Source organism: Carex rostrata, chromosome 6 (assembly GCF_964058835.1).
Source record: "Carex rostrata chromosome 6, lpCarRost1.2, whole genome shotgun sequence".
NCBI lineage: Eukaryota > Viridiplantae > Streptophyta > Magnoliopsida > Poales > Cyperaceae > Carex > Carex rostrata.
In genome coordinates this window covers 6,916,475-6,986,584 of record NC_135923.1, presented here as the reverse complement: position 1 = coordinate 6,986,584, position 70,110 = coordinate 6,916,475, and the positions used below count along the sequence as shown (strand labels likewise).

Here is a 70,110-nt window from a genome sequence, read left to right as displayed (position 1 = left end):
TAAAAGGAAAAAAGAAGAGAAAATATTTGATTGCCAAAGCATGAGGCTAGACTACAATAATAGTTTATCTGGATTGGATCTAATATCACATATGCATATTCCTCTAATGAAATTTATGATTATTAGATTTCCCTAACTAAACTGAAATAGAACAGTCAAGAGCTAAGGAAATTTTTTACAGATGTTTCAGAACATGTTAGTTTACAAAAAGGGTGAAATATAAAGGCTAACATTTGTTAGATCTAAATCCCGACTGTTTTAATTTATTGTTATCGCTATCATCGCTTGCGAGGTCGATAACAATGAACTTTTATTGAACAATGATCACTTGTTATTTCCTAAAATGGTATTTTGAAACAGTTTAGAAATTGCTACTACTTAGGCATATGCCCGTATACTGCACGGAACAACGATACAACGACAAAAACAGAGTAAAATGTCTACTAAATCGATGGAGCAAATAACATTGACGTGAGTACCTATGAAAGGTATATGGCATGTGTGAAATCAGTACCAACTCTAAATAGAAAGCAAGAAACTGGATTCATTTAATATAAGAAATATTTCTGGCAAAAATTAACAGAAGTTTGTAATTAAGACAGAAAAAATAATGAAGTGATACTGTTGGCCTTAAAAATTAGAATGGCCTTAATTTCTAAACTAATTATTTTACTTCAAAAAAAAAAAAAAAAAAAAAACCCCAAACTTAGAGCCTTTTTGGGCATCGTTTCAGCATCAGAAAAACTGCCAGCTATTTTTGGGAAAAATCATAATTCTCTCTGGACCCGATAGAAATCTATCTAGATGGATATTTACAAAAGGAAATTCGTTGACTTGAGCTCATAGAAACAACCCCACCTCTGAAGATCAAAAAGATATTTTTTCCCAAATTTTCTATAAATAGCATCACTTCTCAAGCCATACAACTCTTTCACAATAGCTACTTCGACATCAATTTGTATCTTAATTGAAAAAACAATAAACACATACAACTCTTTCACTGCCTCTTCAAGGCTCCTAATTGACACAGCATTCACTATGAAACCCTCAAAAATAAAGAAAATTTACGAGAATATAAAATCAGCAGCAGATAAAGGTAAAGAGGCAATAGTACAAAAACAGACCTTTTGGTGTTATCCTCCAGCAACTTCCCCAGGCCTGGAGCTAATCAGATAAAACTCTGATCTTCAAATGATCTGGGACAACAAAGAAGATGAGAGAGAAAGAGAGAAGAGATAGAAATTAGAAAAGATGGAAGAGAAGCGAAGAGAAACAGTATGAGAGAGAGGGATAGATAGAGATAATAGCAAGTTGGGACTTACAAGTTGGGGAGGTGCTCGGAAACGGAGAGGCGTATATTAAAAGGAAAAAATAAATAAAAATTATTGAGGGTCCTCCTCTTCTGTGCAGAGATGGCCCGCTCGTTCTGTCTCTTATCTCGACCTGGTTCCTGCTCTACAGAGAGAGAAGTTTATGAGCATGTGAATGTGACTGCTCTGGGGTGAGATTTGGAGCATTTATATAAGGGAGAATTTTAACCTCGGTTGAGAAATTTTTCTTGTAAGACTAAATCTTTTTTTGGTTATGGGATTCACTATATTTTTCCGGTTTGGGAGATTAATTAATTTATGTATTTCTACATTTGTGAAAACATTAAATCCAGTTGAAGATAGGATTACCTATTTTGTAAGAGTAACCGCCGGTGACATTAAGTCGAGTATATCTTCAAGAAGATATGCTTTAAATATGCAGTGTTGGAAATTATTTAAATATTAATTAATTTTGCAGAAAAGATTTAGTGAGATCAGAATGTTGTTTATTAATTTTTTTTTTCATAAATGAACGGTTGTGGATACAATGGTTTTAAATTATTTTTTGTTAAACTATTTGTTGTTCATTGATTTTTGGATTATAAGAAATGATTAACAATTAAAAATACTGAATAGCCGCAATTTAAACTGTCAAAACAAAAAAAATTGTGTCACGGGCTTTTATTTTGGTCACAGATATCACAAATATGAACTATCACAAGTTCGATGTCTTTAATTTGTGTTCAAAAATATTGAAATGACTTGTTATTAAAATTTAAAACTATCTCATCTTATAATGTGAGATATCAAGTTAGGTATATAGAACTTGTCATTGTCATCTGTTAAATCCATTCTTGTTATCATGAATTTATTTATTTATTGTTCTCGAGGTATAATGCAATCTCATTTTTTGTGTGAAAATTAGCAAATCAGTTAGCACATATTTTCATAATTTAGTTGTCAAAGTGTAAAATCTGGAGATATTTATCAGCCTTGCAGTTTATATTATATGGTTGTATACTTGTATTTGATAAAGAGATATTAAAAAAAAAGGAATGAAAGGATAAGTCCTATTTCAAATAGGAGTTAAAATTTATCCCTTAATTATCTCTTGGGCAGTGTTAAAAAAATGTGATATAGTGAAAAATAAGAGGACAACTCTTATTTCATTCTCACAAGAAATAAGAGTTATGATTTATTTTATTATATTTTGATAGTGGAATAAAATAGAAGGATATATGGATAACTGCTATTCCTTGTAACAGTAGTGATAAGAATTATTTCTTCCATTCCTTCATTTTATTTTTCTATCATACGTTGGTTTTCCCCTGCTTTATTCCTCTGCAAAGGTTTAAAAAAAAACACAATTAAACAAGTAAACCACCACAATTATGACTGAATTTAAAGTTTAAACTCTTTCTAAACCTGATAATATATGATCCCATTAGAAGCATAATTGAAATTTTAAAATTTTAAACTCTTCTAAAAAAATTGATTAAAAAATATTGTTATGCTAGCTGCCATAATTTGTTTTGATTCTAAAACTTGTCATTGTAATTTTTTTTAATGTGAGGTATTAAAATATTTACATAAAACTTGTTTATTTTCAATTGTGAGAAGCGTTCATTTCTATCAATGATTTATTTTATTTTTTATTGTCGAAGTTTAGTGTAATCTCATACTCCTTTATTTATGTCAAAATAACATATCAACTTGCAAAAGTATACATTATTCTAGTAATTGAAATGCGAAACTTAGGGACATTTATTAATTTTGTAGTATATATAACAATATTTATTTGATGGAGGTAATAATAAAGGGATATTAGCATACACTTTAATAATCTTCGTAAGGGTTATTATTATTTTTTTTTCTTTTTACAAGTGTTATCTCTTTATAAGAATTATTGTTTTATCATATATAAGAATGAGATAGAGAGTAGAGATAAGAGGACAATTTCTATTCCCATTCTCTCAAGAAATAGGGCTTTATTTTCAGGGGCGCACCTAGGGGTGATTAATGAGCGAGCATGAGCGAGTTAGGGTATGCTCATGCTCGCTCATTAAGTAAATGAGCGAGTTGTTAATGAGCGAGTTTAAATGAGCGGATAAATGAGCGAGTTGTAAATGAGCGAGCTTTTAATGAGCGAGTTATGAGCGGCTCACGAGTTATGACTTATGACTCATAACAAAATTATATAGTGTGTCCACGCATAACAAAATTTGTTAAAAGTCATCATAACAAAATCCAACAAATTGTCATAATTCATTTAAATGAGCGAGTTGTTATGACTATTACTTGTTTTGGGCTTTAGGCGGAGGTTTTGGTTCTGCCGATTGACTAAAAAAAAATGAATATGAAACTATGAATATTAGTATATTATACACGATTAAATGTTACATTGTGCTCACTATATTACACAGGATCAAATATGAAACTATGCTTGCTATCTATCAATCTTAATGAGACAAGGTTGATGTTACACAGAATTATATAGGATTAAATGTGGCAAGGATTAGATGTGGCAAATGCTTAATGAGCGAGTTATGAGCGAGTTGGGTCATGCTCATGCTCGCTCATTAAGTAAATGGGCGAGTTGTTAATGAGCGAGTTTAAATGAGCGGATAAATGAGCGAGTTTAGGCGAGCTTTTAATGAGCGAGTTATGAGCGGCTCACGAGTTATGAGCGATTTACTCACCCCTAGGCGCACCCATGTATATCTAGGTCTTCTCCCTAGATTTTGAATTTTAGTAGTGATTAGAATGTTCTAATCGGCTTTGCTCTTTTCTGGAAAAAATTTTGTCCCTCTCTGAATGTTTAATTTATAATTCGGATTAAATTTAGAGTTAAAATGAAAATAAATTTATTGAATTATAATTGATAACTAAAATTATATGTTAGAGAATCAAAAATTACAAATCAGTGTATTAGAAAGTATAAGTTAAAGCATTATTTTTTTTATTGAATACCTAATTAGTTAATGAGTTTAAATCCGATTCGTTATTTCTTTTGTTCCCTGAAAAAAATCATGAATCTCCACCTGTTTATTCCCCAATGTTATCCTACTTTTGTTTGATAGATAGACAAAATAAAAAGAGATAATGAAATAATTTCAATTTCATGCAAAAGTGGTGATAAAAATTATCCACCTATCCCTTCACTTTCCCTATTTTACCAAACATAGTATAATATTTTTCTACTTTATTCATGTATCAAATATAACTCGTTGCCATCATGTTCCAAAGTGAAATAAAGTAGATTAATAAGAGGAGATTAACTCTCATAGTATAATATTTTTCTACTTTCCCTATTATTCTTCTTGGTCCGTTGATCCGGTCTAGAATGAACGTACGAGGACTCTTGGAAGGACTTCCAAATGTAACTGACAGTATATCTGTCTGTTAACTGTCCTAAATACTATCACGCATTGTCAAACAAAAAGGTTATAAGTATATATATATATTTTATTGTATTTGATAAAAGAAAAATATCAAATGTAATTAAATGAATTTTTCAGATAGGCCACGTTACAGATGATTCCATCCGTTCGATTCTGGATTCTTCTACTTTGCCCTTTATTGTATTAATCAGACGGCCTTTACATTGCCCTCTTCTACTTATCTCGCATATGGACAGAATAGAATGGTAAAAACGGTACTGTGCACCGATCGATTGGCTCCAATACAGTGGTAAATTTGTGTGGTGACATGACTAATAAGTTATGATTGAGTTAATTTTTTATATGTCGTGTTGTGATTAAAATAATGATAAGTTGTTATAACATGTAAATAGTCACGTTATGTGTGTCACATTGTGACCAAACATGTGGTGACCGAATCACGTTTGATTACGTTTTTATCAGCATATATAAATATCTTAGTGTAACATTATTGAATAAGTTAAAATATAAAATGCATGCATATTCAAGTGCGGAAGGCAGTGTATTGAAAAAGGTGCTAAACCACCCCTACAAATTGAAATTTTGTCTATTAATTTTTTATAATTCTTATATGTATTAATACTTTTAGTCTTTTTTATAAAATAAAATTACTCTGCACTTATTTTCTAGTCTTCTCAATCTCAAATTTCTAGTTCTACCCCCTTACATGTCATTCAAGGATTCATGATTGTTCTCGCAAATTTTTACTTTTAAATATGTATCGTCCATTTTTTGTATTCACACGTTCGACGTTGGACGTCGCCTAAGATATACATTATGATCAAGTTTTATTTAAGTTATTTCATTATTGGTCATCCAATTAACATCTAATGATCTATTTCGAATCGTTATTGGTATTCCGTAACTATTCTATGTCATATTTCGTATCTGAACAATTTCCCTATTATTTGTTATGCACATCATAGTGACAAGTGACTTATTCGGGTTCGGTTCGGCGAGATAAAAAATTCGTGATTCGGGAATAATTCGGGTATAATTCAGGAATGATTCGGAATTATCCGAATTAGAGGTCTCAGTCCTACAAGAAAGCAAAAAAAAAAAAAATGTTATGGAAAAAATTCACTAATAATTCAAAAAATTCAGAAAATTTTTGTAAAATTTGTGAATTATTAGAGAATAATTCGGTCAAAAATCAGTCAAATGAATAATTTATTGTTCGGTTTGCCATTACCAAAGAAAGAAATTATTTGTAAATAATTTACGAATATTGTAACTATTTACACGGTACAATAGTACATAATTGTTACGTGTGTCATGCTGTTTGTTAACATAACTTTTCCATTATGTAACAGAACCAACTACAAATATACAGGCGAATGCACAAGTAATAAATGGTCAAGCCACTGGAGAGTAGCAGGGGTCCGGATCCCCTAAAGTAACCCAACTTTTGAATTTTGGATCAGGACCGTCTAATTCGAATCCGTCGCTTGAGATCATTTTGAGATTCGAATTAGTTACTTGGGATGTGTGCACTCCACTTTGAATAAATTATCACAGATCAGAATCAAATGGTCTAGATCCAAAACCCAAAAATTGAGCTGCTTCACTGAATCTCAACTTGAGTAGCAGTCGAGGAAACACCGAAATGTCCGATACGCAATAAATGGTCACCATGTCACTTTTGGAGTCCGCATCGTCTGCATTAACTCAAAAGATGCTCTTTTGAGTTAATACATATAGGCCATCTGATTGTAAGCATAGTCCATCTGACCTCCGTCTAAAATATAGATATCTTTAATATTAGTGCGGATCTAATTAGCACGGATCTTCAAATTTACCGGACGGCCCAGATGCATTAACTCAAAAGATTCCTTTTTGTGTTAACGCAGAGGAAACAAATTCGTCACTTTTGACCAGTGTTTTATAATGCGATTTTGTTCATGCATGCAGAAGGCCACTGCATACCGCATATATGGATTTTAAAATAAAAAATCACATATATATAGAGAGATAGGCTAATGTGCTTCCATAAGCACTTGGCCCGAAGTGCTGCCACCCCATTTTCGATTTTTTAAAATCCAAACAGTCGATCCGAACCGTTCATCTTGTTCTCCATATTAATATCTGCTTAGAGACCAAATTTTACATTTTTTGGATTTTTTTTTGCTATTTATTAAGCCACTTTGAAAATCGCTGATCCAACGGTGAACCCCTGATTTTACTGTTTGGCAAGCCACCGTTGGATCAGCGATTTTCAAAGTGGCTTAATAAATAGAAAAAAAATTCCAAAAAATGTAAAATTTGGTCTCCAAGCAGATATTAATATGGAGAACAAGATGAACGGTTCGGATCGACTGTTTGGATTTTGAAAAATCAAAAATGGGGTGGCAGCACTTCGGGCCAAGTGCTTATGGAAGCACATTAGCCTATCTCTCTCTCTCTCTCTCTCTCTATATATATATATATATATATATATATATATATATTGACTAATATGCTTTCGGTAGCATATGGGCCGAAGTGCTACCGATCCAAATTTGAAATTTCAAAATTCAAAAAGTCGATCTGAACCGTTCATCTTGTTCTCCATATTAATATGTGCTTGGAGACCAAATTTTACATTTTTCTTAATTTTTTTACTAGTTATTAAGCCACTTTGAAAATCGCTGATCCAACGGTAGCACTGTTTTGTTAAGCCACCGTTGGATCAGCGATTTTCAAAGTGACTTAATATATAGTAAAAAAATTCAAAAAAATATAAAATTTGGTCTCCAAGCACATATTAATATGGAGAACAAGATGAACGGTTCAGATCAACTTTTTGGATTTTGAAATTTGAAATTTGGACCGGTAGCACTTCGGCCGAAGTGCTACCGAAAGCATATTAGTCAATCTCTCTCTCTCTCTCTCTCTCTCTATATATATATATATAGAGAGAGAGAGAGAGAGAGAGAGAGATGGGCTATGGTACATTGCAATGTATAGGCATTTTTGTGCATTGGACTAATAATCACCAGATTCAAAATTCAAATGACCGATCCAAACCGTTCATATTGTTCTCCATATTAGTATGTGCTTGGAGACCAAATTTTACATTTTTTGGAAAAATTTTACTATTTTTTTAGATTTATTGAAAATCGCTGTTTTCAAACAAATCTGGACCATAAGAAAACAGCGATTTTCAATAAATCTAAAAAAATAGTAAAAAAATTTAAAAAAATATAAAATTTGGTCTCCAGGCACATATTAATATGGAGAACAAGATGAACGGTTTGGATCGGTCATTTGAACTTTGAATCCAGTGATTATTAGTCCAATGCACAAAAATTCTTATGCATTGCAATGCACCATAGCCCAACTATATATATAATATATATAAAGGTTGACTTGGGTGAGCTATGACTCACCAAGCGTTTGTACTCCACACCGTATTTTTATTTTAAAAGTCCAAACGACCGATCCGAACCGTTAGATGTGATCTCCATATTGAAATGTGCTTGGAGACCAAATTTTATATCTTTTGGAATTTTTTTTATTTATTAAGTATTTTTTTAAATTGTTGTTTTAATGTGAACAGTAAAATTTTCTGGACCATCGGATCAGCAATTTTCAAAAATACTTAATAAATAGTAAAAAAATTTCAAAAAATATAAAATTTGGTCTTCAAGCACATTTCAATATGGAGAACAAGATGAATGGTTCGGATCGGTTGTTTGAATTTTCAAAATGGCTAAAATGAGTCATGACTCACCAATGCGCTATGAGCCATGGCTCATTTTAGCCCAACTCTCTCTCTCTCTCTCTATATATATATATATATATATATGAGGAGGGATCAAGTTACAACAATTTTTGAGTTACAACAAGTTAACACAACTATTTTTTACATTTTCAAAGTCCAAATCGTCGATCCAAACCGTCAGATGTGATCTCTACAGTAAAATGTGCTTGGAGACCAAATTTTACATTTTTTGGAATTTTTTTACTATTTATTAAGATGGGTACAAAATTCAATGGTCTGAATTTGACTAGTTTTTGTACCCATCTTAATAAATAGTAAAAAAATTCCAAAAAATGTAAAATTTGGTCTCCAAGCACATTTTACTCTAGAGATCACATCTGACGGTTTGGATCGACGATTTGGACTTTGAGAATGTAGAAAATGGTTGTGGTAACTTGTTGTAACTCAAAAATTGTTGTAACTTGATCCCTCCTCTATATATATATAGGAATATGCTAATATGATATGCGTAGCAAAGAGGGCCTTCGTGCAACGGCTCAATATTCAACTTTTTAAAATTCTAACGGTCGATCCGAACAGTTCATCTTGTTCTCCATATTAATATGTGTTTGGAGAATCATTTTTACATTTTTTAGAATTTTTTTACTATTTTTTTAGATTTATTGAAAATCGCTGTTTTCAGCAAATCTAGACCATAAAAAAACAATAATTTTCAATAAATCTAAACAAATAGTAAAAAAATTCCAAAAAATGTAAAATTTGGTCTCCAAACACATATTAATATGGAGAACAAGATGAACGGTTCGGATCAACCGTTAGGATTTTGAAAAGTCGAATATTGAGCTGTTGCACGGAGGCCCTTTATGTTACGCATAGCATGCTAGTAGGTTCATATATATATATAGGATGGGCTACGCTACTCCATTAGTACAACGCGTTTGTACTCCACGCCGTATTTTCATTTTAAATATCCAAACGACTGATCCAAACCGTTAGATGTGATCTCCATATTGAAATGCGCTTGGAGACCAAATTTTACATTTTTTGGAATTTTTTTACTATTTATTAAGCATTTGTCAAAAAATTTGTTTTGCTGTGAACAGTAAAATTTTCTGGACCACCGAATCAGTAATTTTAAAAAATGCTTAATAAATAGTAAAAAAAAATTCAAAAAGTATAAAATTTGGTCTCCAAGCACATTTCAATATGGAGATCACATCTAACGGTTCGGATCGGTCGTTTGGATTTTCTAAATAAAAATATGGCGGCGTGGAGCACCAACTCATTTTACTCCATGGAGTAGCGTAGCACATCCCATATATATATATATATATAGAGAGAGAGAGAGAGATGGGCTACTGTGAGTTGCGAAGTAAAGCGACTATTTTACTTCACACTCATATTTTGCGATTTGAAAATCCAAACGACCAATCTGAACCGCTCAACATGATCTCCATATTGAAATGTGCTTGGAGACCAAATTTTACATTTTTTGGGAATTTTTTTACTATTTATTAAGCAATTTTGAAAATCGCTAATCTGATGGTCCAGAAATTTTTATTTATTTTTACTATTCACAGCAAAACAACAGTTTTCAAAATTGCGGCCCCATTTTAAAACACTGTTTTTGACACCCAATAAATTATTCGCCTTCAACAAAAAGTTATGAACCAGGTCCATCCAAAATTTTATCAGATACGGATGTAATACCTGTTTGTGCAGATTTCACAAATCCAGTTGAGTAATCTTGCTTGACGGCTTTCAAGTCCGGAGGAGCCGCCACAGCACTAGTGCTCTTCTGCCATGTGCCGCATTATGTCGAAGCGCCACGTGTTGTAAAGAGGCCCCATGGAGTTTTGTCATGGTGCTGCGACTGCGTCACTTTTCCATTAGAAAGAGGGACTAAACAGCAAAACCAATTAAAAATTCTCTGACAATTAAGCACCATAATTATATTCGGTTGAATTATTGACCTAGTCCGCTGACTATGTTGTTGCAAACTTGCAATGTACTCATTTGTACTAAATAAAATGCATGTGCGATGATTTCTATCCTTTTTGTACCAGTTTGTTTATTCATACCCACCCAGTTTTATGCTCCATAGCTAGGCAAATTGGAAATAAAAAATATATCTGTTCCTGAATTAATTACTCTTTGGAAGTTGAATATTTTAAATTAATATCAACAATCCGGTTTTCTGTTCCTGAATTAATTACTATTTGGAAGTTGAATATTGATTGTTTGCTGTACAGATAAAGATAATATGCATATTGATTATGAAAAAAAAATGGTTGGAATTTTATGGTATTCTCCAGTTTCATCGTTTTAAATCTAGAATTTAAATGGTGTTATATTGATTTATTAGTATTCAAAATTAGTTCAACTTCTCATTTAATGAGGAGGCTTTGCTTGTTTTGCCTATTAAATTTCATCAAAAAGAGAGAGAATGTGTGTATAATTTACAAGAAATATTAGAAAGAACTTCAATATGTACAAGCACTACTAAAAAATAATAGAAAGTGAAAGAAAAATAACTAGGGAAGAAATGAAAAAATAGTGTCAGTCTCAGTGATAATTTGTAACGGGGGTAATTGTTGCTTTGCTTGACCCGCTACACTGCAGAAAATGAGAAGTCTGTCACAAAGCATCTAAAAGACCTGTTTCAAAATGACCCACCACTTGGAGGCTTGGAGCCTTAAAATATCCCTCGACCCGCTTCATAAGTTCATAGCACCACCTCTCAGTCCAACATCGCATGGCCATATAAAATGAACTTCATACTTCATAGTTCATAGTTCATAGTTCATAGTTCATACCCAGCACATGGTATGACGCACTATACGTGCTATGCCACAAACAATCCCAATAAATCACAATCACCCACTGGTCCCACTCTGATGCTGCCGAGCCGCACCCCTACAGTCGGACTAAGGGAGGAAGCGAGGAGGAAGGGAGAGAGCGAGAGAGAGATAGGTCCGATATGTTTAAAATGAGAAAAGGAAGTGGAGGATGCAAATGACAGACAAATTTGTATACGGGCAAAATGTGGAGAGAGAAAAAGTTAGTGGAGAAGAACAAGGAGGCAGAGAAAACAAGATTCAGTAGGTATCGAGAGAGGGAGCTTACAGTTGGAGATGAAAAGAAGAATGAAGAAAAGAGACGACACTAAGGACGTGTTCGGTGGAACAAAGGGAATAGGAATAAGAATGCAAAAATTTATTGTTTATGTAGGGAAAAAAAAAATCACTCTGAGGACGTGTTCGGATTTTACGGGATTACGGAATGGGAATATGAATAGAAATGAGAATTCACTTTTGAAAAAGTGGAAATCCACGGGTACGGAATACATGGAATTAATTATGGGAATATGAAAAAATGAGTGTTCGTTTGTATCATGGGATTAATTATGGAAAATATTTATTTATTTTGAAATATGTATATTTATTTAATTGTTTTAGTTTAGTTTAGTTTAGTTATAAATGATTTTTTATTTAATTATTTTTTTTAATAGTATAGTGTTCTGTTTTGTATTAATTTTAACCAATTAAGTTAAAATTAGCTTAATATAAAAAAATAATTAAATATAAAATTACAATAAAAAAAAATGTCATGCCACCATCTATTTATTTAGACCAATAATATATTATAAATTTAATATTCTAATGGGTTGTAATTTGTAACATTTACAATTGTCCAGTATTTTCTTGTAGACCAAATCATTATATACAATTGTCTAATTTTGATCATTATTCAGTTTAGTCAATCATTAAAAATTAATTATTACCCATAAATTCTACACAATAAAATAGATTAAATAATAATATTTAATAGATGAAACATTTATTATAAAAATGATCACTAAAATGGATACAAATAAAATAAGAAAATATTTATAAATAAATAAGAAAAAAAATTGTACAAAAAATAATTAGACTAATATGCTGGAAAATAAAGTTGTTGTGACCCGTTGAAAATGTTGTAAAAATAAAAGCCAATAGCTTGGTTTGACCTGTCAAGTATATTTTTTTTTTTCTATTTCTGTTTTTTTATTTAAATAAGTGGCATCTTTCTCTTATCAGGAGATTCAGGACGCTAAGCATTATCTTTTTCATAAGAGACAATCCGGATCTTGCACCTTAGTCCCACAATAAAAATTAAATAAGAATAGAGTTGTTTATATATAACATTTCATATGTATTTGTCATGTACATGTGGAGAGAGAAGAGAAAAAAAAAAATACAAATCCACCCCTCCACGCGGAGGGAGAGAAGTGAGAGAATTTTGAGAAAAAATTTATTCACTCCTACCTCATTTTTTTTTTCCTTGATTTTGATCTGTTGGAGACACTTTTGGGGAAGGAAGATGGGAACTCAATGGAAAAAATTTGGCACGCCGAACGTCCTTCGGGAAAAAAAGATAGGCAAAATTCAAAAACCTTTTAAATCTCATAGGAATAGGTGCAGCCGAACATGATCTTTTTTCTCACGTAAACAGTAAATTTCGAACACGCTCTAAGCGGGAGAGTGAAGTAGCAAGCTGGGCAAATGATTAGCATCTTCATAATTTCAAATTTTAAATGTTCAATTCCCTTCTGTCTTTTATGTCTCAATTTTTTATTTTATTTTAAACTATTTAAATCGATTAATATGATTTTTATAATAAAATATATTTAGAGATTATTTTTTAAATATATACGAAATTAATTTTTTAATTTGGATTCAGTTTAAGTTTTTAAAAACAAAAAAATATACGATAAAGCGGGATAGACATGAGATATTTTAATCCTCTATTTTTTAATTTATAGATGATTCAATTATTTTATAAATATTATATATAAAATTGTGATTAAAATTTCACTTGAAATTTTGAGTTGAAATTTCACCTACCATATATTTAAAAAAATTCGCTTTAATCTCTCAACAAAATTTATTAGTTTCGTCTTTAACAATAAAGCAAGGTCGTTAGCAACCTACCTATCCTGAGGATTCAATTTTTTTAAGATTTTCCTTGCTTCAACAAAGAACCAAAGTACGATCATGCTACAATACTTTAACATTCAACTTAAAATAAAACTTCGTATTGATTTTTTTTTGTGATCGCTAGGGTAATGTTTCCTATAACAATATCGTTAATTTTATTGTTGATATTTCCAGTCATTTGATGAAAGGTATAAATCAATTTAATCAAATCTCATCATATTTTATAATAAATATTATTATATTTCTTTAATATTAAATTTTAAATTTAAGCTTTAATTTGAAGATTATCAAGATGTAAAAATAAAAGAGTTGTTATAATTTCCCCTCGTTAATTTGTTCCATTCCTCTAATATCCCTCTAATAACTTCCCATGTTAATAATTAACATTCAGCATTTATCCATATAAGCGTATTTTTACACTCTTGATACTAATTAAAATAAAATCGAAATGTCATGATCTTTCACGTATGCATGTAAAAAATGATATCATATCTAACAATTTTATTTTGACATTTAAGGTGGTAGTTCTAAAAATAGAGACACGATGAAGGATTAAAATTGTTCTTGCAGTTTGAATAATTGGTATGCAGAAATTTGCATTGAATTGATCATTAATGTGTTGACGTGGATAATAACAGGGCAAGTATAATTAACAAGAAAAGTAATTCAAAATAACAATTACATAATAATTAAGCTTGCTTTTGACTCTTAACTTGCTAATAGTAACAACATATAACTTTAAAAAAAAAAAAAATCCAAATTTCAACAGGATACACCACTTTAGTTACAAAGAAATCGGAAACTATTTGCATTTGTAATTATTTTTTTTAGACTTTTTTTGGGGGATTAAATTCAGATATAAAGTAACTCAAAATTGAGTTTCAATCCCTACCGTCCGTAACAGAATTACATGAATCTTAAAGCTATCTATTTCAATTAAAATTGGCCTATAAATTTCAATCAGACCCGTTTTCCCTGTTCGATCAGATTTTGAGCAAATTAAAAAATTTACTTCAGAGGTTCCGCATCCATGGTTGGATTGTGTGTCTAAGGTTTCATATTTAAAAAATAAAAATGAAGAGTCGTAGCTGCACATGTGGTTGCAGAAGACAAAGGCATAGAAAACCTGACAAGTTCCTCCGTTACTTCGGGTGCGTATCCTCTGAGATATCTCAACTTTTGCGTGACCGACGTGTCCGGTGCCTATTCGGGGGTGATGTAGGGGGTCAGTATTATGGGTGCTTTGAGATTCGTGCAGAGAGTATTTAAACGGTTGGGATTTTCAAAAAAGTCTCGCAAAGTTTGAGATATCTCAGAGGTTACGAATTCCGTTACTTCCACGGTTTCCCTATTAAAGTATTCATAAAAATGGCCGGTATTGTAATCATATAAAAATAGAAGCCCTTCTGGCAACAGGAGTTATAATTTTTAAAACACAAGCTGGCGGCAACAATTGCGGATTAAAAGTACAAAATTAACAATGGCATCATGAAGATATGATCGATACCCTCGCAATTATTTTTTAATCAATTCAAAGGACAGGTGTCACATTCTCACGTTTTAAAATGCTTAAAGAACACAATTTAATTCAGATCTTTGCCCAATGAAACTTTTTTAAAATATCTATTAAGTGGTACTATCTGCCACCACATTCCAATTTATTTATGAAGCGGGTCTATTCTTAAACTAGAATCCAACTGTTACATGTATAGAACGTAAAATAAATGTTATAGAAGATCACAAATTAATCATCATTTTTTTTTATTCAAATCCCGCAGGTAATTGTCCACTTTTACCCGCCTTTTCCAGTTTGGTTCAATAAACCAGCTCCTGCCACGTACCCAAATATCCACGTGGTGTAGTCATATGCGCACGAGATACCAGAATTATTTAATTCGAACAAAAAAAGATAAATTATTGTTTCCACACATCATCTTTACGGTACTTTACAAATTACGTGGCGCAAGATAATAGGATGCGGCGGGAACCAATATAATATCACTGAGACTTGCACAGGTTCTCTTTTACCGAAGTGAAAAAAATTGTGCAGCCGAAAGAACCCTTTTATCCCTTCGAGCCTCGGGGGGGACACTTTTGTCGGTGCTGGATATCAGCTGTACAACTCATGGACCACTGAGTCCGAATCTGCTGTTATTCCGGGAGGAATTACAGGGCCCTGGAATTCCAATATCAACAGTTCAAATTTTTTCTGTACAGTTCTCGAAAAAAAGTAAGTTTTCATGCACAAATCTCGAGAAAGACCAACGGTTCAGATTGAGATTACAGGGTCCTGTAATTCCCCAAGAATTACAGCAGATTTATTTTCATGGACCACTAGATCTCAACCGTACATAGTTCCACCGAACAGATCTAGGCCATGGATATTGTCTGCTCCGTGGATTCATGCACGTTTGGGTCCCCGGAAACATGGTGTAATGGCCTACGGGATTTTTCTCAAAAATGGAAACAAAAAAAAATAAAAAAAATTGGGTAATGAGGCGCTTTGTTGTTTGTAGACTTGTAGTTCGTAAATCTCTCCCAAGTTCACCCCTCGAGCATATCCAAGAGCATTGTAGCATAGTAGAAACTATATCACCTCCAAAAAAAATAGTAGAAACTATACATTGATTATTAGTTGCAACTTGCAAGTTATGGCCCATTTGACATGTATTCTCTACGGTACTGTAGGAGGGTCCAATGAGTTGAGATCTATTTCTAACCGAGCGGTTGAAGTATGGTGTCTATTTAAATATAGGAATCTGTTTTTGAGATTTGTGTCGCAGTTAAAAATAGTCTCAATTTAGTAGTTGATGTTAAATTTTCATTTAATTGAAAATTAACTATTGAAATAGCGGAATTACACATTATTATGTCTGAAACGGTTGTCAAACACAAATTAAAAGATTATAGCAATAAGTCAATTCATCCGCTATTCTAGCGAATGAGTCTGAATAACGGATTAGAGATGTATGGTTTAGGAATTACCATTATTTATTGATCACCAACATCATTATTATTTACATCGTATTCTATTATTATTATTGTGATCGAAAACATGGTGTGATGAGGCACTCTGTACAGTAAAAGATAGTCATTTTCCAAATTTATTTTTATTTTTGAAAATTTGATAGTAACTATTTATCATTCTCCAAATTACTCTGATGTCTCGAGTTGCAACGTAGAAATGAGCTTGCTTGTCACTACAACATAAACGTTAATTGTATATAGTAGTATAGTACATATACAGATGGAAGAAGTTTCTATTAAATCTGTGTAAAATAAGAAGATGCGTGTCTGAAAATGAGTTCTAGTATTCATACACGGTTAATTAATATAGAATTGGTGTATAAATGTGCTTTAGTATTTATACACGGTTCTTTTTAATTAACCATGTATGAATGTGCTTTAAAAACTGTATACGCTTTATTTATACCAACTGTGTATCAATGCTCCACAAGATTTTTCGGAAAAAAATATTACTTGTAATTATAAACGGTTTTCTTTCTACCAATCATCTATGAATGTTCTCAAGGATTTTTCGTAAAAATAATATGCTTGTAATCATATGCGGTTTTGTTGTATGATTCGTTTGTGATGAAAGAAACACAAAATTTCCATGTCATTGACTCATTATTCGTGTCTTCATTATAATGCTATCTAATTTTTCTGAGGTATTTCTATCATTTTTTATTCATATATTTCTTGTACATGTATTTTATATGAGACATCTCTTCTAAATATACAAGTTAGGGTGAGGGATAAAGCAAAAGAAGCGATATCTTCACCGAAAAGGCAATTGGAGACGAAGAAATTTCAAACGGACATAACTTTTCGCTCGAGTTTCATATTTTAGCAATCCACCTCAACAATGTCAAATTTACATCTAAGAAAACAATTGAAACCGTTAAAACTGGTCTACTTCATGAGTGATACGTTTACATATCAAATTTATATATTTTTGACTAATTAATTTAGTATAAAGTCAAATGCTAAAAAATATAAGTTAATTTTAATGCATTAAATTTTCATTATTTTTAAATACTTTACTTTATAAATTAATTTAAAAATTAAAAAATTTGATATGTAAACACATCTTGTGATCGTAGGTTGATTACAATGGTTTGAATTTGTTGTTTGAAATTAATCGCTATATTTTGAATTTAAATTCGCAAAGAAATTAGTTAACTTGAGAACATCCTAGTACTTTGGTTTTTTAATATATTTTTTTTTCTGACAATGATTTGAAGTATCCAGTTAAGATTATTTGGATTTAATTAAGATTTGGAAGAGCTGACCTTCTAGACACCGTCATTTTCGTTTGGTATTACCACAATTGGACTCATAAGTACTAATGACAGGTACGTAGGTATTCAATTATATATTTAACATAATGATTAGCTCATAAACAAATAAATAATATTATTCAAATGAAATAAAAAATAAATATGCATGCTTAAAACATGAAATTTGGTGATAAATTAAAGGGTAAAATGGATGGCTTTTCTTCCAGTTACTTTTTTTTTTCTGTTTTAAAAGAATGGTGTCATTTTCAAGTTTCAACTAACACATATTCAACAAGCAAGTTCTTTGATCTAGCAGCATTAATCATTTTTTTCTTATAAAATTTAGTAGTTAGTAGCCACCCCAATTTAGTGCGGTGCTCTTTCATCATGATTTTTTTTTTTAATGAAATAAAAGTAGAGACTTGAGCTTCCTGTTTTTATTAGAATAAAAGAGAGTAAAAGGAAATAAAACCAATACAAAGCACACTACTATATATATGATTATTTATTTAGAAAAGAAGATGAAATTTATTAGTTGCTTGATAAGACATTTAACAGTACCAACTATGGGACTATGGTACACACAAATATTTTGTTGTAAAGAAAATGAATCAAATCTTTACACATTATATTGTGAAAAAACAACAAAGAAAAAAAAATGATTTCCAAGACAGCACTGTCTGAAGTTGTAGATTTAATTGAAAAATTGTTCTTTCACTGTCAAAGAGGTTAATAGCTTAATTGTATAACCAGATTAGTTAAAGTAGAACCCGAGACAAGGGAATATTAAAGTATTTCTTTTGGTTAAATTAATACCAGAATCAGCCAATCAGGTACCGAGTTAATGTAAACGAGAGCAGCATTCACTTCTCACTTTTGAAGGAGACTGAAAAGAGAATTTTGGAGGGTTTACATGAAAAAAAAAAAAAAAGGAGATCCAGCCAAAGATTTTGATCTATTTTCTTTTTTTAACCTGGTCCACCGGACACGTTTTGTGAAAAGCAATCTGAGCCGTCGATTGCAGCATCCGATGGTGGACCGGTGCTACAGGCAGGGCATTGGTAGGAAAAAAAAGAAATAGTAATAATAATTGAAATATTTGGGCCCACTATAGAAAAGGTGAGGCGTCAAGAGACGGCGATACAGATAGGATATATATTTTTATTCTCTCCATTTATGATTTAATGGAAATGACCTGCCATTAATATACTCTACAAAATGAGAGATCCAATTACACAATTTTACGACGACACATCTTGACATCATATGTTTATAAGTTATTTTGGAGATTTTAAAATGCAAATAGTTAATCTGAATTGTTCAACATGATCTCCATATTAAAATGTGCTTGGAGATCATTTTAAAAATTTTGAATTTTTTTTAGTATTTATTAAGATGTGTTCAAAGTTGTTGTTTTTAGACAATTCTGGACTATTGAAAAGTAGTGATTTAAACAAAAATTAAATAAATAGTAAAAAAAATTCAAAAAAAAATGTAAAATTGGTCTCCAAACACATTTTAATATGGAGATCATGTTGAATGGTTCGAATTGATTGTTTAGATTTTGAAATCGCAAAATTAACTTGTAAACATATGGTATTAAGATGTCACCATAAAGTATTGTAATTGGATCTCTCCTCCTACAAAGTACATGTGTTATGCTTAAGAAGTAAGAACTTTTAAATGGTGTGATTTTGTGAGTGTTTTTTAAACGTAACGGACTCTCCATTTTGGGAATGAACTTGAGAGGATGAAGAAGATAAGGTGGGTTTAGAACTTTAGATTAAAATTGGTCCAGACAAACGAATAATTGTACCAAAGAAAAACATGTCCGTCACTAAATAAATTGTGCCGTGTGAGATTTGCTCGATCTCTCACTTGATTGCATCTTGTTTTCTGCTAACCACTATTTGTTACCTAATTCATTTTAACTTATTATCAGCCAGTGCATATTATGTGCTTTGTTATTGTTATTTTGCGTCAATGCAAGATCTGCAATACCGGACAAGAATATGGGGCTGTATATATGAATTTATACATGACTTAAATGGTTTAAATGTTGTCTAGAGGGTCAACGGTATCTCTTTGTTCTAGAAGTTAATTATCATCATCTCCTCTTCTGGCAAACATTTAAAAACCAATCAATGAAAAACAAAAAACAAAAAAAGCACAACTGGAATCTAAGGGTGATGAACAGTTACCAGATGAGGAAATATTGTTTGAATTAGAAACAAGCCAATTAGAATGCACCAAGTCGCAGCACAAGGCGACCTACGAAAAAGACTCGAGCATGGACTTGTCTGCCGTGTGGGTCCAAGCTGTTAATGGATCAACACCTGTCACCTGTTCATTTCAAACAGCTTTCTATGGGGGTCCCTGGACTCAGAACTCCAGATCAAGCGCCACGTAGCATCCTTTTTCATTTGCTTTTTCTACTTTTTGATACCTTTAGTTGATAAAAAAAATATATTAATAGGTTGTGTCGAAGAGAGAGCATATGAGATCTCTGATGTGCGAGTCCCATAAAAGAGGGTGCGTATCATCTGAGATATCTCAACTTTTGCGTGACCGACGTGTCCGGTGCCTATTCGGGGGTGATGTAGGGGGTCAGTATTATGTGTGCTTTGAGATTCCTGTAGGGAGTATTTAAACGGTTGGGATTTTCCAAAAAGTCACGCAAAGTTTGAGATATCTCAGAGGATACGAATTCCATAAAAGATTGGTTGTGTTTTTATTTAATGCAAACACAGGAAAAGTTGCTTAAGATGGCCCATAGAATGTTGATTTTCTGTATCGTTTACAGTTCTATTTTGTGTGTGTCTGGTCTCCTGACAATGCATGGAAAAAGTTTTAAGCTTTTTATTTGAAGGATTAACCTAATCTTTTCTTTTTAGATGCTTATTGCCGCAACTAAAAGTTTGTGATTTTCAATCTATCTAGAAATATTAATTTTTTTAAAAAGAATATAAAATTCAATCAAATCATGTGGAACGGTTCAAATCGACTATTAAAACTTAAAAAAGAAAATACAAATTTATAATATAGATTAATACGTGCATTACAAAGTATAACAACATCTATCATTCTTTTTATAACATAAATTTATTTGACTCCGCATCGTCTACATTAACTCAAAAGAGCATCTTTTGAGTTAACGTATCTCGGTCATCTAATTTTAAACGGAATCAATTCAACCACAACTTGTATTTCATGAGATCCTTTAATATTAGTGTGAATTTAGTCCGCATAGATTTTAAAGCGGATTAGACGGTCCAAATGCATTAACTCAAAAAAAAATTATTTTTTATTTTTAGTTAATGCATAGGATGCGAATTCAATTTATTTATGCTAGTGCACATTTTGACGAAATATCTTTATTTCTAGTTGGTTGTGGCTTTGACCCATCCTAACTACTTTTTTGACTTGTTCAATTCGCATGTTATTTTCATTCTTCTTTCTTTTCTTTCTTTTACATTATATTTGTATCGAGTGAACGTTCTGTCGATTTAATACAATACATAATTAGTATTTTTTAAGTTTAAAAAATAATTTTTTTTATATGAATTCAAATTTTTGTTTTTGTTGTTCGTAATATTAATGCGAAAAAAATATTGCATCAACTCATGGTATCTAACATAGTGTTGCTAAAACTTTAATAGTCGGTTCTTGGTTGAAGCGTAATTTTTTTTTTTTGTTGAGGCCATGTTACAAAAGTTGATCTCTCATCCAAATATTATTAATTAATTGTCGACTACTAATTCTAATCTGGTTTTCCAAAATATAATTACTTAAATTAGCACCGCATGTTAAGTGTATTCTTATATATTAAAATTGTTTTTTCGAGTTTAATCTGGAAATATAATACGTGTTGAAATAGAGTTGAATTTTATTGAGATAGATGTTATTAAAATTTAAAAGATGCACACAAATTATGTTGAAGATCATACAATATAATTGTTTTATACATGTGAATTAGGTGGATCACATGCAATGGTGAAGATCCAAGTTATAAATACTCATAGAACTATTGAATTTATAAAGAAAAAAAATTCGAGTCGCATATTATTTGAAGCACAAATATTAGTGCTAAATCTTAGAATTTTTACTCTCTACGAAGGAAAACCTATGAGAGTGCATTTCAACCACTTTTTAAAAATATATATATTGACCGATTATCAATTAATTTGATTAACAACATTCAATATTATTGAGAAATTGATTAATCGCTAAGTTGTTCATTAGTAAACTCAAAATATATTCCTGAATTGATTATGATTAATTAATTGAAATCATTAAATAGACATTACATAATCAAAGAATGAATTAATTGACAAAATAATTAATAAGGGAATTTCATGGATTCTCTTAGGGCCCGTTCGGCAGCCCAGTAGGGAATAGGAATGGGTATGGGTTTTGAAAATTTTGAACTGGATTTTACTGTTCATCGTGGGAATAAAAACTTCAGTCTGAGCAATTTTTTTTTCCCACGGTGAACAGTAATCTGACGAACGGGCCCTTATAAAATTTCAAAATTACATATTTCTCCTCTAATATCATATTTATTCTTCTAAAATATATATATTTTTTTGTATTTATCCTTCTAAAATATATTAGTTTTCGTACTTACATATAATTCTTAACACTTAAAATTATATATTCCCCCTTTAATATTACAATTACATATTTATCATTATAAATTATAAAATATTTCATATTTATCCTTCTATTTTTTATAAAATACAAATTATCTCTCTAGAATAAGAAAAATAATATTTTTCCTTCTAAAACAATAAAACTCTTCAATAAAATTGACTTTCCGCCCTCATTTAAAAAAAAAAAAAAACTCTGTCTCCTATATCTACTTTCATATAACAATTCCAGATGGGTAACAAATGAAAATAACTCGGGTCCCCGATAGATTCCGTGTCCATCCGATCTTCTTTAGAAAATGATGTACTAGATTCATATAAATATTAAAATTTTGCATGTAAACACATCACTCATAAAGTAAATTGGTTTCAACGGTTTGAATTAGTCGTTTGAAGTTTATTTCATCAATTTTGAAATTTGTGTCATATGGCACCGATGTCATATTAGCTGGACTCATTACTCTAACTTGACCTGACTCAGGAACATTTAAAAGTGAAAATGACTTGAACTCGATCCACCCAACTGTAGATGACCTAAACTTACATTGATCTGAAACCAAGTGATTGGAAATATGACCTAACTAGAATTAAAACAAACTAAGGTCATGTCAATTTGAAAGAGGATGGTCGCAATCCATCCAAATAAGAACGATCCGAAACTCATAAATGGTGCTAAGTCAAGCGATTCCATCCGATCCACAACAATAAAGTAAGCACTTTTCGTGAGAGAAAAAACGTATTTATGACGGGATTCTGTCGCGAAAAGTACCATCGCAAATAGAAAAAACATGTTTATGACGGTACACCGTTGCGAAAAGTCACTTTTTATCATCGGAAAAAGTGCATGTCTTTCGAACTCGAACTAACATTAACTGATGAACCTAATGTAACTCAATCGATTGCCACCTAAAAACAGAGACGTAAGCAGAAGAGCGAAAGGATAGAGAGATAGTAATTGAAAAGTTTATAAGTTTTGGGGGATAATTATGTAACTTTTTAAAATTATTTAAGGTTAACTATAACAAATTTTTATGTTATAATAGAGGAATATGAACTTTTAATTTTGGAAGAAATACCATGTAATTTTAAAATTTTAGAAGGATAAATATGAGAGTTTTGTGTTTAAAAATTACATATAATATCAATTTTTAGAGAAGGGAATCCGAAATTTTGAGGATTTATGGTATACCAAAAATTCTCCAATAGATATTAATTGTTAGTTTATAATGTTTTTTTTATAGGACAAATAGGAATTAAGTCTTATTTGCTTGGTAGTATACATATATTGCTAACAAGTGATTGGATTTATATATCAAAAGCTAATGTAAATATATTACTCATTACTTCTATTTATTGTAACGAGGCTCGAAGTTAGTTTAAAGGTAAGATTTGACTTTAGAAATTGTTATTTAGTATTTACGCAAAAAAAGAAAAGAAAAAGGAAAATCTCTCTTGATTTTGGGGCTTTGCGCCATTGTAGTGTGAAGGAGGTCAATATATCTGACTCCCTGCTCGTTAAAAAATTGATGGTAAAAGAGTGGCTAACGTGAATCAGATTCCAAGTATGGCTAACTTGAATCAGATTCGAAGTATGGCTAACTCAATCCTCGAACCGAATATCATTCTGTGTTGGGATCATTAATTGTATGGTGGGTACAAATGATTGAATTCATTTTGTTTGGAATTACGAAGCAATGTAATTGAGTTCATTTTGTGTAGATTTCCGAAGCAAACTATTTGTTATTTTATGATACATGATAATAATCTTGGAAATTTGGTATTAATCCCACTCTAGAACGAAGCTCAAATTGATATTTTGAATCGTTGATTTTATACAGGGCAAACCTTTTTTTTTTTTTTTTACAATTTGTTGCTTGAAGACTATATATTAATTAATGAGTGCGCTACAATATTATCATAGCTCACCGAACTACAGGTTCATATTGGCATTTTCAAAGTCTAAATAGTTGATTCGAACTATTTATCATAATTTTTATATGAAAATATATTTGAACGCAAAATTTCACATTCTTTAAAAAAATTTACTATTTTTTTAGATAGACATAAATTATTACTTTTGAATGGTCTAGAATATTTAGATAAAGTGATTTTGTACCTATTAAAAATAGTAAAAAGATTCTAAAATATAAAATTAATTTGACATTCAAACATATTTTCATATGAAAATTATGTTGAGTAGAACAGATCGACTGTTTGGAATTTGAAAATAAAGATATAAATATGTGGAATATGCTAGCATGCTATACATAGCATAGAGCCCCTCCATGCAACGCCTTGGATTTCGACTTTTCAAAATCCTAATGGTCGATCCGAACCGTTCATCTTGTTCTCCATATTAATATGTATTTGGAGACCAAATTTTACATTTTTTGGAATTTTTTTATTATTTCTTTAGATTTATTGAAAATCGCTGTTTTTTTATGGTCCAGATTTGCTGAAAACAGCGATTTTCAATAAATCTAAAGAAATAGTAAAAAAATTCAAAAAATGTAAAATTTGGTCTCCAAATACATATTAATATGGAGAACAAGATGAACGGTTCGGATCGACCATTAGGATTTTGAAAAGTCGAAATCCAAGGCGTTGCATGAAGGGGCTCTATGCTATGCATAGCATGCTAGCATATTCTTAAATATGTAGTACATACCAAAGTGCACTATGTATAATACTGTAGCCTCACTCTTAATTAATTATCAAATTGACATAAAACATTACGTCTAACACATTTGATTAAGATAATATTAACATCGTAAATTTGAAAATCATTACTCACAATGAAAATGATTTAAAAACTAATAATTTATCTGATTTAAAAAGAAAATATCAAACTAAAACAAATTTGATGTTTAAAAAATCTGTGAACCGAAGTTTAATTTTTCTCCATCGGTGATATAAATCACATTTTCAGCAATCAAAGTTGAGTTCTATTTTTGGAACTGCATGTCTTAATAGTATTTAATGCAGATTCTTCCATCAAGTTGTCTTAGGCACTTTTTTTTTTTTTTTAAAAGTGCGGTATGCACACAAGAATTGCATTGCACTAGTAGCAATGTAGGTTATTTAGTGGCTAATGTGCTCGTACTTAGTCATTTTCATGATTTTCTTAATTATAATTATAATTATATATATTAATTTTATATAGTTTAGTCGTATGATAAAATGTAAAATATGTGCATGTAGCTTAGCGGTTCATATTTTATCTTGAGATTGTGAAAGTTAGCTTTCAAATTCTAGATACCACACATTGCATTTTATGTTTCAGCCCTCAATTTGAACTTTCTAGTTCCGGCTCTAATAAACGCATCCCTAACTTGTACTATTAAGCACATGAAAATTTACCATGTAGTAGTTGCATCAAACTGCCAGAACGGTTTAACAATGAACAATATCATTAGCTCTATTTTAAATCATAAACATAAAGTAATTACATTATCTTCAGTTTATGTCACTAGGATAGTAGACCACTTCCTAGGCCCAATGCCCTAAAGCTCTCTTGTGTTGTATATTAACAATTAAAAAGTTGAAATAGCACATGGTATCATGCTTGAGGAAAACAGAGATGTCTCATGTCTCTGCTTCAAAACAAAGAAATGCATGTGTGGAGAAGTTAAACAAATGAGATTAATTGCATTATCAACAAAATCTTTTGGAGATTTGGCAGCAATGTTGCTCCCCTGATCCATTGCATAAATACCATTTTGGAGTTCTCAAATAAATAAAGCCTTGTCTCATGTTAGGGGTATATGTTGAAGCAAGACACTAAGAACTCTGACCAAGGCTTAATTTAAAAGGTTTAAGTCCACTGGTTTATTAGCATCTCGTGTTAACCAACGCTATATTAGTTCAGTGTTCTCTATTTGATTAATTCTGAACACCACATTCTCAATGAAATAACGATATGTTACTTTATACTTTGAAAACATATAAAATGAGCACGACGCACTATGAGCAAGGGAATCGGCTTCATGCAATGGCTGCTTCTTATACAAATTAGATTGATTTATATTTAAACTAAGAGCTGTAATATGGATTCTATCTTTGTTATTATTCTTGTTATCAACTAATTGGATTACTCAACTACTTAGGCAATTAATTACCTCTCTAGTATTGTATAACTTCTGACGAACTTTCAACAATTGTTCGACAAAGTGAGTTGTCAAATAGGGCGGAAGCGGATCTACCGTCAATCATAAGGGTATTTGGTCACCTCTACGATTTTAAAATTTTAATTACATATAATGAAATTTAATTGATTTTTTTAAAAGCTTTTATATAATTCAGTCCCCTCATAAAATGTTAAAAATATGTATTTACAATTTAGTGGTTAGAATTTTACTTTGTAGATTATGAATTTTTTTTTTATCAAAGTACTACATATTATACATTTTATATTTTAGTCCTTCAATCTAAATTTTTTAATTTCGGCCATACATTTTATATTTTAGTCCTCCAATCTAAATTTTCTAATTTCGGCCATCGAACTTCTCTTGATATTTTAGTGAACTTATGATGGTGCTTAGGATTCAGCTCACATTGTAGTAGGATTCAGTTTTGTTTTTCTAAGATTTCAAGTCATTGTTTTCATCTAGTTTGTCTTAGAGGTAAGTTTGTATTAATTTTAGAAATCGGATTGAATTGTCTTGTGATTCGGTTAAATCTGCCTTAATTAGGTTTCAGATTATTATGTTAATGTTATTTTTTTTAAATCTATAGTTACTCTGCGTTAGGATTAATTTTATATTATATTAGAATTTATGTTATATTGTTTTAGGGTTCAATTTAGTTTGCCTTAAATTTTAGATTATTCATGTTATTTGTCTTAGGATTCGGTTTATATTACCTACAATTTAGGTTACATTGCTTTAGGATTTAACTTAATTTACGTTAGGTTTAATATTATTATATTCAGGTTCAATTGCTGTAAGATTAGGTTTACTTGGTATTAATATTTTGTTTAAATTGTCTTCCCATTCATGTTACATTGATTGCCAGACCAAAAATTGCATAGAACAAAATAGTAAGTTGTTTAAATTATATGGTATGCAAATTAAGATGCAATCAATTGTCAACCGTTAAGGTGAGAGGACAACGTGATAAGAAATGAGCTATTGTACTTTGATAAGTAAATACAAGCTTTGTTTTAATTTGCGTACATATTTTGTGATTTTCAAGTTTAAATAGTCAATCTGGACTTTCATAGTAATTTTCGCTGGGAGATCAAAATTTGCAACATTTTACTAATATTTTAGAGAGATAGAAAATCACTGTTTTTTTTATAGTCCATAATCTTATGAAAAACGGTGATTTACCTATCTAAAAAGTTTGAAAATTTTTCCAAAAAAATGAAAATTTACTCTTCAAACATATTTTAATACGAAAATTATGTTGAACAATTCAGATCGATTGTTTGAATTTTGAAACTACAAAATACGTGTGCGAATTAAAACAAAGATTTTACTTCCTATATTACAATAGTCCAACTCATGTTATAATTTTTCTCGCTGGTTTAGATTTGCATCTGCTGATGAATTGGAGGTGTTTCTTGCAATTACAAATATATATACACTATACTATCACCTATGCACCCGGGATAATGGCCGACCTAAATTTGGGCTTTTCTCTAACGGTCCCTATTTCCCAAAAAAATTATTTTTGGGCTTCTTTACATGTACTACTTACATTTACATTTTTTTTTTTTTTTTTTAAAGCAGGTAGTATCTATCAGCAATTGCATTTACATTATTAATTCAAGGCAACAATGGACCCAAATTTGTTTTTCGGAAGCTACAAGTCTAAAAGGCCCATAATTTTCCCAGTGTAAAGGCTGCTAGAGAGCGGAGAGAGAGGCATGGCGACAAGTATGAGGAGAGTAGCTTCTTTCTCTTGTTCCAGTCCCCTCTATGCTCTCCTCTTCGATAACTCCCGTGCGGTTACTCTCTCTCTCTCTCTCTCTCTCTCTCACACACACACACACACACACACACACACGCACGCTTATTTTATTCATTAATCAATCTATGCATCCTGGTAACTTGTCGACGCCTCTAACAGAACACCCTTGATCTTCAACACTATCTAGAACCATTTTCATATTGTTTTGGTTTTCTAAATAAAGTGAGATTGCAATATGTAAATTGCTCAATTCTATGATTCAATAGTACGGTTTGTTAAGTAGTTTATTTAATTTGGAGAAGATTAGAGAATATTTCAATTAGGGGTTTTTGTGGTTTAAGGATTCCACTTAGAGATTAGTTCAATTAGATGCTGCTATGATAGGGCTCATAATTCAGGAATTCTGAAATTTCAATAATGTGGAACGGGAGTTTGTACAAATAAATTCAGAATTACTAATGTTTAGCAGATGGTGATTCCTTAATAATATCTCATATCTTCTATACAATTTTTTAATTTGTTAAATTATAGTTGTTTTCTGAATTTATTGGTTAGAATATGTGACACAAAAATTTTAATTGATTTCATTTTTTTTCTTTGTTTTTGAAGTAGATTTTAATTTCTCCTTTTGGATTAGTTTAGGTCACTTTAATTCATTGCGTTTATCTTTTTCAATTACTCTAGGAAATTTGGGTTTGTCTAAAATTAGGGTAAGATATGCTAAGCTTTTTTCATCTATCCATGCTTCAAGATTCAAGTCAACTTTTAATTTTCAGAGGGTACTAATGCAAGGCTTGACATCACCAGGTAAACATTTTTAACTATTTTCAGTTCTCCAAATTGAATCTTTCTCTTGTTTTGCTATCTTCTCATTTTGTCGTATAAAATTTGAATTGCAATCTATTATTTGTTGTAGGTACTGGGAAAAAGATCTTGAGAGGATGTTTTGCTGGGATCAGCATGACATCAGCAATCATATACGATCCCCCAATCATAGCTTATGCTATGGATGGTTAGTGAACATTACAATCTCAGTAGTAACCTGTAATCCATAATTGTAGTAACATGTGACCCATAAATTGTAATTGTTGTAGACTATAAGATAGAATCATCAGAGGGAGACATTACGGAGGATTTCAATACTGCGTGGGCCCTTGCAAGGAAATACCAGCTGCCTATGGTGATGCTAGTGATGCTCCTCTTGGGGTGGCGACATCCTCTCATAACTGCCATCAATGCCGTCTTTTTTCTCTTTTGCACCCGCCCCAGCCCCTTCTCAATCTACCTACTCGTGGAACAAGTTTGTTTGCACTTTTCTTGTTTTGTTTTTCTTCCATTTTATGACTTTTTTGCAGGGTTACTTGCAACATTTGAAAGAGAACTTAAGTTTGAACCCTTATATTCTTAAATTCTTTTTTTACTCATTTAATGCTGAACATTTGAAACTTTAAATGTGTTCAGTTGCGCCGGAGAGATATGCACAGGGATCCGAGCTTGCTCAATACAAAGGTGTATATATGTTCATTTGTTTTTTTTAATATTGTGGTTGACTTGTCTCCATTGGTGTTGTGGTGTTTCCTGTTCTGATAATATAGGACAAATGTATTCATCTTTGCTGACATGTATATGTTGTTACTACAGATGTTGTATACAAGGAAAATAGAAGTTGAAGACTACAAGTTGGTTTGTTATGGGAAGGTGGAAATTCGAGATAGAAAACTTCATTTGATTGGAATATTAGGCGGTTGGTGGATTGTTCATGTGTCGGACATTTAGAGTTGCTTTACACAAGGATAAATTCACTGGTTTATACAAATGAGATTCAGGCTTTCACTATGAAATTTGTCTTCTTCGATCAGCATCAGAGATATACGAGGACTTATCATTCAGGAAACATGTATTATTAGGGGTGCTAATTTGCAGTTGAATCGACACCAAATATTTTAATTTTGTATACTGAATTTTTCAAAGCAAGAAGAGGAAGAAGATAAAAAATTACTCCTTTGGTTGGAGATTTTAATTTTAGGTATGCCACCACATCTTATATAGGTTGTCAATTCAGACAATCACCGTTCCAAGCTTTGTTTCTTTTTTTTTGTTGTTTTGTTTTCCTTTTGTGAGTTGGGGCAGTGATTACGGTAAATCTTGAGATGTATTTTTTACAGTACCGTCTAACTGTCATACTTATATCTGTGCTTATCCGATTTGTTATTTTGTTTTTATTCAAAGTTCTTCTTATCTATTTAGAAAGCCTCAATCGCAACTTGCTTGCATTCCTAGTGCATGCAAAAGGTATTTTTAAAATTTCCATATTCTATTTTCCATGCTGGTCTTATCAGATATGTACCCCAAGTCATAAAGGACTATCACTGCTAATTACTAGATTTTTTTTTTAAAAACCATAATTATTAAAAGTAAATTTAGGGAACCAACTTTATTGATTTTTTTTTTTTTACAAAAATCATGAGTATCGAATATGTTGTTCGGTACATCTCATTTACGTTTAAGCAATACCGAATAGGCTATTCGGTACCTCCGAGTTTCACAATTTTTCATAGATTTTGCCAAGTAAAAGGGTAAAATTGGAAGGTACCAAATAGTCTATTCGGCACAGGTTAAACGTAAATGCAGATGAGAGGTACTGAATAGTCTATTGGGTACTTATAATTTTTGTAAAAAAAAAAAAAAAAATTAAGTTGGTTCCAGAAATTGTATTTTTCTAATTATGGTTTTAAATCAAATTATAATTACTAGCTGTTTTGCCCAGTGGCGGAGCCACAGTGGAAAGATATTTTTAAATTTTGGTTCAATTCGGAGTAGTGATTTCCCTCTACTCAATTAATACCAATTGTTTTAGAAATTACAAGTAATTGTTTTATTAGTTTTGGTATCAATTAGTAATTTATTAAAAATTACAATCGATTCGATAGGCAGAGATGCAATTTGGTAGGTGGGCGGAGGCGGGAAGAGAATTATCGAGGCGATTCAAATCCGAATCCATTAAGAAAAAATATCCGAACCCGATTGCTGCTCACCCCTGACTCAAATTCTGGCTACGCCACTGGTTTTGCCTGTAGTAAAAATAAGTTGTATCATGTCTTTTCATGATATTTTCCAGGAATCGAATTCTCTTTAAAGTTTGTTTTACTTTTACCATCTACCATCTGTCTTCTTTTTATTCTTTTCTTATGCTTTTGTACAACTAGTATCTAAATCAATCATGAAGAATTTGCTAATGCAGTAGCTATCCTCCAAAACCAAGGAATCATACAATAAGTAAAGCTTGAAAGATTGAATACGTAAAGAAAGATCATGTATCTATCCATTTTAATTCCTTCTGATCCTCAGGACATCTATTTAAGACAGATTTACACAGAGAGCACCAAACAACTGGTAACAAACTCTCTTTGCTTCTCTCTTAACAAAGATAAAAATGGGGGAAAGAAACGTGGGAGTGGCCATGGATTTCTCGACATGCAGTAAGGCGGCTCTCAGATGGGCATCAACCAATATGGTAAGAGGTGGCGATCGGTTAGTGCTGCTTCATGTCAACTCATCATACCAGGTTGAGAGCGGCATTGTTCACCTCTGGGAACAGGATGGTTCACGTACGCTCACTTTCCTTCTTTGGTTTGGTTTTGTTTGGAGTGTACTTCCTCTTTTTATCAGGCTTTGATGAATATTTGTCTCTCTATATATTTGAGATTTTGAAGTAGTTTATTCCATATATTTGTTCAGCTCTCATTCCGTTAAATGAATTCTCGGATCCCTTGATTGCCAAGAGATATGGTGTCTCTCCTGACAAGGAAACGCTCAACATACTGGCTCAAGTTGCAAATCAGAGACAGGTATATATGCAGTACCAGTTGAACCAATACCAATTATTGGTGATTCACTGTTCATTCAAAATTTTCTTAAACCAATGTTTTCAATTACTTTCTTTCTTTTGAAATATTAAAAGAAACATATGACATAATTAAGAGTACATTTAATATATAGGTTGAGGTGGTGGCAAAGGTGTACTGGGGAGACCCAATGAAGAAAATATGTGAAGGAATTGAAAAAATCCCTTTTCACTGTTTGATTGTTGGTAGCAGAGGCCTTAGCAAAGTCAAGAGGTCATTTAATTTTCTTGTATCTTTTACCTAGTACTATCTGAATCTGTAATATATTATAAGTTTATAACTGATGGAGTTTATATTGCCTTTATACAGGGCTTTACTTGGAAGCGTGAGTAGTTATGTGGTGCACCATGCAACCTGTCCCGTCACCGTTGTCAAGGACAGTGCATTCTGAGTTATTAACTAGTGCTACTGTTAATTTAAAAAGTACTTAACAGTAATATATTTGCATGGTTGTGGTTTGGAGCAAAAAAGAAAAGAAAATAACGAGTTGATATCCCCGATGTAACATAAATGTATATGAACAATAAGCTTGTTATTTTAATGGATTGTTGATAATTAATAAGGAGATGATTTCATTTCCTTGTAATTTGTGGTTCTGACCAGTGTTGTAAAGAACGTCCGTTTAGACTGATTAATCGTTAGTGGTGATCAAACCATCATGAATTTTTCCGATTAATCGGTTAATTATTCTGATTATGACTGATTATTTCCGCTTATTTTCGATTAATTGCTTGACGGTACTCTATCCGTCCGACGACCGCATACCATTATTTACAACACTAGTTCTGACTCAACAAGTTTTCAATTTGTTGCTTTTAAAATGGTAAACATTATTTTTTGTTTGATTTCATATGAATAATTAAAAAATATAGTATTAGATTTTTTGTTTCCGTCAGCAAAAAAAATATAATTATTGCATGTAGGTCAAACATTAGAGGAAGGATAGATTTAGTGTAATTTTTCTACGAATGAATTTTACAACAGAAAAAGAATGTTAACCATCAATTTTGGGAAGACATCTGGTTTGCGCATTGTGCTTTGTCTTCTCAATATCCCCAGCTTTATACACTTTGTCTAAATAAAGATATCTTGCTTTCAGATGTCATTAATTCACAGGGACAGCTGGTTCGCTTTTGTGAAGTTTTAGATGGTGTAGCAGTAGTTGAATGGAATCAATTACTATACAAACTTAGTCAAATTTCCTTCACCCACAGCCATAATAAACTGGCCTGGAGGTGGAATTCTACAGGAAAATTTACAGTCAGCTCTTTATATAAATTTTTGAATCATAAAGGCATAGTACCAGCCCATCCCCTCCTGTGGTGGAAAATACCTCTACCGCCAAAAATCCAAATTTTTATGTGGCTGTTAAGCCAAAATAGAATACTCACTAAGTCCAACTTAAGGAAAAAAGGTTGGCCTGGAGAGATATCTTGTGTATTCTGTGATTGCGAAGAAACAGTTAACCACCTTTTTGTTACATGTGCCATGGTTCAACAAGTATGGCAATGTTTTTGTGCTAATATAGGCCCAATTCATGGATGGACATCGTTTCGAGATATTCTTACCTATGCTCACTCTTTACAGTCGGGACAAAAAGTTGGTTTTCTTATATTAGTTAGTGCAATTTGCTGGACTGTCTGGAAACACCGGAATGAAATTTGTTTTCAAAATACACCGCATAAAACGGTGAGCAGTATCATTTATCTAATTGTCTCGTTGTTGTCTTATTGGACAGGGAGCAAACGGGTCAAGCAATCTGTGCGGGCAGAGACCACCAAGTGGATCCCTGACGAAGAGATACTGGAAGTTACGCCCCTAAGAATGATTTTACCAGATGATGATGAAGTGATATCCTTCAACCCAACGGAGTCTGAGAACGCCTGATCAGTGATGGGGATTGGTCAACAACCCCAAGTGCATTTTGTGTTCATAACATGCTGAATTTGACCTCTTGATCTTTTGGTTATAATCTGTCTAGTTCCTACTTAGTTGCAGTGCTATGATGCCTTTTGGCAAGTAACAGTGGCAGGCTGTCTTTTGAGTAATGTTAGGTAGTTATATACTCAAGTCCAACCTTTGTGCATGGTGATGTATTATCTGTGTGACTGTCAAACTGTGTAAGTTTCGTTGTTTAATGAAACTGGGCCGTAACGCCTTTTAATCAAAAAAAAAAAAAAAAAAAACTGTCTATTATTAGGTCGGAAAAAAAATATTTCTATGAAGTATTTTTTAAAGAATTGAATGAAACATTTATTTTGAATTTCCAACTTCAATAAGACAGTAACACACTAATTTAATAATTTTTGTGGAAGCATTAGTTTCATTTTTGCTGCTGCTTTTTTCTCAAGTCGGTGTTGAGATTTTTATATTAGACATTTTCTTTTAAATCTTGCTATTATAATTTTTTTAACACATAAAAACTCTCTCATTATGAAATATATGATCATAAAAGAATTAACAAATTAGATAGACCGAAGCAACGAGACTTCGTCCAAATATATAATAAGAGTGAGAGTATGCTAATATGCATAGTACGGATCGATCCGTGTTTTAGATTCATATATTTATTTTTAAAATTGAAATAATTAATCTAAAGTGTCAAATATGATCTTCATATGAAAATGTACTTCGAGATCAAATTTATATTTTCTTTAACCTTTTTTTAAACAAATTTTAGGTGGTTCAGAAATTTTAGATCAAATAATTTTCTATTTATGTAAGAAAACAGAAACGTTACGAAAATTAAAAATTGATATTCAAATATATTTCCATTTGAAATGTTTAATAGTTCGGAAACGGCTTAAATTTTGATATAGAAATATAAACCCAGATACCATACCCTTACTCTTTATAATAAATTAATTTTCTTCAGTGCAGTCAAAGGGCTGCAAACTAATCGAACTGAATTAAATTTAACCTAGTTTGAATTTGAAGTCAAACCAATTTCGAATCGAGCTAGTTTGAAATTGAAGTGATTTCGAATTGAAAATAAGAGTTAAGAGTTAAGAGTTCGAGTTCGATTTAGTGTGATTCAAACTAGTTCGATTTGATTCATTAATAGTTCAAATTGAGGCGAATCGAAAGAGTTGGTGATGGTGACTGGTGAAGAGCGAGTGATGGTTTGATTTGCAGATCAATTTTGAACCGAGCCATACCCACTTCAAGTTCAAACTAATTTCGAAACAAATTTCAATTAAATAAGTTAATTGTGATTTTTTTTTTTAATCAAACTCAATCAAATCACGAGCTACGAACTTTGTTGCCAATTGGCAATTGAGACGGCGCATTGTAATTTATAAACGCACATCCATCCGAATTCGTATCACCTAAGGTAACAGAATATTTCTATTTTGATCTGGACCGTCTAATCAGAACTCAAACGATTATTAAAGCGGCAAATCGGTCCAGTGGATTTCACTTCGGATCAGATTGGTCCAGATTCTTATCGGACGGCTGTGATTCAAAAAGAAATATTCTGTTACCTCGGGGTATGGATTCCATCCATCCTGGACTGCTCTCATTCTTATTCGAATGTAATCGAGTAACTGATAAAAACAGCTATAAGCAGCTAACCTTGAGCAATGTCCTTTCCATCTCTGCGGGCGAAGCGTTTCTCAATGAATGTGCGTAGATTTGTTGCGAGATCAATTTATCTTCTTTCGAGGAGGACAACCTCTAGCTTCAGCTCCTCAATTCAACAGGACCCGTCACCTCTCTCGTCAAATCTAATCTCCAGTTTCTTGAAATCGAACCCCGGATCCACCCACTGTAACTGGGCCACTCTCACCAGTAATTTCGGATCCACCCCTTTAGCCCAACCCGTTATCGAATCGGTGCTTCTTAACCTCAAAGAACCTATCTATGCCAAAAATTCACTCTCTTTTTTTCATTGGTGCGCTTCCAACTCGAACCCAGCGTCGGTTCAGCACGGGCCGAGGTCGTACTGTTTGATGGTGCACATACTGGTACGTGCCGGTTTTCTCAGAGATGCACATGCATTGCTCGAGTCAGCTATCAAGAAGAACTTTTCACTTCTCGAAACGATTTGGGACACCCATGCATTGATTCTTCCTGGTTCCAGGGTTTTTGATCTCCTCGTACAGAGTTATGTGAAATTATCAATGGTTGGACCCGCTTTTGATGCTTGTAAGTATGTTATAGAACGTGGTTTCTCTCCTAATTTGATCAGCTTCAATGAATTGTTGCGCAAGGCACAAAGGGTCAGTGAGTTTGAGCTTGCATGGAAGGTGTTTGAGTATATGCTTGAGAGAAGAGTGTATCCTAATAAGGCAACTTATGAGGTGATGGTCGATTTGTTATGCAAGGAAGGATCTCTGAACAAGGTTATTGGTGTGGTTAATGAGATTTGCAGGAAGAAAGGGGGCCCACCAGGTACATATGTTAATGTGGCATTAGTGCTCAGAATTTTCAGAGATGGTAGAATTGATCAAGGGATGCTGTTACTCAAGAGGATGATGCAAAAGGATATGGTTTTTGACAACATCTACCACTCACTCATCATTTTTGTGTATTGCAACAATGGAAACTTGAGTTTAGCATACGAACAGCATGAAGATATGGTTAAAAGAGGCATTCACACAAATTCCTTTGTATACACATGCTTAATTGGTGCTAATGGTAAGGAAGGTAACTTAGAGAAATCCACTGAACTATTTCATGAGATGATATCTGTGGGTTTGAGGCCATATGATGAAACTTATAATTACCTTATTGTGGGGTGTTGTTTGGAAAAAGGTAGAGAGAGTGAGGCTCTGCACTATTGTGAAAAAATGATAAATGAAGGTTTCTTACCCGACAATTTTACCTGTAACGAGTTATTTGGTGCAATCGGGTCAAATGGAGATGTAAAAAAAGCTAATGAGTTGCTTACTGTTATGATAGATAAAGGGTTTGTACCTGATGAAAAGATATACTTACAGTTAATTGATGGTTATGGCTTGATTGGAGATGTGAATGGGGCTCTTAAAACCTACTATGAGATGGAGTATAGGGGCCTCAACATTGGTATAGAGGTGTTTAATTCTTTGATTAGAAATCTTTGTTCGTGTGGGGTTCTAAATGAAGCTGAGAAATTTCTGAACATTCTTAGAAAAAGGGGCTTGACTCCAAATGGATCTTTATATGACATGTTGATTATTGGTTATTGTGAAAAAGGCCAACTAAAGAGTGCTCTTTATTGGTATGATGAGATGCAAAGAAGTCTCCTGGTACCATCTGGTGATGTGTTTATGAAACTTGTCAAGGGGATAATTGCAAAAAGAGAAGATGTGGTATGAGTGCATGGTGACTAATCCAGAATTAAAGTAGACTGCTCCTTTTGGCAAAGTATACTATGCACACTCATATATTTTATAGTGCTTGTTCTTTTGATGTGATCCTCTGACTTGAATAAAATAAGCGATTATAAATTTTTCCTGTTTTCAGATCATTAACTAAAAGTCTAAAAGAGAGTACAAGAATTAGATCGAAACACATGTTGAGTTCATCTCGACCTGGATCAACTGTGCTGTCTGATGCCAATCAGAGAATCACTGTCACATCTTGTCTAGTCACCTGTTTAAGTTGAATAAAAAATGAAGGAGACATGTCGGGTAAAGAACGGATCCTCTGATCTTGCCTTTTTTTCTTTATAGCCTCTAATTTCTACACCTATTAATTACTTGATGCAATGACAAATGATAATTGATAGTGCACCTACTTCTTATTAATTTTTAATTTATTTCCTATTCTTCTCCAATTAACTTTTAATTAACTTAATGCCTTCAGCTGAGCAATCAATCCACCAACTGCAGCTCAAAAGTAAGCATCAAACAGTAACAACCAATCATGTGCATGCTGATTTGCATTTCCATACACTTCAGAATTAGAAACCGCACTTGTAACCAATTTAATAATATTTTTTTTTTCTCTGCTATGCAGATCAGTCGCCAATGCTTCATACAATCAGGAGAGAATATGGAAAAGAGAGGAAAGGAAACATAAAGAAAATGAAGAAAGAGTAAAGAGTATCTGATATAATAGTGAGGAATTTTCACAGCTCTAGTGTGAACGTATTATAAAATAAGGCAGAAGGCAATGGCTGAGAGTCGCAACAAACTGTTGATGCCATAGCTTAATCGTGTGTCATAGCTGTTTGCAGGAGCTGTTGTTGCTGGTACACCTGTTGCAAATGAAAATTCTAAATGTTACAATTTGTTACTTGTTTTGCTTGAAGTTTTTGCTTAATACAAGCATCGAGTAATGGTGTAGATATATATTTAGCATAAGCAACATAACTGCATGATTTGACACTAATTTAAGTGTAAATTAATTTTTTTTAATCAGTTACTGATTTTATTATGTTTTTTTTTTTTAAATGAGTAAAATATTTTGAAAAAAGAAAACTAGTCATCATCAAATTCGAGCAAAATGAAGTCTGATTCTTACTTGGTTCATCAGGGCCATTACTTGGTGGTGATAAACTTCCGGTTGGAGCGCCTGCTTCTGAAAAGCAGTACAAATATTCAATTACACATCAATTAACTAACTAAAATTTGAAATAACAAAAGACCTTGAAAAACATACTTGAACAAAGGCTAGATGGTGGTGCATTGACTCGACAAATGGTAGGCAATTCAAGCACTCTCACTGTATCTATCTGTATTCCAAAATTGTTATAGCCGGCGATGAGCTGGCACAGACAGCTAACCTCATTTTCCAGCACCCCTGTAAGTGCTGAACAGCATCCCTTTTCAGGTCTTGTCAGATTGCTTCCACTTGTAACGTATGTCAAGCATGATGTCAAATTCAGAAGCGCGGTTGTACAGTCGGGAGATGGTGCTGGTGCCGACACAAGCATTTGTGCTTGTATAGAAAAGAAATGGACTAGGAGGAATGTCAAGAGAAGAGAAATGGCAGATGAAGAGTAGCTTTGCATGTTTAATTTGGGAGGTGAGATGTTAGTTATAGATTCTTTTCAAAAAGAAAAAATTGGGGGATTTTAGTGTTGTGTGGGGAGAGAGGTGTTGTCATAAAGAGCAAGTCATATGTTGTCTGTGTGGATCATAATTTATGCAATCTTTATGAGTCTTCAGAGTTACTATCCCACTGGATTTTCCAAATTTTGTATGCATGAGAGGTGGGAAGTAATAATATTAATATAGAGGTATGGTATCCCGGTTCTTGTGTAATATTTACAGTGTGATTATATATATGTTCTCCTGCATGCAAATTAAGAGCTAGTAGGAAATAATATTCCTTCATTTTTGGTGGGTTGTTGTGTTGTGTCTTTTTAACTTGGTATTATAATTTAGTTAGACTTGTTTATTTGGGTTTCTTAGTATAATTGGTCACCAGTCCCATTGGTAGAATAAGTAAGAGGCACAGGCTTGTTATTTTTTGTAATAAAATATTAACAGTCCTTGTGGGTTATAGTTTTGGTAAATATATATATATATATACAAGATGAACACCAATTGTGATTTTGGCCATACATAGCATCTCTAGAGAACAGCATAGATGCATAATAATTAACTTCTTGTTGGTCAAAAATCGAATGATCTAAAATTAGACCAGCTATTACCCAAATTCTGGATCAAGATTTCATACCGTTGTAATGTTGGAAATTTGGGAAAAAAAAAATCATTGAAGATGAATTACAAAAAAAGTTTGATTTTATGGACAAGTGATTGCCAATTCCAAGGTTGGCAAAGGGTGGAACGTGCAAGTACACCACCAATCTGACGACCTTGAATTGAGTTATCAATGCTACCAAAAAAGACGGGTACACTTTCAGATTCTCTCTACAGGCGAAAAAGAAAGGTAAAAACTGGAGCACTATCCCAAAAAAATTTCGAAATTAAAAAATCAATTTGCACTGATCTGAATTCGTCTGTACTCTATTGTCGTAGCTAAAATAGAGAATAGAAAAATAATAAATAAAATATATATAGCGATATCCGAAACGGATTTTTTTTTTTTTTAAAAAAACCAAAAAAACAAATTAAGCGTTGAAGGTGTTCAAGGTTGCTGGATAGTGGAAAAATGTTATGAGAACCTCTACCAGGTGTTTTTACAGTGAAATGTTTTTCATTTTCACCGTAGCACTGTTATGATTGAGGTGTTTTTCGGAAATCTAGCACCTTAAAAAAAATTTCTTTTAAATTGATTTTGTTTTTTCTATTTGAAAAAAAAATCCTGCCTAAACTAGGGGTGAAAACAGAGCGGATATAGAGTGGATAGTGATAAAACCATATCTATATTTTTTTTTTTCAGATACATATACGAAGCGGATATCATACAGATACAAAAATGGATCCGGATCGGATAAGATATTTATTAAAATAATATAAAAAATTATTAAAAATACTAAAGTTCATAATATTTATAATTATAATGGTGAATAACATAATTTTTTCATAATATATATTAAAATATATGGTATATATCTACTATTCAGATACTGATAATTAAAACATAAAACCATATCAGTATTCTTATCCACACGGACATTCCAATATCGAATATTCACATCTAATTTGTAAAATACGGATCCAATATTATCCATACATTTTTCACCCCTAGTCTAAACACATGAAGGCCCGAAAGTGAAGAACTTTCTCCAATTATGAGCCCAGCAACATCACAGGCTTTTCCTAATAGAATGTAAGTATAGAAGTCCATTTAGTACCACTACCAAAGATACTATCCTCTTCAATAACTCAAAAGGAATCTTTTGAGTTAATGAATCTCGATTATTCGATCTGTTTTAAGATTCGTGCATACTAGATTCGCACTAATATTGAAGGCCCCCTATATTATAGGCAAGAGCCGGATTTGCTCTGTTTAAAATCAAACGGTTGAAATTCATTAACTCAAAAGATTCCTTTTTGAGTTAATGCAGAGGATATGCATTCCAAAGATATGCAATCGTGCAAATCTCAACAGAAATGAACGACTAACAAGGGTTGAAGGATACGATCTCGCATTATATTATTTATTTGACGATTGAGATCAAAACTAAGAAAAAGGTAAAGTTATATATTTGTAATTGAATTTATTATGTATTAAACCGTAAATTTAGTATAGTGATACGAGTTCTTGTCTCTCTACGGAAAGACACATATATAATTTTTGAGAACAACCTAAAAAATGCTCAAGGTATACCAGAGCCCTTTAATAAAAAAAAATGATATATTAACTTGTAAATTATTAGTCAATTGTTCAGTACTAAGAAAATCAAATTGCTATATTTTTATTAAACGAACGATAACGATCAATTGATTTTACATCTTATACCAAATTACATTTTGATTGTTGATGCACAGGATAAATTATTAATAGTGCGTTTGGTGGAAGCAAGAATAGAGTTAATAAAAAATAACACTATTATTTTAAGCTAATCTTTATATGAGTTGAGAGCTATCAACTAAATTTGTTTGTCTTTTGTACGTTAGCTCACTATTTTACTAGCATAATCAAAAATTAAAATAAATATTTGATTATTCTTTGTTTTAAGCTAACTCTATTATTTGATTATTCTTTGTTTCATTCAATCGTCCGTAGTTAAATAAATTTATCTTCGATATAATATATTCCAGTACAAGACGTCTAATCACACGAATTCGGATTTCATGTCTTAGCTCAAATTTTGAGTTTGAATTCGGACCATCCGATCTGATTTTGGCACGAGTATTGAAGAGGTTTTGTGTATTCCACATCGAACATGATTAATTTGAATTCTGATCGGATGGCATGGACCTAAACTCCAGATTTAATGTAACTCAACTTTTGAGTTTGAAATCAGACCATCTGATCTGTTTGGATGGTTCAAGAATAACACTAATCCACTATTTTTTGTTTGTTTTATATGAGTTAGCTCACTATTCTACTAACCTAATCAAAAGTTAGATTAACTACTATTCTCAAATTTGAAATTAGCTCTATTCTTGCTCTATTCCTTGTTTCATCCAAACGTAAAAGCACTCAAGATCCGAAGCCTAAAACACAGTAATGACTATTGTAATGTTTGGTTGTGGACTAAAGCTAAGGAGGCCTAAATTGGTTATTCTAACTTAGGCTGGTCTAAATTATTCATGTTTGGTTGAGGTTTAAAGTTAAATGATAGCTTAAAGTATTCCTTGTTTGGTTAGAGTTGGTAGAGGACTAAAGTTTTGAATGCCTAAATTGATTTATTATTTATAATAAGATACTAATTATATAATATTAATATAGTAATAATAACTATAATATATTATATTATTATTAGAAAATTTATTTAATAAATAAATTATATAATAATTATTAATAATAATAAAATACTAATTATATAATTATAAATTAATAATAATTATTAATAAAAAGATACTAATTATATAATTATAAATTAAAATAATTATTTAATATATTAACAATATAAAATATTAATTATATAATTATATATTAATAATAATTATTAATAACAAGATACTAATTATATAATATTAATATATTACTAACAACTATAATATATTATAATATTATTATAATAATTATTTAATATATTAACAATATAACTTTTTAATTATATAATTACATATTAATAATAATTATGAATAAGAAGATACTAATTATATAATATTAATATATTATAATATTATTATAGTACTTATTTAATATATTAACATTATAAGATATTAATTATATAATTATATATTAATAATAAGATACTAATTATATAATATTTATTGTTCTAAGCAATAATATTTTTCGTCTATTTGACTAATTTGCAAAATATACAATTATTGAATTTTACGATTTCTTTTATTTTTAGAGTCATGCAGGTTCAAGCAAATTGGAATTGCAATATAGATTGCTTGAACTGAAAAAATCATGAATACATTTATCAAGAATTTACTTTGTAATATTTTAAACTTGGTAAAGTGTGTTTGATGTTGTTTAAACATGATACAAACGTTGGTAACGTTTGTAAAATGTTATAATGATTTAGCCTGTAAAGACACCAATGAACAGCTTGATCAAACTCAGGAAATACCATAAAACGTTATAATGTTTAAGTTTCAAAAATCCTATTTTTGATCAAGTTTCCACAGAGTCAAATCGTTGGTAATGTTTTGATCAATCTCGCAGAAAAGAAAACCTAATTTGAATTCTGACCTAAAACGTTGTAACGTTTTAATAAACGTTTGTAACGTTTTAATAAACGTCTGTAACGTTTCAAGTCAAAAAGCTCATTTTGGAGCTGTCTCTATAAATAGGGCTTGAGGCTTCTTTCCCAAGTAATTACAGCCGACCTTAACTTTCTAAAAGGCGATTTTTTGTGAGCTTGAGTTCCTCCATTGTTGATTGAGCTTAAAACTTCAATATCTCTCAAACAACCTCAAACCAACTTCACTAATTTTGAGTTAGATTAAGTTAGAGTGAGATTTAGAGTGTTTCTCTTGAGGATCTAAACTTTGAGACTTCGTTCTCTACTCTAGTTGGCCATGTGACTTCCCGTTACTTTGTAAGGGCTCACCGGTTCACAAGTTGTAATCATTTCTCGTTGGGTATAGAAAGGCGTACCTAGAAGAGGTTGTGACGCCCCAGAGATGCTGGTCTTTGTTTTGCCGAACTCCGTTATCACCCCGCGTGTCAAAATTATCTAAACTCATCTATTTACTTTTTAATCGCAATTATTCTATTCTAAGCAATTAGCGGTGCATTTAGTTTAACAATATTAGTATATTAATAATAACTATAAAAGATTATTATATTATTATAATAATTATTTTTAATATATTAACAATATAACATATTAATTATATAGTTATATATTGTTAATAAGATACTAATTACATAATATTAATATATTAATAATAACTATAATATATTACAATATTATTATAATAATTATTTAATATATTAACAATATAACATAATAATTATATAATTATATATTAATTATATAATATTATTATAATAATTATTTAATATATTAACAATATAAGATATTAATTAGAGGAGGGATCATATGACACCCTTTTTTGGTGACATCGTGCATTTTCAAAGTTTTCAAAGTTCAAATAGTCGATCCAAACCGTTGAACTTGATGGATATGTTAAAATGTGCTTGTAGATCAAATTTTATATTTTTCTGAATTTTTTTACTATTTATCAAGTATTTAACAAAATCGCTATATTCAGACCGTTGAATTTTTGTACCCACCTTAATAAATAGTAAAAAAATTCAGAAAAATGTAAAATTTGATCTGCAAACACACTTTAACATATCCATCAAGTTCAACGGTTTGGATCGACTGTTTGGACTTTGAAAATGCACGGTGTCATCCGATCCCTCCTCTATTAATTATATAATTATTAATAAAAGAATATTAATTATATAATACTATTATAATAATTATTTAATATATTAACAATATAATATATTAATTATATAATTATATACCAATAATAATTATTAATAATAATATACTAATTATATACAAATAAAATATCATTATAATCATTCAAGTTATGCCACGACATTGAATAAAATTAAATCACTATATGAGATAGTTTAATTTAGACTAATCTAAAAATGACTTATGTCATTTTAATCCGATTCAATTAATACTAATTTGGTGAAATAACGAGACTAAACTCTTTATTCCACCCAGCAACAACTAAAGTAAAAGCAGTAAAGCATCTCAGTATACAAATTGTCGATCAGAGAAACAATAAATAAGCATCACCTTTCAACAAAATTATATTATAAAAACTTGAAAACCTTTTATATAGGAATCGGGTGAGATTAGCATCGCGCCTTTTGACTTTTTCCTTTCCAGCTCCCACTTTTTGGCCCCGCCGTTACTCCCCAACTCTCAGTCTCCCAGCCCCTTATTTCCCATGAATAATTTCGCCGCTGTACAAAGCTCCACTTTCAAATATCCAATAAAATCAAAATCCTTATTCAAAAATAACATCGCCATTTACTTTCATAACTCCAGCATTAGATTTGCGAGATACGGAGAAAGAGCCCCTGGATCTATACTTGCTTCAATTCAATCGCAACCACAATCTCACACCAGGTTTTCATTTATCTGTCTTTTTCTCTCATTTGAGCTTTAAAGAGATATTTAAATCGTTGGTATTTCTTATTAGAAACTAGATATAACGCGTCTTGACTCTTGATAGTGTATTTCGTCGTGTGCTGTAGGCAAGAAGTTATGAGCTCTGAAGAGAAAACAGGCACAAAGAGGTACCGTAGATACTATGTGTTATTCAACAACTGAATTTCTTTGGAAGTAACGATTACATTTGATATACTGAACATGATCATCAAAACAGTGATCTTCTATGGAGATAAAGTTGGCAATAGTACATCTCTCTGTAATAGAAGAACCAAATAGAATACATCTATTGTTAGTGCTAATGCTCTTTTGAATTTTTCTTAGAGCAGTTCTCCCTGACACCTACTTTTCAAAGAACAGACTCTAAAACTAATTCTGACATCAATTAAGAATAAAATGGAAAAGGTAGATATATTTCTTTCTCTTTCTTTCATTAGCATCTCTATTCCTGGTTGTATATCACTCTATAATGGTGGGCTGACATGTGAGTGCATATGGCCACTAATGTAGCAGTCAGCTGCACCAAACAAAATTTTCTAATATTTGAGGGAACCCGTTGAAATAAAAATTCTTGTGGTAAATGCCACGGCAATACACAATGTACTTTCTGCTGATATCTTTGAATCATAATGCGGTTTTAGGTTGGCTGTGGTGACTGGAGGTAATAGAGGAATTGGCTTTGAGATCAGCCGTCAACTGGCACTCAATGGCATAACCGTAATTCTTACCTCAAGAGATGAGAAAAGAGGCACTGATGCAGTTGATTTACTTCACAGAGAACATAACTTGTCAAATATTCTCTTACATCAGCTCGATATATGTGATCCTGTTAGCGTAGCCTCATTAGCAAGATTCATTGAAACTCGATTTGGGAAGCTTGATATATTGGTACAGTGTCACTAATAAATTTCAAAAATACTATGTTGCTTCCGTTGTTAACTTCTTTGATCTTATATGTTGTGTGTTCAGGTTAACAATGCCGGTGCTTCAGGTTTATTAGTTGATGCAGAGGGACTTAGAGCTCTTAAAATTGATCCGCTAACTTGGGTACATTTTTTTTTATGAGTAGCATTATCGGATAAGACTATAGTCAGTTTACTTAGATGTAGATATACTACTTGGACATTGATTTTATGGCGTACATGTAGACATCTGGTAAAGCGGTTGATATTATAAAAGAGGTTATACTCCACCCGTATGATGAAGCTGTGAGATGCCTCGATACCAATTACTATGGATGCAAAAGGGCCACTGAAGCTCTTCTCCCTTTTCTTAAGCTCTCAACCTCTGGTGCAAGGATTGTCAATGTCTCCTCTCTCAGATCAGAACTCAAGGTATTAGTTCCATGTAGTTGTGGTAAATACATGTATAGTGTTACATAATCACATTTTTGTCCTATCACTGAGATAAGAAAAAAATAAATAGAAAAAACGAAAAGAAGATTCATTTCGCCAAGTATAATTCTGAAAATATGACCCAAAAAGTCGGACCTCTCAACAATATGTCAGATAGTCATATGAAACAAGCTATGAAAGTATTGCATTAGCTATAATCTTAATTTAGGAAGACAATATGATTCAGATAGTCATATGAAACAAGCTATGAAAGTATTGCATTAGCTATAATCTTAATTTAGGAAGACAATATGATTCAGATAGTCATATGAAACAAGCTATGAAAGTATTGCATTAGCTATAATCTTAATTTAGGAAGACAATATGAAAGTATTGCATTAGCTATAATCTTAATTTTTGTCTGTTACTTATGTTGGATTGTTTAAGATAAACATCTATTTGACTTGAGATAAGTTAACAGTTCTCATATTTATTGTAAACCCAGAGAATGCCAAACGAGGAGCTGAGAAAAAAGCTGAGTGATATTGACAAATTGGACGAGAACAAGCTAGAGGAGCTGATAAGCACATTTTTGGATGATTTTAAAAATGGGAGACTTGAGGCAGCGGGCTGGCCAAGCATGTTACCGGCATACAGTGTTTCCAAGATGGTGTTGAATGCCTATACAAGGTTTCTTGCGAAAAGATACCCTGATGTGTGCATTAATTGTGTGGGGCCTGGTTTTGTGAACACAGAACTAAATTGGAACACTGGAGTTTTGACACCCGAAGAGGGTGCGAGAGGACCAGTTCAGCTGGCTTTACTGCCGCAGGGTGGGCCCACAGGATGCTACTTTGATGAGACTTCCTTGGCTGAAGCTTGGTAGAGTTGATAATTTTTTTGTTGGTGATATTGTAGGATGATAATTTATCAATAATCCACAATTTGCTACGCAGTAGCAAATTTGGCAGAGTATTGAAATAAATTGATGCTCGGCTTTATCTGAGAACTCTTTAGCTTTGTCGCTTTTGTTTCTTTCTGATGAGATTCTTTAATATATTTGGAAAATTGTATGCTCGGTTAAATCGTATGGCCGCATGAAAAAATTGGAATGGGTGGTGCAATTTATGGTGGTGCTATGGAATATATGGTGCCAGAGAAACGAAGTTATTTTTAGAGGGAAGAAGGTTCCAATCAGGATCTTGGTTGATAGGATTTGGGGTGAGGGTCAGGTTTGGCTGAGGTGGTGTTGAGGCAAAGACTGATTTAGACTTAGTTTATTTCATAGTATAATATGTAAGGAAAGGTGGTAAGAGAGGGTTTTCAAGTAGGCAGGATGTAATTTCTATTTAATCAAATTTATCTGGAAGCTGCTACCAGACTTTTCAAAAAAAAAAAAAAAAAGAGATTCTTTAATATATTTGCAAGTGCTGAACAATTCAATCAAAATTAGGGTATACTGATACAGATCGTTTTTCATTTTCTTTTAATATATTTCGGTAAAACAGAAACAGTACAGAAATTGTAGTGATTGAATAACTGTACGTAAAAAGATCACCATCACTCGATTTGAGATCTGGTTTTGTTCTATACAGGCAACAAAAGAAAAAAGAAAAACAATACGAATGCATAAAAGAGTTTGCTTTAACAAAATTTCATATCGCAGTCGAGTTGAATGAAATACTAGAAAGAATAAGGAGGTGAATGAATAATTGATACTACAGCGCAACTCTTAACATCATATACCAAAAGGTCGAAGTCCAAATCCTATGAAGCAACTCAAATTTTAATTACACGTCCGAATCTTCCAATCAGAATCCAAATCAATTCGGCTTGAGGTGAAATGCACAGGATCCTTATATTCATGCCAAAACAAATCTGACGGTCCAGATCTGAACTTAAAATTTGAGTTATGAATTCCAAAAGGTATGCTTAGACCAACAGAACAGTGACATAAACATTCTTAGGCATTGCTAAATTTACGTTATGCCTTATTCAAGAAGATTTGCATGATTACTTTGAATCTGACAGAAAATTTCCATGATATCCAAAAAAAAAAAAATGTCTGGCGCTTGCCACAAATTTGTTCCATCAAAGATGAACAAAGAATCATGGCCCTTTTAATGCCATCTTATAACACCAGCTGCCATTACACTAGCTCAAGAATAAACAACAATAAAAAAGTTTCCTATTCCCGTTTTAACATTGACAAACAAAAAAACAACTTGCGCGAAAAGCTAAATGAGGCTATTATGCTGCCACAAGCCACAACGTATCCTCTGAAAATTTTGCTACAACAAACTATTCTCCTACGGTCAAACCAAACCCAAATTTGTAGTTTTTCTTGGGATGATCAAGCTGCAATGAAAATAATGTGCACAAGAAATGAAAATAGTCTAAGCTAATTATGATAAACTGAAAAATTAATTATGCTCAGTATAATTACCTCTGCAGAAAGGACAAAGTTCACCCCCATATTTAATCGCTCCTCTAAATAAGCAGCTACAACACCATTTGAGTCAATTTTACCTCTTAAGCGGCACTGCAAAGCAATTTATTTCAATATATTACAAGATTAGGAAAAACTTTCCTTAAAACCAGAACCAAATAAGAGTCAGGTTGCATCAAAAAATTTAAGCAAATATATACTTGTCTGAGAATGTAGTCATAGCCAAAACTTGAGGTCACGTCTCTAGTCATATGATTGTACATGAAATCAGCAGCTAGAGAAACCTGAAAACAGAATTATATTTAACCACATATGAAGTAAATTCAAATTTTTTTTGGCTTTTGTAATAGTGATGCAAATGCTAACCTTTTCAGAAACTTTCTGAACATAACTTAATGCAACAATTCCAGTGCTTGCAACTTGTCCTGTCGCAACCTTTTCAGTACAAAATAAGCAATTACACAATAAATCTCAGTATAACATGCTCACAGTATTTAGGACACAATGCAAAATATCTAAAACCTTCTGCCAAGTATTGATATATACAAGAATTAGAACTCACCATCTTGTCATTGTTGTATCTAGCTGCAAAACCAATACCAGATTTCCGTTGATGACCGAGCCAGAAGATTTCACTACCCATTGATAGGTTCGGTGTAATACTCTGAGAAAACAATTGCACCAGTTTAGTCACATTATATTAACAGCTTCAAGTATTGAAGTTGAAATAGAGTAATATTGAACTAAAAACATGCATCATGTATAATTTTATATCAAACTTTTACATTCAATCCTAAATTTAGAATGACATATGGCTACGACAAGTGCTCAGAAACTTCCATGAACTACAGTTCTAGCTCACAAATAGGCTCTAACATATAAAACAACAACAACAACCAGCCTTTAGTCCCAAACAAGTTGGGATAGGCTAGAAATGAAACCCAACAAGAGTCACAAAACCAAGGTAGATAGCAATAATAATAACAATAGTAGTTATACTAATAGTAATGATGGTACCAATAATAATAGTCATAATACTAATAATAATACTAACAATATTATGCCTACAATATTAAGTCGTAGGGGTCGAAGTCCTAAGCCATACGTCCTTGACCCCGAATCAAAAGCTTCAGGACCTAAAGCCTATAACACTACCCCTAAACCGTGATTCCTAGGTCATGGTTCCGGTACATATAAAGATGAAAACAAATCAAATACAAAGTTAAAGAAGAAATAATTTGTCAGAGAGCAACAAAAATACATGTAGCCTTGATGTAACCCAAAAGAAAAAGAAAAATTGACCCAAGACAAGTGCTTTGGACAAGAGATATGAACATATAGAAGAAAATGGAAGATATATATCACCTGAATATAATTTGCTCCATAGAATGCATTGTTTCCTATTTGAAACTGAGAACGGTAATCTTTACCCTGCATAAAAGAATTAATTACGGAAATATCAAATTAGAAAAGGACCAAATAAATTATCACACCAAGTACAAAAGAAAATAATCCAATCAATTCTCATTAACCATTTGCCCATTTGTATCGAATTCTGACCAAGAGTTAACAGCACTGCAAGACAGGCACAGAAGAAGTTCATAGCATTTAAGATCATACAATGGCAGTACTGTTAAAATATTTTCAATGCACAAAGCAAACTGACCTTGTAATCGAAATTGAACATGCCTTGAGAAAAATGAGGTTCATTTGTGAGCTGGTAAACAGAAAAGCAAAATATTGTCAGGTTCCAAAAAGAAGGAATCAAGTATTTTACCACTAAGTAGTATGAACGAGGAACAACAAAAATTTAAGACTTGAATAACCTGAGCATTAATCTTTAGAGTAAGATTATCAGTTAGGTCGCATTTAACCCGTGCATTCAGCCTCCCATCAGTAAGTACTCTTCCAACAAGCATCAGCTAAACAAATAATAATAATGATAATAATATAAATAAATTACAGCAAATCATCTAGATTTAGAATCAGAGAACCAAAATAAGTTTAAAACATTTTAGGAGTAGATTATAACCCTTGGATCCAAGAAATTGGCACCGAATTCATAGTGAGAAGTGGGGACTTTGATCGTGTCTGTTGATTGGGATGGCACTTCCATCGATCCCATAAAAACACTGTAATTAGATCACAATGCTTAGAACAAAGTGATATGATTAGTGATGAAAATAACAGAATCAAATCATATTGTAGTACCTGTGGCTGAGCGAGAACTTCTGGTTTAGACCCTTTGTGAAGTCAAACCGCAACCCTTCAAACAACTCAGGCTTCAATGACACTGCAACGTTCAATCAAAAAAAATAACTAAAACAAAAAAGATAGACAAAAGTATCCACAGTATTACACAGAAAAAACAGAAGGATCCAGACAAAAGAAACAGATCGAAACAAAACAAAACGTCGACTCACTCAATGCCTCCCGCTGGATCTCTTCGAAAGGGACCGGACATGGCAGATTGAGATAGTCAACCTTCTTTTCAGCCTTCTTCTCCTCCTTCGGCGGCAGGAGAGCGGCGAGGCCGACGCCGTACGGTGGGGGCGCTGGAGACGATCCCATTTCTCTCTTACTGAATCAAAAATCTTGAGGAAGAAGGCGAGGGGTGAGGCGACTGGAAACCCTTCTTCTTCTTCCCGCTACGGCGCGGGGAAGGTAGGGAGAAATGGAGAGAGAAAGAGGGGAGAAATGGGACCTTTGTTTTGTTTTTGCGGCTCTCACACTTCGACGGAGGTTTTGGAAGGGTTTTTTCCACAGATTTTAATGGGCATTTATGGGCCTCCCTGCCGATGATTAGGTTCGGACCAGAAGAAGAGGAATCCGTATCCTCTGTAGTATTGTAGAGGGTCATCCTCACTTTACGGTTTGAGATTAAATCTCAACCGGTTTGAGATTCGGGTCGCAATAAAGAACAGTATTTTTGAGTTTTGAGATTTGTGCCAAGTTAAAAAAACGGTCCGGATCCACCAATTAGGGAATTATTCTAAAAGATTACCTTGTGCGGTACCCTACTGGATCCGAATTCGAAGAAGAGTCGACCTTATCAGGGTCAAATCCAGAATTTCGTGATTGAAAAGGGTTTTTCTGCTATTATGCCCAGCTTATGTTGACTCGTACTGTAAATTAATCCTTTTAATTTTCAAGTCCAAATAGTCTGTGATGAAAGGTAAGGATTTGGTTGAAATAAATACAAATTGACTGGTTGGTAATGAGCACTATAAAGTTTTGGATTGACAGGTGGTCAGGCCAGTGTGCTCTAAAAACTGTTTTATCCTAGTCTCTTTTTTATGGGGGGATTTCATGTATACCCCTCAAAAACTTCAAAATTACGTATTTCCCCCTCTAAAATTTAAAATTACATAATTTCCCCTCTAAACTTCAAAAACTCACATATTTACCCATTTTTATTATCTTTTCTATTAAAACACATTCTAAATTTATAAAATACCCATGTTACCCTTTTATTAAAAACCATAAAACACCCATTTGAATCTAAAGGTTCATCTACCGTTCAAATTGCTTTGAGATCCGTGCGCACTAGATTAGCACGAATCTTGAAGTGAACAAACACGGAAATTGAAGCAATGTACACATATCTTAATGCGATGCATGCGGATCAAAATTGCTTTGAGATTCGTGCGGGCTAGATTGGCACGAATGTTGAAGCGAACAAGCAATAATCTTATTGCGATGCGTGCGAATCGGACGGTAGAGAAACATTTCAGATTCAAATTTGAGTTCGATACTTCGATGGGGCATTTTATGCTTTTAATGAAGGGTAAAATAAGTATTTTATATATTTAGAATGAGTTTTAATATAAAAGACAATGAAATGGGTAAATATGTGAATTTTTGAACTTTAGAGGGGGAAATACATAATTTCCAAATTTAGAGGAGGAAATATGTAATTTCGAAGTTTTTGAGGGGTATACGTGAAATTCCCCCCCTTTTTATTGCTTACTTCATGTTACTTCTCATATTTTACATCTTGTTTGATAGTTGGAGTGATGACTTAAATTAATCTACTTAGTGGAGTAAGGTGTCGAGAAATATGTCTCTTTTTTACAAGTGAAATAAGTGTAAAGTTAGTTAATTCATCTAGATAGGTATAGCAAGTTATTCCGAATTAAGTCACATTTTACTCTGTTTTACTGCTTCTATTTTACTTCTCGTTTAAGTGCTTAAATGTGAAGCAAGTGGTTTACTCCACCTCTTACTCCACAACCAAACATGACCTATGTGAGCTACTTGGGCAATTTCAACATTTTCGATTAATAGATACAAATGATCAAATATTGTGGAGATGGTCCACACATAGCAGGTTTTCAATTCATTCATTATATTCATGGTAGAGTATGGGGTGCTTAATTCTGATTTTAAAAGTACTTGGAAAGCTAACATGTCTTTAAAAATTTAGAATCTTTCTTTAGCTGGTAAAACAAAATAAAATCTTAACTAAAGATAATTTAGTTAGAAGAGGTTGGCTTGGTAACCAAAATTGTGTATTTGATTATGTTACTATACTTGATCTTTGGGATATAGATGCTTATATTCCTGTGAAGGATTCAAATCCAGTTGAGTTAATCAGATGGGCGGTTCTTTGGAATATTTGATTAGAGAGGAACATAATTATTTTTAGGGATGATACAACTAGAATATAGGTACCCAAATCATTTTTATTGCTCAGTTTTGGTGTAAACATAAAAAAAATGAGGGTAGTTCTAAATTGCATCTTATGCTTCCTTGTGATGTCAAGGCATGTCAGGAAATTTACTTTATGAATAAAAAATATGTTAAGGACTAATTTATTTTTTCATAAAATCTACAAGGACCAGAACATGATATTTTCCATTTATTCATCTATTTCAATTTTCAACAAAGGCGTTAGTTGAAAAATAAAGTATCGAAATTATAAATCAAACAAAACCCAATCGCTGTGATATTTTTGAGAAATATGATTGACAGGAGGGACTAATTCGAAAAAATGCACCGAATAATTACAAAGTATGCAAAGTAAAACGTTTGGTTTAATTGCAGCTCACCTAATAACTACACAGTAATCGGTATGCAAAGTAAAACGCCCGGTCTTGAATCTTGATTGCAGCTCCCTTTTCTTTTCTTTTTTAAGAGATGAAGGTGCATTCCAGTTTCGAGATTAACATGAAAATTAGAAAGATTGTAATGTATATTTTTTTTTTGGAAAATTCCGGTTTTGTTTTCAATTTTTATTAAAAGATCTAACGTAATCCTTAAATTTTCATTTGTACTAAATTAGTTTTTGAACTTTTGAAAAAAATAAAAAAAAGAGAGTCGTCGCTTCACATTTCCACCAAGTTTAGTAATTGAACATTTAAGAGAAAAATTGATCTTCTAACAAGCATTTTAGAAAGAAAAATATAATTTTCTACAATAGTCTTCTTATATTATTATGTTGTGTTTGTTTAATTAATTTTTGTCTTCTGATTTGTTTAAATTGTGCTTGTTTTATTATATATTTTTAAAATTGTCTTGAAACTATTTTGTTTAAATTGTGTTTGTTTTATTATATTATTAAATTGTGTTTGTTGTTTATGAATAAATAAAATAGCTTCAAGAGTAACTTTGATTTTGAAAATTATGGTTAGTATATGAAATGAATAAACTTCACAATTTTGGTCTTATATTTGATTAATTAATTTAATATTGCTTAGAAAATTTAGACTTATGTTGCTGATGGAGAAGAAATAATAAACAAGTATTAAAAAATATTAACAAATCATTCTTGTTAAGAACAAAAAATAATTGGAAGTTCAAAGTTTTCTAAACCAAAATAATTATTAAACAAAGTTAATTTGAAAAGACGAGTTGCGAGCTCCAGTGATTGAGAAAAAAAACTTAGGTCAAAGTCAATTTTTTTTCTTCACAAATTATAAGAGGAGTTGCGAATGAAAATGGGTAATTTAACTATTGCACCGAACACTACATTGGAAAAGTAACCTATTTAGTTTTTTTGCCAAGAAAAACCATAGAAACATGGTAAGCTGAATAGGCCCTCACAATACAACCAAATACTCATTTTGACATTTTTCATAACTTTTCTAGTGCATATAGGCATGTTTCCCTAATTTGATTTGTGAGTTCTCAAACTTGTAAAATCTCATTCCGCATAATTCTGTGACAATCGAATATACTCTTAGGGCATGTTCGTTTGTCGCGGGATTACACGGGATGGGAATTGACGGGGATAGAAACTCACCTTTGTTAAAGTAGAAACCCATGAACACGGGTACACACAGTGTTCGGTTGTACCGTGAGAATAGTTGTAGAAAATTTTATTTTTCCTTCTAAAATACTTAATAGCAATACAATTATACTTATTAATAGTTATTAATAAAAATTAAATAAAATGATTAAACAATAACATAATAATATTTATTAATTATTATTTCTTAAATTAAAATTTTGTAAAAAAACCAACTGTTTTATTAAAATGCATTAAATATTTCTTAGAGTATCTTGCATATAGGCTTATTTTTAGTCTTATATTTCAATTCTTTTATTAATAATTTTAAACTATTAGCTTAATCACAACATGATAAAGGATAAAATATATATTTTAGTTTTTTATGTACCACGGACAAGTCAAGAAGTATTCAAAATTTTCAACTTGTAGCTAAATCTAATTTGATATTAATAATTAATTAATTATGATAAAATAGTATAATCACGTTAAAAAACAACAAAACTTATTTGGTCTTTATATTGGGAGAGAAAAAATGACCTCTGACTCAATTTAATTTATCCCATTAAAACAGTGAATTTGGAAGAGAAAAAGTGAAGTATATGGGAACTTAATAGGAATTTAATTGAGAATAATCTTAGCTGCCGAACATCCAATGGGAACAAATGTCTAAATACTGTTTTTTCCAATCAAATCCTTGATTACTGAACAGGATCTTATAGATTTAAAGTTTTGACGAATACATATTTAAAATTTGAGTTAGATAGTGAGCTTTTGATAATTTATTGAAACCGTTCAATCCGCTTCAAAATCTGTACTGACAATTTATTTTAAAAATCTGTCCCACGAATATAAATGAGTGCATCAATCATAATGTGAAATGAACGATTCCAAACGAACATTAAATCAAATTTTGTCTCATGTCCATGGTAAAATCATGTTATAGGCTATAACACGTATGCGTACACACAAAAGTTCCCTTGGAGAGGAAGAAAACCCCGATTTTTTTTATTAATACCCTAAAAAATAAAGAAAATATCAAATATGCCCTCTAATTTTTTTTTTCAAATTTGCCCGGACTGCCCAAACGTGGAGCGGCCAGGTTTTTCTACCAAACCGCCCCGCACACGGGCGGTCAACTTCTTTTTTGTTTTTTTTTTTAACCAGACCGCTCGGGGGTGGGGCGGTCAGCTACAGTATTTTATTTTCTAGAAATCTTAATATTTTCATAGAAATGAGAAAATAATATACAAGCTAAATCCCGCTCAGACATCAAATTTCATGCAGAAGGCTGAGAAGCTTTGTCGGACCCATAACAAAGCCCAAAATATTAATTCATAGGGAAAATGATCGGAGAGCATATTTTAAAAAAGATTGATATTTATCATAATTTAATTCATTCTAAGCACCATTTCGCCAATTGTCATAATTATTTCTCATGATTTAGTTAATTCATCTAATATTTCAGTATATGCAATTAAAATCAAGACCTTATCAACTATAAGTAATCAAATTGAATCGTTGATTGAGATGCTACAAATTAACCACATTACAAAAATTTATGTATATGAAGATGACATGACACATGAGTGTTTTGAAAGAAAAATAAAGTTTAACTCGCAATGATGCATGCATACATGAGGGAAAATATAATAATAATTACTGACATGATTTTTAAATTTACCAATTAAGAAATATAATAAGCTAAACCCATAAACTTTACAAATTGGTGTTGAAAATTGTAGGTGCGATGGTATATTGACCATAAATTTTTTGTGTGTCAACATATATTAACTTTTTTTATACGCATAAGCGACAATAAAATAACCACATAATTTAATTTGTTTCTGTATGACAAAATAAATTTGAAATAAATCTGATCCAATTGAAATCTCAATAGCGTATACACATTTGAAAGGTTTAAACTTGAACTTTGTTGTAAGCAAGTTTTCTTGATTTAAATTTTCGGGGATGATCGAATATATATATGATAAAATATAATGTAAAGCATCAATCGATCGGAAGAGAAAAGGCAAAATGGAAAATCACTAACAAATGCGAAGCAGCTGATGCAAACCAATACCAACTTCCACATTATACGCTGCAACCTGCAATATTTGATACGGATTCTCTTCCTTGGAAAAGTTTTAAATTTGGTATAAATTCTAAAGGAAATCCTTGGTATAAATTTGGAATAAATTCTAAAGATATGAAACACTTGGATCTCTTAATATAATAATAATAATAATAATAATTCACTGTAGCTGACCTCTCCGTTCTTGAGCGGTCTGGTCAAAAAAGAAGAAGAAGAAGAAGTTGACCGCCCACGTGCGGCGCAGTTTGATAGAAAAACCTGGTCACCCCACGTATGGGTGCTAGTGGTTTAATGGGCGGGCGGGTACGGGTACCCCGGGTATACCCAGGCACGGGTACGGGTACGTCTCGGGTACGGGTATGACGGGTACTAGGGTATACGGGTACGGATAGGTCGGGTATTTTTTTCAAAAACCATACCCTACCCGTCCTATACCCGTACCCGTGTACCCTTGACGGGTAGGGCGGTCCGGGTACGGGTAGGGCGGGTACGGATTTTTTTTTTTTCTGGTTTTTTTGTTTCAGTTTTTTTGTTGTTTTTTTTTTTGCTTTTTTTTCTGGTTTTTTTTTTCGTTTTTTTTTCATTTTTTTCCGTTTTTTTTCCTTATATTTTTTTTTCTGTTTTTGTTATGTGTTTTTTTTACTTTAAAACAATAAAATATAAATAAAAAAACAAAAATTAAAACAGAATTTTAAAAACATAAATTAATAAACAGAAATTAAAAACAGAATTTTAAAAACAGAAATTAAAAAACAGAAATTAAAACACAGAAATTAAAAAACAGAAATAAAAACAGAATTTTAAAAACAGAAATTAAAAAACAGAAATTAAAAGACAGAAATAAAAACAGAATTTTAAAAACAGAAATTAAAAAACAGAAATAAAAACAGAATTTTAAAAAAAGAAATTTAAAAACAGAAATGAAAAAACAGAAATGAAAAAACAGAAATTAAAAAACAGAAATAAAAACAGAAATTTAAAAACAGAAATTAAAAAACAGAAATTAAAAAACAGATATAAAAACAGAATTTTGAAAACAGTAATTAAAAAATAGATTTTAAAAAATAGAAATTAAGGGTTTGGGGGGGAATTTGAATTTGGAGTTTGAATTTGGGTCGGGTATAAGGGTACGGGTACGGGTAAGGGTAGACGGGTACCCCGGTAGGGTAAAGTCGGGTACGGGTAAGGTCGGGTACGGGTATGGTCGGGTAGGGTATAGTCGGGTATGGGTCCAAAAAACCCTGTCCGGTCCGGTTTTTGCCCCTACCCGAGTACCCGCGTACCCGACCCATACCCGCGTACCCACGTACCTGACCCGTACCCGCGTACCCGACCCATACCCAGGCTCGGGCACGGGCGGGCAGGGCAGGGTATACCCGACCCGGGTATTATTAATACACTAATGGGCGCTCAGGACAAATTTGAAAAAAAAAAAAAAATTAGATGGCAGATTTGATGTTTTTTTTTCTTTATTTTTTAGGGTATTAATAAAAAAAACGGAAGAAAACCTGTTGATTTGGAAAGAATATGGCTATCCGTGGTATCAAAAAATGGTTTCTGGATGATGCTTATGCATACAGAAAAGAAAAGAAAAAATTGACGCACCTTCATGTTTTTCATTACCTACATATAATAACCTAAAAATTCTATCAATAAGTTAATGAAAAAGGTGAAAGTGCGGTAAATTTTCTTTCTTTTCCATGGCATGATCCAGATTTTTTTTTTTTTTTTTCTAAATCATGCCAAGCATATAGAAAAGAAAGAAAATTTGCCGCACCTTCAAGTTTTTCATTTAACTTATTAATAGAAACTTTAGGTTATTATATATAGGTAATGATATTTACATAGAATAACCCTCATTTTTCATTTAACTTGTTAATAAAAACCTTAGGTAATTAGTAATTACCAATCCTTTGGAGTCACCCTTTAAAAAATTTCTAATTTTACACGGAAGTTTTACATAAATAAAGAAAGAAAATTTTCTGGATCATGCCATGCATATAGAAATGAAAGAAAATTTGCCGGACCTTCACGTTTTTCATTTAACTTATTAATAGAAACTTTAGGTTATTATATGTAGGTAATGATATCTACATATAATAACCCTCATTTTTTCAGTTAACTTATTAATAGAAACTTTTAATTAGCAATGCTTTGAAGTCCCTTTAAAAAGTTTCTATTTTTACATGGAAGTTTTACATCAATAAACAAAGAAAATTCCTCATTTATATCGCTTGCACTAGAATTCATATGAACCAATAAGGTAACTCAAATTTTAAGTTTAGATCCAGACCATCTGATATGTTTTAGCACGAAATTAGAAAAAAAAAACATGTGCATTTCACCTCGGACCAAATTAGCTTGGATTCTTATCGGACAGTCGGGATCTAAACTCAAAAAAAAAAAAAAATTACTGTGTACGGCCGCTAGAACCATAAACCCGTTTTAAAAGCGCCATGCTTTATTCTCTACTCTACTTTCTTATAAAGACGGCAACCACCCTTTTCATAAGCAAAACTTTGTTTTATTTTTTTCTAATTACTTCCCTGAACAATGCTTCGCCTCTCCAATCCAATTCATCACGCAACCACTCTCTCCTTCTGCGACTCGAATCAACGAAGAGCGGGACGACTTCATGTTACTGCATCAGTTGTAGCTAAACAGACGCCAACCTTGTACGACACCTTGTTGATCTCACCGACGGCGCGGCAAGAAGAGATCAAAGCTGCATTCAAGAAGGCAGCGCTGCGCTGCCATCCGGACACCTGTCAATCACCTGCCGACAAGCAATTGTTCACCGAGCAATTCAAGCAGGCCCGCAAGGCATATGAGGTTCTGTCTGATCCTCTTCATCGGCTTTGCTACGATGTGTCTATAGGAATTGGAGATTCTTTTGTGAGGAAGGAAAGGAGAGAAGGATGCTGCGTCTGGGAGATCCAGTTGGAGGGGCTGAGAAGAAGAGCAAGATCGGAGGACACGTGGGCTGCGAGAGTGAGGCGGGCAAATCAGCAGGATCAATCTAGGCCGTCGGATTAGAGGTCGTGATGGCGTCTGTGTTGGGTTTTGCTTTGGGTTAGTCATATCAGGATTCATCTCAGCCGTTGGTTTAGTGGTTTCGCGGTTTAGTCTATTTAGATTACGGGCCTTCCCTGTTTGCAACTTTCCCGAAGTCCTTTAAAATTTTACTTTGTAGGCTGCTATGCCAGTAGGCGATGTTCTTCTAGAGCTTGAATTGGAAATGCTTTACCGTTTGTAAATTACTTCAAATACCTACTAAATTATAAAATACAATGCATAGAATAATTTTGCTATTTTGTTGGGCATAATAACCTCAGGCATGCATCAACTTGGGCATAACTATATGTTGATCAAACAAAAATCAAATAGAAACATGAAACGTTATACGTGTTGACATGTTTGCGACATTCTGCAGAAAATTTGGATTACACGATGAATGAAAACGATGTGAGATCCTCTAGAAATTTTGGCGCTACGCAGAAACTATAGGCGTCGTCAATAGAAAGAATTGCGCACCAATCCATTCCATTGTTTCTAAAATGGAATTGGGTTTTGTCCAAAGGGCTTTGGACAAAATCCAATCCAAAGCCGGTCCAAACGACAAAACCAAGAGAATCAGATACCAAATTGGGAAGTCTTAACTAAAATATGCAAGTCAATATGTAACAGATAATAAGCTAGTTCTACCTAGAGTCAAAACCATAACAGCATCTATGACACTTTTACATACTGCCACAAATATTCACTGACCGGTACCTAAAGCCATACCTGATGCAACTTTTTCCAAAAATACAAAAAAGCTTCACCTACCTCCATTCCATTCCTTTGCGATGTATTCAAGAATAATGCCAACTCACACAGGGATGCTACATCATCGGGCACGATCTTACCGAGAACCGAGCAGCTCCAAAAATTAATTTTATCCAATCAACTTTCACCAATCAGAACTATGCATTAGTGCTTAAACGTGGCATGAACCAATTTGGTTCTTGCACACATTTTCCCATTTTAGGCAAAAGGATTTCCACTTGCAGATGCAACAACAGTTGGAGCTATGTTCCTGAGAAGAGAATTGTTTCACAGAATTAGAGAAAATTGATATACTGAAATATTCAGAAAATTTCATTGATTGTGTTGTGTGCGTGCTCGCTTACTCTTAATTCATCCCATTTAGGGTTTTTCTCTTTTGTGCATTTAACCACAAGGTAACCCGGCTAACTCCCAATTTCTTATGACATTGCATTATGTTCTTTGAAATGATATTAAGCTCAAGTTTTCTCTCAAACATTACCTACAAATTGAGCCACATTACCTACTTCCATTATGAAATAATTACAGTATACTAAGCTAAACAAGAAACCAAATATGTTGGGCAAATAAATGAACATAAAAAAGTATTAAAGTTTTTGTTTGAGGCACCTCTATCTAGTGTTGCTTTAAAACCACATTTTATTTTGGCTGAAGCACTCCCAGACCAAGATATACCAAATAATGGTCAAAACAGTTGAGAGTATTAGTATTAGGAACTGGTACCAAAAAGCCATAAATCATAAATCCATGATCCCAAAAGGACCAATCAATCAATATGATTATAAGATAATAGGAAATGACGTACTGAAATGGAGAGCTCGGAGCTTGTGAGGCCAAGCATGTCATCACACCTATATTGCAGCAATGTATATCAATTAATGTTCACAGAAATAGATTAGTCATCAATTAAAACTGATGCATAAAAACAAAAAGTGACCTTGTGTAAAAGATGTGGAATAACCAGAAACAGCTTCAAGAAAAGAATCAGGAACTCGAGGATCTGGCAATGCTGATTGCAATGAGCCCATGTCCATAAACTACGCAAAGAATTCAATTAGTTTGACTAAACTTCATTTTCTTGCAATATGTTTGTCCGTGGATAATTGCAGATTTCATAGACAAACAAATTACCATACTAAGAGCATCGGAATGTGTGCCAATTGGTATATCAAAGGGATTAGTTGATATACTCTCTTCAAGTTTTCTACCCTGCAATACATGAGTAAAAATCCTAAATTAGATGACAGAATAAAAAATATAACAGTGTCTTAAGCAGATTTTAGCTTTTTTTAAACATGAACTGAGTCTTTATTGATTGACAACAGTCTCCCAAGTGTTCCAATAAACAAATCAGCTTGAAAGGAAAAAATGGCAATTAGGCTATATTATGAGAAATTTTGGGGTGAAACAAAGAAATAGTTGTAGCTTGGAAAAATATTCAACAATTATTGTGAACAGAAAAGGTTGACTCATCTAGAACGGGAAAGACAAAGTTAATTCAAGATTAACCTTAGAATTTGATATCCCATTATAGTGATTTAATCTTTTGATTGTTAATCGCCAACCCTCCCCCTCCCCCATTTTCAAAATAAAGTTTGATTTCCAATTAAAAAACAAGAAGAAACTTGATCCTATATCCAGATAATTCCCATTCCAGGCATGTATACAGTTGAAGAGTTCACTAGATTTCTATCATTTAGAACAAAAAACAGGTTATGAGTGTGCAAGTATTTTTGCACGATGAAATATTACATTTAATCATGAAGTTAAGATTTGTTGTAAGATCGCACACTTTACCAGTCTGTTAATAATTTTATTACTTGACTAGTTTTCTAAATAATTAATCATGAGGTTCCATTTGAACAATATCAGAATTGGCCCTCAGGGCACTACAGAAAGGATGATGGTTTGGCTGTTTAACTTTAACTTAGCTAAGATGCTTTGGAGAATAAAATCTGCAACATCACAGCAACTATATAGGGTACCCACTAAATGCAGTTAGAAGTTCCGACTTTCATATACCAGTAACTTTTAATATGATGAAACCCTCAGAATATATAGTGGTGACAGTTCCATCTCCCAAACAAGTTAAAGAGCTTAAAATTCCAATCCATTCAAGTTCACCAGATGTCACCGAACTAAAGCCTATGTTGGTCGCTCAATTTTGATACTCTCCAAAGTCACTAAACTTATATTTCAGTTCAATTTGAGTCACTCCATTTGAATTTCATATTTTGCACAAAGTATATATATATTTTTATGTCAAAATAATCTTTCCTAAAAAAAAGAGTTTGTGAATTAATCAGCCCCCCTTGACATGACAAGCACGTAGGACCAACTTCTTTTTCAAAATTATATGGAACTGCATAAAATAATTTGCAAGATTTCAATGACGGCAACTTGTGTAATCATATTATTTTTTCCAATACACCACTATGGAACAATTTGTTCGACCTATAGCTGTCGAATGGATCCAATAAATTGACAAAACTATTTCATGATTAGTCTGAAATTTCAATGTCAAATGAATGGAGTGACTATCTGGGCCCGTATATAAAAATGTTGGGTCATTCTGGAGGCACAAACCTACGTTGAGTGATCGAATTAAATTAGGGTTTCTTTACGACTTCATCTGAAATTAACCCCTTTTTTTTCCTAAGGAGATTTAATTGACAAAAGTAGAACATAACAACAACAGGTAAAGTGTCCTAAAGTATGGCAGACACCAGACAGTGATACTATAGAAAGATGATAACAAATGCAAAAGGAAGCTACAAGTACTTGACTATGATTATACTAGAACTTCTAATATACACTATTTGAGAATGAACACTTGACTGAGAAAGTGTTCCTAGTAACATGAAAATATAAATATATGGATTTTCAATAGATAGTAATCAACAAATTACAGTTTAGTTCTCTAATAAGTCAAGTCTTTGCTTTCAAAATTAAGTTTATAGAAATAAGAACCTGACTTGCACGATTCTATTTTCGCCAACATTTTTTGAAACAGAGAAATTTCAAATTAGAGTCAACCAGCCTCTAGCAAGGGACTGCTTTTAGACTTTTCTTTTTGTTTTGTTTAAGAAAAGAAGCCACGGCCAGAGAAATTGTAACTTTATTCTAAATTACAATCAGGAGTCATCAAGAATATGCATTTTTTAAGCTTGGGCCAATGATACTTCAACAAAATTATCATTTTAATAAAATTCATCAGCATTTTGGACCATACAAATACACTTGTCCAATATTGCATTTGATTTACATGCCAAATTTCATTTGTATTCTATTAAGCCTTGTAAGGCAACTGAAAGTACAAAACTTAAACCAGCAAAAAGCCAAAAAATAGAATAACTGCATACCTCTAGAGGAACCATAGCTGAAGGAAATAACTCGGCCACACCATCAAACGGGTTGGTTAAATTAGGTAGCTCTTCAATAGTTAAGTTATGGACCCAAACCTTGGTGGGAAGAACCTGGAAAAGAAAATCAAAGCCATGAGATCATAGGTATGAAAATAAACAGGGAGGCTTCATAGAAATTATATCTATACTGGTCCTTTTGTGGCACCACGACGGTGGATTCTACTAACTGTACCTACAGTCAGCATGGTGATCTTTATGTTGTCTCATGCATAAAATGACCAACAGACCATGATGTATGGTCCAAAAGAAAGAGGGAAAACTGGTCAAATGGGCGGGCTTCCAAAATTAAATTCGATTTCAGCATTTCCATCTTAAGGAATAGGTTGTACACCTGTTACATAAAACAAATAATTTCTATCTCAAGGAAACACCCCAAGTACTGGTGTTTGTGAGTTTAGCGAACTAAAGCCAGACCCTAGATGTATAAAACAAATAAGCGATGTGTTCCGGTATCGAATTATGTAGGATCAAGTTGATGTTATTCGATATCAGTAATCAATCATCCAGGTTGGGGAATCTCTCAGTGTTCTTTTGTCAGTTTGTGGTACATAAGATTTATGAGTGGACCCTTTTATGTAACTGTATATAATAGTCATGATTGCATCCAAGTAATAGGGACGGATATGTAACACATTCTTATTTTTATTGTAAGGTTATAGTAAATTTTTTATCTCGTGTCCGTCCGATTGTGTTATAATTTTTTATTAAATTAACTGACATGCCACTTCAGTGCAACCAGTGGGTTCAAGGATGGCAATCATGCTAATAAGACCTTCAAGTTGAATGAATTAGAAAAAAAAACCCTAAAGCCTATAAAACTGAGAAAAGACTTGTAGAAATTTGGGGAAGTAATATCGGTACATAAATAAACAAAAACGGCATATAATACCTCAGAAGTGTCATCAATTGCGAAAGGATTCTTCGTTGTTTGAGGTTCTTGTGCCGCAGTACTTGGCTCTGCAAATTTTGCATTTCCAGTGTTATTCTCGAAGGAGAGCCATGACTGCAAAATCGTTAAATTAGTTAGTATTAATTATTAAGGTTTATCATATATTACCAAAGAGGAACAAGATCTATTTAAACCTTCAATAAAAAATGTTCCCTGGTTCATGAAAAGCCAATACCTGGGAATTGCTGGTAGCAGAATATGGTATCTCGATTTTGTCAAACCCACTAAAAGCATGTTCCGAAACCACGCTTGAACTTGTATCCTCAAAAGCATTCCAAGCCTGTTTAAAGTAAGTTTGTGAGATTCTGTGGAAGTGTGGGAATAATTAACCAACCTGATAGATTCTCTCACCTGAGCGTTATTATTTGTCAGAACAGAGGACGATATGGGGCCGTTGAAATCCCCAGGAAATAGCTCTGTTAAAGGAGCAAAAGTTTCATTGCTGGAAGGAACTTTACGAGATGAGTTAAACTCATTCGTATGAGGGGATTTTATAGGAGGGGAGTCAAAGGTGGCCCATCCAACGTTTTCTGATGAGGGCTGTGAATTGACATGAGCAAAAAGATCTATAGGTGGGTCTGGAGAAACTGTAGCAGGCTTTTGCAATGTTGGTTCATCAAAAAGATCACGAGGTGCATCAGTAAAAGCACCAGAATCAGCCGATTTAAAAGAGGCAGAATCAAAGGATCCAACGCTGCCAGATGATGCCGTTCTCTGAGAACAAAAAAAACAATTGTTAAAAAACTTCCCAAGTCCCCTTTCAAAAAAAATTGAATTTAAGAAGTAAATCCTGGCAAACACAGGCAACAACAAACGGACCAGCTTGTACTAAATAGGCAAAAAATATATATAAAAAGGCTAATATACTAACAAACCAAAGGGTAAAGAACGACTTGAATGGAAAACTTTTGTATGCTTATGCCTAATTTACCAAAATGCTGAAAACAACTTAGCTTACCTTAGTATGAAGAGTTCCATTTGGATTGCTCTTAGAATGTAAGTCTTGAAAATTTGGAGACTGGCCTGCAAGCACAAATGGGTCACCGGGGCTGGAAGCAGAGAAATCCGAAACCCGAGAACCACAACTCTCATTTCCAAATCTTTCATCATAAGTTTGCTCCGGCTGACTCAGTGAGCTGCTTAAAAAGCTAGCAAGCTTTCCTTCATAATTCCCTTTGTCAGAACCTGGCTTCCTAGTCAGCATAGCTGGTTGCTTCCCATAGAGTCTCTCTTCGTATTGGTAGTCATAAGGCGGACTCTGTGAGTAGGAATGATATGAACTCGCCCTCCTGTGGTCTTCTGTTTGCCTTTTGTGATTCTAGAAAAGAGATATATGTTCTCAGTTCTAGCAGAATGAACATCACTCTGTAAAATCAGTTGCTTATAGAGAAATGAGTACGATAGAATTTTCGTTCTTACCTGTGTGTCCCTAGGAGGCTTTTCAAACACTTTACCTCCTGAATATTTCTTGTCCACATAGACACTTTTTATGAATTCTCTAATCTTGTCTGCATTGCTGCAATGTAACCACAAATTTGCATTAGAGTAAACAACTTGAGTTATGAATCTACCAAATAGTACATGTAAGAGATGCATAATCATGTTAAAAAAATTCAAAGATACAGAGTTGCCAATGAGAGAAATAGTTCACATAAAAGAACTTAAAGTGTGAATATTATTAGCTTTGTGTTGCTTTCTGGAAAGCTCTCATATGTATTACAAACGGTTCTGACAAACACCAACCTAATATAAGGCAGACGTGTGGAATGCTTAAAGAGTAAAGATGTGAATTTTCAATACCTGCTATCTGGCAATTTCATTTGCATCAGATCACAGTCTTTCAAGTATATTTCTCTAGCCCTCTGCAAATTGGAAACTCGTTTCAGTTAGTACTAATTGATATATTAAATAAATTATTAAAAACATTGAAGCCTTTGAAAAGAGAATCACCTGGTTACCACCCTTTTGTAGAGCATCAACTTCATGAGAGGTGAATTTAGCCATCGATACAGATTTTACACGGTGAGTGAACTCCCGGCTGTATAGCAAGTGCACATTTTAGATAAATAATAGAAGAACGAATGTAATGATCTGAAACATAGCTATCCTGGTAGATGCAAATAGTTTGGAGATATGTACGGAAATTTGAGATCCAAAATTGATTTCAAATTACTCCTCCCAGTGGATTGGATGAATTTGAATCCAAAATTAAAAAGAATGGAGCACTTACTGTATGCCACTGCATGTAACACAGACAAATGTCCAGAAATTCGTGCACACATACTGTGGACCCTGTTTAACAAAATCATAAATATAACAATCTTAACCTTTCTAAAGGCTTATAAAATAAGATAAAATAAAAAACGGACATGAATTGCAAATCATTAGCTATTTGGCAACCTTCCCATCCTGTTGGAAATAAGGATACTACCAAATAATCACTATGCCTGTTTTATTACTAGCAAATAGTAGTTGCATGAAGCCAAAATAAGCCTTGAAAGAGGGAATCACCATGCTATTGCAGTTGATACATCTTCGGTTCGGTGGAAGCTTCAATAAACCCCTGATTATCTTCTCGTTCCTCTCTTCCTCCTTTTTACTGATCATTTTCTCTCTCTCGCTCTCTGTACTTAACTCTTCTCTCCAATCAAAGTGGAGATCTGGTATTCTCGTGGAATGTTAATTCAAAAAGGCGCAAAATAAATCACTATTTCTTCGAGGAATCTCCTCAAATTGAAGTACTTCCTGCACGGATACGACAGATCTGGCTTTTACTTCGAAAAATGAGGCGAAAATTAGAGGAAGAGAGCCGTGGGAGAGGAGAGGTGAGCTTTCACAAGTGAAATGATTTATTTGAGTGAGAGAGAGAGAGAGGGAGGTGCATTTATTTTAAGTATAATTTGTGAACAGTCTTTTTTTAATTTGAAGTTTAAAACAGAAAAAGGAAATAGAATCTTTTGCTGATTTTCTGTATCAATACTATGGATAAATTTGTGGAAGTTGTAACGGCTATCAGCTATCTGAAATTCTGAACCGAAATCATTTTTCAAATCATTTATTAATCGTGAATTCAGCTCACATGTGACATGTCCATTTCAAAACTCGCTAGGAATCTTAGACTAATGATCTGTCACAGAGAATTTCCAAGGGAACTGCTTAGTGCTCTAGCGTGTGAAATCAGGAGCCGTTCAATGTCGAAAGAAAAAGAAAAAAATCAGGAGCCGTTGGATTTGTAGCGGTCGTTACTCAAACTAGGTCGAGCCTTGGGATTATTTTGGTTCCATCTTTTTACATGTGGAATTGTGGATCGATAGGTTAATTATTAATGTGGAATTGTGGATCGATAGGTAAATCTCCGTAGATAATTTTCTTCTATGTTACTGGAATTGCAACTTAATTTGAAGTTTTCGCGTCCAATTAGTCGTGTAGATCTCAAAAAAGAATTTGGCATATTCTTGATTAACATTAAACTATAAATTATTTTTTCATAATAATGACCGATATATATGCGGCTATGCACCGTAAATAATAGCAGAACCTCATTCTTAAAAAAAATCCATACTCCATACCTAAAAGTATAAATAAATACTATGCAACATGATGTGCTGTAATCAGTAGATCCGAGTAAAATTAATCTAGAGGATAATGAGCATGCCTCTAGAAAATAAAATAGTGGGGCCGATGTATTTTTTTTGTTCTCCCTTTTTACTTTCGAAGTTGGTAGGTTAGCCAACGGTTCTGTTCGCTGGATGAACGGACCGACCTGGTTGTTGAACAAATATGGTACAATTAAATTGTTTTATTTTTCGGAGCTATTATAACGCGAACAACATTAATTTTGAAATGATATCTTAACATTAATTTTTAGGTAGTCAAATAAAAGTAATTTGCGTTGACTTAAGTTTGAGTAAATTTAAAGTTAAGACGGAACGAGTTAAATTATCTTTTCATGTAGCTTTATTCCGTATTTAAATCCGTTGTCAGAAAAAAAAATAGTTTTTTTTTGTCCTTTTTAAGATAAATTTAAGTCATGACTCATGACTCAAGTAACAAATTATAATCAAACACAAATAGCTAAGCCATTTTAATGTAATTTATAACAAGCAATTTATATTTTTTTATAAAAAGAAAATTAAGCAATAGAGTTATACCACATAGCATGGTCACAAGATTTGCGAATTATACTCAAATTATACCCAAATAATTCATTTTTTTAGTGATGCCGAATCGAATGCCGAATTATTCGGTTGACCAAACTTTGACCGAATTAAATCCGAATAATTCACGAATTTTACGAACTTTTTCCGAATTTTTTTCATAACATTTTTTTTTTTGCTCTTTTGCAGGACTGAGATATCTAATCCGGATAATTCCAAATTATTCCCGAATTATTCTCGAATCACGAATTTTTAACATCACCGAACCAAATCCGAATAATTCATTTGTCACTGTATTACAGAGGAAATGAACAATTCATGACCTAACTGCTATTAGACAGCAAACAAAGA

General features: G+C 32.5%; 9 protein-coding genes across 15 annotated transcripts in view; 5 read left to right on the top strand and 4 right to left on the bottom strand.

The window, feature by feature from the left end:
• The window catches only part of LOC144555436 (protein ETHYLENE-INSENSITIVE 3-like 1a), a 4,032-nt gene extending 2,544 nt beyond the window's left edge, over positions 1-1,488 (bottom strand). The window contains exons 1-2 of the mRNA XM_078303764.1: positions 1,323-1,488; positions 1,125-1,196 (exon numbers count right to left, since the gene is read on the bottom strand). The gene's annotated coding sequence lies outside the window, so the exon portion shown is untranslated. The remainder of the gene's footprint in view (positions 1-1,124; positions 1,197-1,322) is intronic.
• A 26,689-nt stretch (positions 1,489-28,177) lies between these two features.
• On the top strand, positions 28,178-30,502 carry LOC144555769 (uncharacterized). Its single transcript, XM_078304198.1, has 6 exons — positions 28,178-28,309; positions 28,962-29,084; positions 29,194-29,289; positions 29,372-29,577; positions 29,739-29,786; positions 29,919-30,502. The coding sequence occupies exons 1-6, from the start codon at positions 28,234-28,236 to the stop codon at positions 30,051-30,053; spliced, it is 684 nt and encodes a 227-aa protein (XP_078160324.1). The 5' UTR covers positions 28,178-28,233; the 3' UTR covers positions 30,054-30,502.
• Positions 30,503-31,648: 1,146 nt separating this feature from the next.
• On the top strand, positions 31,649-32,747 carry LOC144555770 (universal stress protein PHOS32-like). The gene is made up of 4 exons (XM_078304199.1): positions 31,649-31,885; positions 32,016-32,125; positions 32,277-32,395; positions 32,492-32,747. Exons 1-4 carry the CDS (start codon positions 31,711-31,713, stop codon positions 32,571-32,573), a joined length of 486 nt encoding a protein of 161 aa, XP_078160325.1. The 5' UTR covers positions 31,649-31,710; the 3' UTR covers positions 32,574-32,747.
• A 2,946-nt stretch (positions 32,748-35,693) lies between these two features.
• LOC144555434 (Pentatricopeptide repeat (PPR) superfamily protein) lies at positions 35,694-38,552 on the top strand. 5 transcript variants are annotated; one of them, XM_078303761.1, is made up of 4 exons: positions 35,704-37,531; positions 37,631-37,797; positions 37,973-38,005; positions 38,126-38,552. In XM_078303761.1, exon 1 carries the CDS (start codon positions 35,767-35,769, stop codon positions 37,480-37,482), a length of 1,716 nt encoding a protein of 571 aa, XP_078159887.1. In that variant the 5' UTR covers positions 35,704-35,766; the 3' UTR covers positions 37,483-37,531; positions 37,631-37,797; positions 37,973-38,005; positions 38,126-38,552. The 5 variants fall into 5 exon arrangements, with proteins under 5 accessions (XP_078159883.1, XP_078159887.1, XP_078159888.1 ...); XM_078303762.1 differs by having other exon boundaries at positions 37,973-38,034; XM_078303757.1 differs by lacking the exon at positions 37,973-38,005 and having other exon boundaries at positions 35,694-37,531.
• Positions 38,083-39,419, bottom strand: LOC144555435 (non-specific lipid transfer protein GPI-anchored 2-like). The gene is made up of 3 exons (XM_078303763.1): positions 38,771-39,419; positions 38,633-38,689; positions 38,083-38,366 (listed from the first exon to the last, which is right to left on the bottom strand). The coding sequence occupies exons 1-3, from the start codon at positions 39,120-39,122 to the stop codon at positions 38,260-38,262; spliced, it is 516 nt and encodes a 171-aa protein (XP_078159889.1). The 5' UTR covers positions 39,123-39,419; the 3' UTR covers positions 38,083-38,259.
• Positions 39,420-44,993: 5,574 nt separating this feature from the next.
• LOC144555933 ((+)-neomenthol dehydrogenase-like) lies at positions 44,994-47,695 on the top strand. Of its 2 annotated transcripts, XM_078304375.1 has the most exons (6): positions 44,994-45,251; positions 45,380-45,421; positions 45,935-46,181; positions 46,263-46,340; positions 46,442-46,627; positions 47,133-47,695. In XM_078304375.1, the coding sequence occupies exons 1-6, from the start codon at positions 45,070-45,072 to the stop codon at positions 47,511-47,513; spliced, it is 1,116 nt and encodes a 371-aa protein (XP_078160501.1). In that variant the 5' UTR covers positions 44,994-45,069; the 3' UTR covers positions 47,514-47,695. The 2 variants fall into 2 exon arrangements, with proteins under 2 accessions (XP_078160501.1, XP_078160502.1); XM_078304376.1 differs by lacking the exon at positions 45,380-45,421 and having other exon boundaries at positions 45,017-45,251.
• Positions 47,696-48,593: 898 nt separating this feature from the next.
• Positions 48,594-51,870, bottom strand: LOC144555433 (mitochondrial import receptor subunit TOM40-1-like). Its single transcript, XM_078303756.1, has 11 exons — positions 51,500-51,870; positions 51,288-51,369; positions 51,109-51,208; positions 50,903-50,998; positions 50,743-50,793; positions 50,442-50,507; positions 49,639-49,740; positions 49,443-49,511; positions 49,277-49,360; positions 49,074-49,169; positions 48,594-48,985 (listed from the first exon to the last, which is right to left on the bottom strand). The coding sequence occupies exons 1-11, from the start codon at positions 51,645-51,647 to the stop codon at positions 48,929-48,931; spliced, it is 951 nt and encodes a 316-aa protein (XP_078159882.1). The 5' UTR covers positions 51,648-51,870; the 3' UTR covers positions 48,594-48,928.
• Positions 51,871-59,953: 8,083 nt separating this feature from the next.
• On the top strand, positions 59,954-60,436 carry LOC144555618 (chaperone protein dnaJ 20, chloroplastic-like). The gene has a single exon (XM_078304014.1). The coding sequence runs from the start codon at positions 59,954-59,956 to the stop codon at positions 60,434-60,436; it is 483 nt and encodes a 160-aa protein (XP_078160140.1).
• A 577-nt stretch (positions 60,437-61,013) lies between these two features.
• On the bottom strand, positions 61,014-68,471 carry LOC144555432 (putative ADP-ribosylation factor GTPase-activating protein AGD14). 2 transcript variants are annotated; one of them, XM_078303755.1, is made up of 14 exons: positions 68,114-68,471; positions 67,833-67,894; positions 67,553-67,640; positions 67,403-67,464; positions 67,022-67,118; positions 66,561-66,920; positions 65,954-66,316; positions 65,778-65,882; positions 65,543-65,656; positions 64,591-64,704; positions 62,360-62,437; positions 62,166-62,265; positions 62,034-62,079; positions 61,014-61,478 (listed from the first exon to the last, which is right to left on the bottom strand). In XM_078303755.1, exons 1-14 carry the CDS (start codon positions 68,207-68,209, stop codon positions 61,427-61,429), a joined length of 1,737 nt encoding a protein of 578 aa, XP_078159881.1. In that variant the 5' UTR covers positions 68,210-68,471; the 3' UTR covers positions 61,014-61,426. The 2 variants fall into 2 exon arrangements, 1 of the variants encoding a protein (XP_078159881.1); XR_013512046.1 differs by lacking the exons at positions 61,014-61,478; positions 62,034-62,079 and adding an exon at positions 62,854-62,917 and having other exon boundaries at positions 62,245-62,265; positions 68,114-68,468.
• Between the last annotated feature and the right edge of the window lie 1,639 nt (positions 68,472-70,110).

Bases quoted from the DNA above. Each gene is read 5' to 3' on its own strand.
- LOC144555618 (XM_078304014.1), top strand. From the start codon at position 59,954: ATGCTTCGCCTCTCCAATCCAATTCATCACGCAACCACTCTCTCCTTC.
- LOC144555432 (XM_078303755.1), bottom strand. From the start codon at position 68,209: ATGATCAGTAAAAAGGAGGAAGAGAGGAACGAGAAGATAATCAGGGGT. The intron at 66,921-67,021 runs GTAAGAACGAAA...TCTCTTTTCTAG, and splicing joins AGCCTCCTAGGGACACACAG to AATCACAAAAGGCAAACAGA. The intron at 62,266-62,359 runs GTAATTTGTTTG...TTCTTTGCGTAG, and splicing joins ATTCCGATGCTCTTAGTATG to TTTATGGACATGGGCTCATT.
- LOC144555769 (XM_078304198.1), top strand. From the start codon at position 28,234: ATGGCGACAAGTATGAGGAGAGTAGCTTCTTTCTCTTGTTCCAGTCCC. The intron at 28,310-28,961 runs GTGCGGTTACTC...CAATTACTCTAG, and splicing joins TCTCCTCTTCGATAACTCCC to GAAATTTGGGTTTGTCTAAA. The intron at 29,085-29,193 runs GTAAACATTTTT...TATTTGTTGTAG, and splicing joins GCAAGGCTTGACATCACCAG to GTACTGGGAAAAAGATCTTG.
- LOC144555770 (XM_078304199.1), top strand. From the start codon at position 31,711: ATGGGGGAAAGAAACGTGGGAGTGGCCATGGATTTCTCGACATGCAGT. The intron at 31,886-32,015 runs GTACGCTCACTT...ATATTTGTTCAG, and splicing joins CTGGGAACAGGATGGTTCAC to CTCTCATTCCGTTAAATGAA. The intron at 32,126-32,276 runs GTATATATGCAG...TTTAATATATAG, and splicing joins AAGTTGCAAATCAGAGACAG to GTTGAGGTGGTGGCAAAGGT.
- LOC144555434 (XM_078303757.1), top strand. From the start codon at position 35,767: ATGTCCTTTCCATCTCTGCGGGCGAAGCGTTTCTCAATGAATGTGCGT.
- LOC144555433 (XM_078303756.1), bottom strand. From the start codon at position 51,647: ATGGGATCGTCTCCAGCGCCCCCACCGTACGGCGTCGGCCTCGCCGCT. The intron at 50,999-51,108 runs GTTATAATCTAC...TTATTTGTTTAG, and splicing joins CCAATTTCTTGGATCCAAGG to CTGATGCTTGTTGGAAGAGT. The intron at 50,508-50,742 runs GTCAGTTTGCTT...TCTTTTATGCAG, and splicing joins TGTTCAATTTCGATTACAAG to GGTAAAGATTACCGTTCTCA.
- LOC144555933 (XM_078304375.1), top strand. From the start codon at position 45,070: ATGAATAATTTCGCCGCTGTACAAAGCTCCACTTTCAAATATCCAATA. The intron at 45,252-45,379 runs GTTTTCATTTAT...CGTGTGCTGTAG, and splicing joins CAACCACAATCTCACACCAG to GCAAGAAGTTATGAGCTCTG. The intron at 45,422-45,934 runs GTACCGTAGATA...ATGCGGTTTTAG, and splicing joins GAGAAAACAGGCACAAAGAG to GTTGGCTGTGGTGACTGGAG.
- LOC144555435 (XM_078303763.1), bottom strand. From the start codon at position 39,122: ATGCAAAGCTACTCTTCATCTGCCATTTCTCTTCTCTTGACATTCCTC. The intron at 38,690-38,770 runs GTATGTTTTTCA...ACTGCTTTTCAG, and splicing joins ACCATCTAGCCTTTGTTCAA to AAGCAGGCGCTCCAACCGGA. The intron at 38,367-38,632 runs GTAAGAATCAGA...CATTTGCAACAG, and splicing joins TAATGGCCCTGATGAACCAA to GTGTACCAGCAACAACAGCT.